A 72089-nucleotide genomic window follows, 5' to 3' on the forward strand; every position below is an offset into this window, starting at 1 on the left:
AAATTTCCACTCGATCGAGTCCTTTCTTCAGCAGTTTTACTCGATCGACCCCCTGAAACCAGTCGATCGAGTATTTTCTTCGTCGTCAGCTCATTATCAGCAACAGTAAACTGTTCATCAGCATTATTAGCCTTCCTCGGGTCTGATTTCGGTCCTTCATATGAATGACCACTTCTCAAGTTAATTAAATTCACCGTCTCGTGTGGGTTCTTATCAGCTTGGGACGGAAAATGACCCTGCTTTCTCGTCGACTGGTTCGCGGCTAACTGGCAACTTGAGTTTCAAGTGACTTAATAGATGCTTCTTTTTGTTGGTCACTTAGTTGCCATTGCTTTGTCAAAGACTGCAACATCGTCTTCAACTCACATAGCTCACTTACCCCACCTGAAGATGATGCACCTTGATTGGGAGGAGGAAAGGAAGGAGGATTTTGAAAGCCTTGTTGAGCCTTATGGGGAGGGACATATGGTTGTTGCTGCTGCGGTGGAGGAGTGGGATTGAGTACATTTTGACTTGTCCACCTCAAGTTGGGATGGACTGCCCCTTGGTTATTGTAGTAAGAACCTCCTCCTTGCCTGTATTGTTGAAAAGCAAGGACCTGTTCCTTCTCTGTAAGACAGTCAATAGCAGTATGACCGTCATTGCTCCCACACCTCTCACATGTGACGGTGTCCTGTCTAGTAAGGAAATGAACCGTCTGAGGCTCCCCAGCAGATTGCAGCTCCAATCTATCAAAACGGGCATTCATGGCTTCCAGTTGAGCCACTACTTCCTTATCAACTGAATAGACTATTTTAATATCATCCCTTGGGTTCCCATATTCAGCACAATGGGTCGCCATCTCCTCAATAATGCCCCATCCCTTATTATCGTCAATATTTTTCTGAAATCTACCATTGGATGAGGCGTCCAAAATAGCTTTATGGTCGTCATATAACCCATTATAAAATTGGTTACATAAAAACCATGGTTCAAACCCGTGACGAGGAAGAGACCTTACTATTTTCTTGAAACGGCATCAGGCTTCATAAAACGTCTTGTTGGGTGCCTGCTAGAAACTCGTTATCTTTCCCCTCAGCTGATTGGTGCGCTGCGGAGGGAAATATATGTTATAAAAAGCAAGCGCGAGAGTCTCCCAATTCGTAATACCTGTGGCCTTGCGGTCCAAATCAGTCAGCCACTCCCTGGCTGAGTCAGTCAAAGAAAAAGGAAACAGCACCTCCTTAATCTTGTCATGAGTTACCCCCTTTGTGGCGGGGATAGTAGAACAGTAATCTGTAAAGACCTCCATATGCTTCCTCGGGTCTTCACCTGCGACACCTCTATAGAGATTTCTCTCCACCAGATTGATATAAGACGGACGGATGTCAAAAGTATTACCATCCTCAGTCTGGAGATTGAAACCCTTGGGAATAGAAGATGCTTTAGGCTCCAAATGACTTGCAATGTTCGGCATCATTACTGGTTGGTTTACAGAACTGAGACTGTCTTCTTAAAAAGACTGGTCTTCTGCAAATAGAAAATGTTAAAGCTCGGGTTCGAAAGTACTCAAGTCTTCCTTTCGTGATTCTCTTTGCAGACGGAGTCTATGCCTAAGGAGTCTCTCTGGCTCAGGGTCAGCTGAAACTAACTCCGACCTGTTTGACCTGGGTATACACAGCACTGAAAGAGATAAATGAGAACTGTCTCAAGGAATAAAAATTCCATGAGACAGATAAAAATAAACGAAACAAAAACAGATAGGGTTATTGCCTCCCCGGAAACGGTGCCAAAATTTGACAGGGCAGTCATATACCTATCAAAAATAACCAACTAAACTAACTATATAGCTAGGGAAGTTGGGTCGATCTCCACAGGGAGGCAAGATATCTGTAAAAGGTCCGTCTATTTGGTCACAAATGGGGGTTGTAAATTTGGTTTTCTAATCTAATAAAGGCTAAGGGAAAGAGAAATAAATAAGAGCAGTAAAAAGGCAGAAAGCAAGAATAAGATGATCAATAAAAAGGGAACATGTCGGGATTTCAGTTCACTATGGTAGTCTAATGACTCAACTGCAAATAGCCTGATAACTCATTGTGAGACGGATGTTGAAAGGTCCTTCCGGTCCACTTTCTATCCTAGATTTCCACTAACTTAACTTCCGTCCTCGTCAGGGTAGTCTACTGTTCATAGCAGGTCTATTTAGTCCAATCTTCCGATCCATGATTAAATTTAACCAGATTAAAGGGTAACTTAGAAGCGTGCACTCAACTAAGTCGGTGATACAACTAAATTGCCATGGGTCCCGATAAGGTCCCGATGCTGTAATGTCCATCCGGGCCCTGACATTGATATATGTCTCGGACCGGGGGGAAGTGCAAAAGCTCATCTCAAAGGGCCGGTATGAGGCCGACGTGGCAGAGCGGCTCATCTTGAAGAATGATCTGCGTCGGGGGCATCCATCCCTTCGGCGACCCATCCTTCTCAGTCTCAAACAGCTTCATTGCCCGCCGTTCGTCCGCATTAAGAGGGACCTTCAAGGCGTCCATCTTAAGCTTATGTCGGGAGACATATTTCTCACGCTCCCCTTTGCTCTCGCACCGCAAATTGACGCGGTGCTGGAAGGACCGAGGCAGTGGATAATCCCCTGGAACCTCAACATATACCCATCGTGCCTTCCAGTCCTTGCAGGAAGTAAGCTTAGAGACGGTGATATAACCTGGCTCGGTCTGTATGCTATACCACCCCCTGCCACCTTGAACATTCAGTCGAAGGTGATGAAGCCGGCGGAATAGGTTCACCGTTGGGGCCTCCCCCTTAAACTGGCATAGCCACACAAAGCCAACAATCGTCCGAATGGCCAACGGATGCAACTGTGCCACAGCGACGTTCATTGCCTTAATTATAGCAGCAACGTATGCATTGAGAGGAAACCGGAGCCCATACTCCAAGTGTCTCATGTATACGCCGATACAACCCGGGGGAGAGCAACAGACGACCTGGCCCTCTTTAGGAATAACAATCCTATACTCCCTGCCGAAGGAGAAGTGATGTTCAAAAAAATCAGGACCAGAACAACTGGCGAACTTATTGGTCCAAGCACGATCAGGGCCGATCTTACAAGCGTCGTCGTGGTCCAGGAGTTGCGGCCTCTCCTCGTCGGAATGAGTCTTTTCCTCATCATCACCGTCATCATCACCATCACCATAATCCGAGAAATCCTCCAAATACTGATCGTCAACCTCAGGAGAAGGAGACCTAGGGCCCCCAGACCTTATCGGGACGGCGGCCAGTGCCTCCTCTTCATCAAGGCGCGACGGGGAACCCCCCGGCGCAGGATTACTAGGTCCGGCGTCAGCAGAAGACATGTTCACAACAAAAAAACTTAACAATTAAAAGTTGGAAAATTTGTTTGTTTACCTTGGGAAGAGTGTTACGCCGAGTAACGCTTCAAAGACTAGAGAGAAGTTTCGACAAAGAAAACTAAGCGAAAAGAAAATTTTTTTTTGAGAGAATGAATTTGGAAGGCCAAATTCAGGGGCTAACTCTCCTATTTATAGGGCAAAGCCCACTCAATCCGACCAATCAGGGCAAAGCCCATGAAGCGTCAACCAATCAACACCGAGACACGTGTCAAGCATGCAGCTACGGAATGTCAATCGTCACAACAGTTACCAATCTTCTTTGACACGCTACTTGGCGGAAGGCCAATCAACGTATCTTCTTCAACACGCTCCTTGTTATCTACTTGCCAAACGGCCAGCTGATCAACCAAGCTTGGCAGCACCGGCCGGGGGCAATCAAAGCATCCGGCACTCTCAACCTTGGACCCGCCGGCCAGCGACATCTTCTTTTCCACATTTGATGTCCATTACACATCCATGTGGAGGGGGGATATGGTACGGCCTGAACAGAAGCAAGCCGGGGAAGAGGAAGCCGGGGAAGAAAATTCAACTTGCGTAGAATACGCTCAACACTCATCGAAGGTCCATACCACGGCATAGACTACGCTGGGGGCAAATTGATGGGGCATATTCTGCACCCCCTGACCGAGTCAACATATTGAGCAAGGTTAAGGATCAAGAGACAGCAAGTCAACATGTTAGACCGCCTAACCGACGCAGCCTGTCGGCCGGTCACTTGGGTCTCGGCTGGGCAATCAGCCAGCCGGGAGACATATCCGCGTACTCATATCCAAGACCCCTCGGCATGGAGTCAGCCGGCCTGCCATGGGTCCCTCGGCCGAGGGTAGAATAGTCTTTCCACCTGCTAGCCACTTGGCCACTACGTGACAAAAGGTGAAAGTCTATAAATACTCCACTTCTCTCATTGAGAAGGGGATCCACAATCTAACCTAAAACTCACTATTCATCTGGTATAAACTCCCTTATCTCTCTACAATATACTTTGTCAAGTAACACACAACTTAATCCCTTTAAGTTTACTGACTTGAGCGTCGGAGTGAGTACGCTCGGTGCCAAGCCGAGCCCTCAGTTTGTTCATCGTTTCAGGAGAGACCGAAAGGAAGAGTCAAGGCAAGGAAGGACATCCATTCACCAAGCTTACGTGGTAAACAATACTGCTCCGGAATCTACGCCCGGAACACTCACAAATAAGTCATCTAGCCTATTCGCTACATCGTCACAATTCTACCATAGATCCCCTAGTCCCAACATGAATGAAATTAGCTACTCATGCTATTAATATTGTCAATATCGAATATAATGAAATAACTAGTATAAGACATAATGAAACAATAATAAGATCGCATAAATAAATTAGGGCATAAATTAATAGAACAAAACAGGAGAATTAAAGCAAACAAATGAAAGATTAAGATTAAAGGAGAGAAAGGAATTACAATAGCAAGAATTCCAGCGTAAAGAACACAAGATCCAAGCAATATAACCAAAAAAGCAAAGTTACAGTGAAAGAGTTTAGGGAAACGAAAAAGAAGCGTAATTAAGAGTGTTTAGCAGTGAAAGATAGATAAAAGATGATAATAACCTAATTAACTCACGCTTAAATAGAAAATAACTAAGTCCATAAACTAAAACAAGCCATCACGGATTAATTAAGGCCCGTGAACCATCAAACCTCGATCGAGCAGTTTGAAACAGCTCGATCGAGCAAAAATATTACTCGATCGAGTAACCTTGATTTCCAGCAATTCGATCGAGCACAGTAAAGTACTCGATCGACCTTCTCAGCACGTGAATTCACTCGATCGACTAAGAAAAGCCTTCGATCGAGTGTTCTTCCTCCAAAACAGCTCCAAACTCGTAGCCGACTGCTTCGTGGACCATTCCTTCTCGCATCCCAATGCAATATCTCGCTCTAAAAATCCCGTCTCCTCAAAATGCATGCAAAACAGGACGAAAATGGTACGATTCTACTACTTTCAGGTTCATTCCTACAAAATAGACAAAACGAGCCAAAGTAGCCATTTCGGGGCATAATGCAATATTAACAGTACAAAAGTACATGGAAATACGTGCAAAAATAGGCTAAAAAGACTATATAAAATGCACGTATCACTCCCAAACCGTCAAAACCCCTTCCCTTTCCAATTTTTCAAATGTCTTCAAAACAAAGATACTCTAAGGAAGTTCTTCAACTCAGAAATTCTTTTAACCCAAAATACATTGCCAAAAAGAAAATGCCTCCCAAATTCACTGCCAAAACTGATGAGGTCGTCTCTGCCACTGCCAAACCCACCGTTGCACGAAAGAAAACAACCGCCAAAAGAGGCGGTGGTCGGGGCAGAGGGGGACGTGGTAGGAACCCTCTTATCTCACTACAATTGGATACTGAAGTTGACATTGATACTGATGAGGAAGAGAGTGGTTCTAAAGGAACCGAGGAAGAAGAAGAAGAAGAAGAAGAAGAAGAAGAAGAAGAAGAAGAAGAAGAAGAAGAAGAAGAAGAAGAAGAAGAGTAATGTTGTGAAGTCGAGTGAGAAAAAAGGGGAACTTGAAGACGAAAAATCAAAAGAGAGTAAGGAAAAATCAGAGGGAGATGAAGAAAAATCAAAAGAAAGTGAAGAAAAATTAGAGGGAGATGAAGAAAAATCAAAAGAAAATGAGGGAGATTCAAAAGAAAGTCCGAGAAAATCAAAAGAAAGAAAGAAAGTTTCGAAAGAAAAGAGGGAGCAAAGTGGTAAAGCTAATGAGAGCGAGAAGGAGAAGAGTGTTGATGTTAATAAGGAAACGGATGATAATGATGGTGATGTGCTTTTGAAAGACTTGGTGAATGAAAGATTGGAAGAAGATGTGCCGGATGAAATGGGTACAACAAAGGCTTCCACTGTCGAAAAAGAAACCAATCTCAATACCGAGAAAATGAATGAAAACCCAAAAATTGATGTCACAAAGAAGGTGCATGTTGAAGAAACTGTTGATGTTGAGGATCTAGAGAATGCCGATCAAGGGTTTGATGATGGAATTGATCCATTATTCTCAAAACCGGCCTCTAGAACCCGGTCCAAGAGAAAAATGGTGGAAATATTTGGTGGTGATGATGATCTAACCCTAGAATCATCTCCTCCCAAACCCAAAACCGGCGGAAAAAAGAAGAAAGGATCCGGATCAAAACCTCGGGCTGCCAAGAAGTCTAGATATCCACGAACCATATCCGATCTTGAGCAAAATGTGGAAAATGAAGATGATCTTGTTGTTGCCCCCTTTGGAGAATCATTCAAGAATGACGTCCTCAACCATCGCAATTCACTCGATCTCCCGGAGGAGGTTCTTAAGCTATGCCACGGTATGTTGGTCTGTTGCTTTCACAGTGGAAGGAGATACAAAAAGTCTTGGTATGATACCTCTCTTGCCTTCAAATATTTCAAAGAAGTAATGTATGCACAGGGTTGGGTGAATCTGTTGGACAAGTATAGTCCCATGTACTTGTCCGAGGTTATTTAATTCTATGAAACAGTCAGAGTGGATGTTGCATCTGGAACTCTTTCCGCTTATATAAATCAGAAACCCTTTGTCCTTACAATTGACCAACTTGTTGCCCACCTTGATGTGTGTGATGTCGGGCTTACCTCCTTTCCCAAGCGTGATTGGGGAGAAATTGACGAGGTAACATCTAACCAAGTCATGAAGGTTCTTAGACTTCATGATGACAACGGCCCAACCAACATATATGCTCTCGAGTTATCCGCACCCATTAGGTTCATTTTCAATCTCGTTTTCCGCAACCTTGTTCCCAGCAACAATAGCCGAGGGAGATGCTCCCTCCTTGACATGCTCCTCATCCACCATATCGTCAAACACAAACCCATAAACCTTCCCCGTCTAATGTTTCATCGCATACATGAGATGTCCACTGAATTTCAAAACGACAACTTTGACAAAAATGTCGTGGTGCCTTATGGTATGTGGCTCTCCATTATCTTTATGAAAGAGGGGTTGGTGTTAAAGGGAAGTCCCGCAATTTAGAAGTTGAGTGATGAAATGACACCGGGTCTTCTATCTCGGATGAATATGGAAATTAAGGATGGGAAATTGGAGCGGAAAAATCAGACGGGAAGTGGTGCTACGATGGGGTCTACTGTTGAATTGGATGTGGTGCTTGCAAAGTTGGATGAACTTCTTGGGATTGTTAATCGATTGGTCAAGGAACATGGCAAGTTACGGGATGAGGTGGGTGATCTTCGTACCATGAATGGGGATTTATTTGAACGTCTTGATGCTAAGAAGCCGAAATCCTCAACTTAAGCTCATGCCTTCCTAACCCGTTTCTCTCTTATTGCACTTTGGCTCTTTGTTGTTTTTAAGACTCTCATGCACTTTTGAATGCTTGTTTGTTTCTCTTGCTTGAGCATTTTGTGTGTGTGTTTTAAATCGTGTTGCTAAACCCGTGAACATGTTTTATCCTCCCTTGATGATGTCAAGAGGGGGAAGTAGTTCAAACTATGCTTATGTGTGATCTTTTAACTCTTAGGCTAACGTTCACCGTAATTATGTCTTAGCTACCATGATTAAATGTTTTACTTTAGCCAAGTATGTTGCACCCTTCGATTACCTTGATCATGCTTATGAATTATGCATATGTTGAAATGACCAAAGACCGACTAACCATGGGCTAAGGGGGAATATCACACATGTTTGGACTTGTCATCATCAAAGGCGAAATTTGTTAGAACACATTGAGTTGATGATGCCAAGTCCCTTTGTTATTTGATTGTTTGTTCTTAGTTGAAAATGATTAGTGATTGAAGCAATCAAATGGACTTTCAACAATCATTCAAGATGATCAAGACAATCAAGAAAGTCAAGACAATGATATTATCCTAGCCTTAATCGAAAAATGTAAGAGTAAGTGTAATATTCTCATTCAAGTCAAGTTATGGCAAAACCATGCAACAGTACGTTGTACTGTGGTTTCTGGTACTACCATATGAAGGACGTTTTTCAACAAAATGTTTTAAGTGTGAAAACTTTGCAAATTTCAAACCTTAAACATTTAAATCTTCAAAAGCTTGAAAACAATCTGAAATTTTTGAGTCACAAATCCACTTGAATAAACCTCTAGATTTGTGCAAACACCTTTTACATAAATGGTAAGTTAGACTTGTCAAACTTTTAAAGTTAGAAAAGTTTTTTGCCATTTTGGTAAAAGGTCGCATGTTTTTCTGATTTCTTAAGCTCCAAGCCTATAGTCTAACACTTACCATCACTCAAAGCTACTATTTTTATATTGGATTTAATTTCCCTAAGTTGTACTTACTTGAGCTCAAATCCACTATAAATAGAGTGTCTTAGTCTCATTTATTTCTTAAGACTTTCGAAAGCATTTATTGTAAAACATTGCAAATCATTTGTGCATTTAAAGCTTTGTTCTTCAAGTGTTTGCAAAACGTTTTTCAGATTTTAAAGTCTTCATTTGTTTTCGAAAAAGCTGTAAAACCTCCAAGTATCAGTTCGATGTATTGTGACATAATGAGTTTGTTCCCTGATTCTCGTGTTAGATCTTAATTGTGATTTCCATGTTCATTTAGTGAACTCTTGAGATTCAAGATTCTGTAACACCTGGAGATAGAACCCATAAACTCTTGAAGCGGAGTAGCTTTAAGTTTGAGTGCAACCGGAGTAGGTTAGCGAGTTATTTTCATTGTAAGGGGTTTAGTAAGTTTGAGTAAATTTCTAAACAAGAAATAAAATAACGGTTGGACGTAGGCCTCGGAGTAGAGGCTGAACCAATTTTTAAAATGTCGTTTGTTTGTTCATTTACTTTTACGTTCTTTCACTTTGCTTTTCTCCCTTATACCTAGTCAAGTTCTGTGTCACAGTCACTTATACTGTGACATAGAACTGCTGTACCTTCTTGTGAACTTACATTCAATTAAGTCTCTCAAGTCTTGTACTTCAATATTCTTTACTTAAGTTAATCAATTAACCAAGTTAAGGATAAAATTTTTAAAAGGTACACTTAATTCACCCCTTCCCCCTCTTAGCCTCTTAGGTGTTTATCGTTCTTAACTCTTCAATAAAAACTACACAAACAACAACCACAACCGATCCCACCACTGGCCACGGTCGGCCGACGCCGACCACCCACGACGTCCCCCGACCCTAGTCGACAGCAGCCACCACCACTAGCCACAACAACCGCAGCAACCCACAACAACAACCACTCGACACTACACAATAACAAACCCGACACCCTCCCTTTGCCCTCGTTTTCCGACCACCACAACCACCCACTCCACTACCTACGACCACCACTAGCCACGACAACCGCAGCAACCCACAACAACCACTCGACACTACACAATAACAAACCTGACACCCTCCCTTTGCCCTCGTTTTCCGACCACCACAACCACCCACTCCACCACCTACGACCACCATTGAGATCCCTTCACTACCCGCAATAACCTCCACCCAATACCATCCCAAGTCATTCACGAAAGGAGGGTTAAAAACTCGTCTTAAGACGGTCGCATATCAATAACAAAACCGTGTAGATCTACTCGGTCAAACCCATTTTTGGGAGGTCAACGGTCCAAGGGTGGTCAACGGCAGGTCTAGGGTGAGTCAAGGTCGAGGCGGTCAATTAAAATAATATATAACTAGCGTGAGACGGTCTTACCTTACGATCGTGAGGCGAGGTGACGGAATCTCATTTTCCTCTCTTTCTCTCCTCTCTTCTCTCTTCTCTCTTTTGTGTGGTGGATTTTGTGAGATAACAAATGGATAAAGGCGGGTGGATAAGGTAGGGTGGAGGGTATATAAGGTGGGTGGAAGATTCTAGCAACCGTCACAATTACTACTGTCTCGAGTTACTTCTTATCGTATATTATTATTACTATTATTATTATTATTATTATCATTATTATTATATTATTCCGTCTCATATATAATTCGTACAAAATACAACACAATATTATTTATATAATTATAAAATACGGAGTATTACAGTATTGTTCATCTAATGCAAGATTGTTCGTTTTGAAACGTCATTCCTATTTCCTAATGTAACACTATTTTTATTCCCAATCAAATTTACCAAATAAATGTTCTTTTAACACCATTATTTATTTATGTTCTATTTACTCTCCTAATAATTTCTCCTCCACTTGGCATGATTATCTCTCTTTATATGCAAATACAGGTCGAAACACCCACCAATGGAATAGGCCCCACCTTATATATTCTTAAGACTTAACACAACAAGCTAGTGGAGACTTTGACCGAAAATTCAAAAATTAAAACAATGGAGAAATTTCAGCTGCATGCAACAATGGAGAAGTTTCTGACTCACATTGGAGTCAGAAATACCGTCATGTTTTCCTTCCTACATTTAATCATTGGAGAAGCATTGGAGCTCTTGATAGGCTTAAGACATTTATTTGTTTCCCTTGTTTAAAAAAAAAAAAAAAACAGCATTCATGAATTCAAGCTTACAACCAAAAAATGAGTCATGCACAGAGCTTCATTGAACTCTTGTAAAGAACATTGATTTAGCCAAGATTGTGATAGGGAAAGGCACTATCGCCATGATAAGCATATCATTCAAGAGGGCAGGCTTTCTCAAAGGCTTCTTGCTCCTTGCGACATAGCTCGAACTCATTTGTATGGTAGTACATACACCGGGAATATTCATCCATCTCTTTATTACACTTCTGATGGAGGTCTTTCAGCCTGCAGTCATTAACAAAGGGTCAGGTAACACCGTCAGTATTGGTTACGAAATTATCACTTCCAGCCAAAGAAATAACAAGGATTAACAGAAGCGAAAATTATCATTACGCTTGTGTGTCTAACACCCGGGATGAGAGCATAGTATTAGATCTTGGTTGGCAACGGCACGGTTGTGGTGCCAGCTGTTGCACCGTAATCTCGCTTAACAAGGGCAATACCATCTCAAAATACAGTAAAATACAATCGCAATGATCTTCATAACCTTTACAAGACAGTCGCATTTTGGTCCATGGTAAGAGGGTTGGGAGTATACACCTATGTTGAAAACATTAATGGTATGAAAATTGCACTGGCATAGACAGACTGCTACTCACAATTATATGAAGCACCGGTAATTTCTCTCAAATATATTTGCAGATACAATCGCATAAGCCATTGCCACTTTTGTGGGAACATCATCTTACACTGCAATAGTGTTTACTGCACTAACAGCAACCCTGGTTGCTTCCCTTCATCCTCGCTCAAAGTATAGTGCTTAGCATACATGTAGCAAATGCAACTAAGTTCTTACTTAGTGGCTAATAGTCTTTTCATATATCCCGACCTTGTACTGATGAGCAAAATAAGCAGTAATCTGCTTATAAACGAATAATAACAGAAACAGTGTACTGGAGTGCTTCAGTCGCTGCAATGTACGGAGTACCGATTTTTCACACTAATCTGAGATGGAAGTGGTCTACCATGAAACCAATCAGGGCTTCTTTTTATTTTAGCAGCACAAAGTTTCAGCTATCAGAAGATGAATTGTGCCGTAGTTATTAGAATGCTAATTGTACTAGACACTTGTACACCACCAGCATAACAACAAACTTTACTCCAGTGTCTCACGGGTTACTATCAATGGCAGGGAAGGAGGGCCAAATGTACACACTCTTACCCCATGATAAGCTATTTCTGGATGACCGACAATAAAGAGTGCATTTAATAAGTGTTAATTCACAATAAAGAAGGCACAGTCAATTTAGAAAGCAATTTTAGTTTAAATCATCATAATCCAAAGTCCAAACCAAAGAATAATGACATTTTGGCTCCATAGAAATAGAAATGTATTTTCATTAGCTCTAAGCAAGACGTTTGAGCCCTTACATACCTTACAATATTCTTTAGGTCAGAAAACAGTTGTGCCCATGTTTCATGCTATGTGGTTCACTATCCAAAGATGGTTTATAAGTAACTTGCGGTGCTTTCGTAATTAGCTTCAGTTCACAATATCTTCAACATTCGTAATTATACAAGAATTACGAAGTATGCCCTCCTATTCTTTGGAATTGTCCCATTATTCAAAATTCTCATCACTCGGCTTGAAAAATGAGGCAAATATATAAAATTACTTCTTGAGGTGCAAAACGAAAAATATACGTATTGGTATTTCAATTCCTACTTCTTAATTCTCATGTGATGAATATATAAGGTAATTCTCACATGACGAATATATAAGGTATCTGTGAATCAGAGGAAATATATAACTCATGAGTGGCTAGAGGACATTCTACATCAGTACATCCTTAATAAAACTGTGGAATATACCAAGACAATGGTTGTCAGTAATCTCAGAAGGCTTCACTTTTTCGGGTCATATTCGTAATATCCTATATCAAAGGGAAACCTATTCACCCCTTGTTAACCCACTTCTTTTATGAAGAGACCAAGCATTGAGCTCAGGCCTAAACCCTAAATGAGGAATGAGCTCAAGTCAAGGCTACCAAGGAAAAGACTGAGAATAGAAACGAAGAAAGAGAAACGCCTCAGGAACTTAAGCAGCTGCCTACAGGGACACAGAAAGCGCAGCTATTGGAACTTTATGCTTCTGAACACAGACCAGAGTACACTAAAATGGCATAATCCCACATGACAATTAAATAATTCAAGAAAAAAGGTACTATGGCTGTAATCAAGCTGCGCCTAAGATGTAATCAAGCTAAGCCTAGAAAAATGTAATGAAGTTGAGCCTAGTTTAACGTACTGTTCAAGCTCTTGTAATTATAATATATGTTCAACATCGGCTCATACAGGAATTAGTATATTCGTGTTCGCGTAGCTTTTATATACTGCTCATTTACAAAATATTTGATCTTACCGAAAACTTCTACTAGTTAAAAAGATATACTCATTTAGCTATGCTGTATATGAGCCTACACGTGATAAATAATAAATGGCTAGGAAAGGGAGGCATATAACACAAAGTTAATAAATGGCTAGGAAAGCGCTAGAATCTGTAATCCTTCCCTAAGGCAACAAAGTAAATCGCTCAAAACCATCAACATAAATACCTAAATTCAGGAAACTAGAGTCCAATTTACTGATTTGGACCACGATAGTTGGCTCAAATTCCCTTCATCCAATCATAAGTAAACTCCACGTGACCACGTCTCAATTGCGTGTAGAAACTACAACTCACTACTACAAACTTGAGCTCTTGAGAGGCTCATTGGTATGCAGTCTCATATTCTAACCGGACATACACAGCTAATGATGGAAAGAAAACCTGCTTGTGGTTGATAATATATTCATGTTTAAAGTCCCGCCATATTAGTCAGTAACCTTTTAGTATAGTGATGTTTTTGTGCTAAGTGTCGGATAGTTTATTTTAGGATGATCAAGAAATAGTGATAGAGAAGAGGATAATATTGAAAATCCACTTTTTTCCTTACTAAAATACAGAAGAGAGAATCAATTTTGGAAAAAATAAGAAAGAGAGGGGGACAATAAAATTAGAGAGTGCATTTTGCAATTTGTTATCCAGCTTTGTTACCACGTATTGCAAACAGTCAAACACCAAAAGGATAACGTTTTACTATCTTAGACTTATGTAAGTTATCACATGGAGTTCACCATATTATGCGTATAACTGGAGTTTGCAAGCGGTCAGATGAAGTTTCAGAATATATAAAAAACAGTACACATTTTAAGGAAATGATGTCTTTTTGTGTAAGATACAACTCTCTAATGTCATGTCATTCTAATAAGTGAATCATTCCCTCTACATTAAAACAAAAAGAAAATCACAGGATGATTGATGAACCTCAAAGAAGAACTTCTCTTACGGTCACATTTTGTCCCACACCCTACTCTCCAGTCTCCACTCTCTCCAGCAATCACTGTCATCACAAACGTCATCATCCCCACAGTCGAGTGTCGTCATCTGATCGTCGTCATCCTTCCCTCAACTCAGACCAAACGGAACATAGTTAGTTAACTTTGATAGGTAACGAATTTTAGTTCTAAAAGAAACCAAAAGACTCATTATCCTTTGGCTGTCCCCACCGCCAACCATCATCATATGTATGTAACTTTGATAGTAACGAATTTTAGTTGTTGTCATATTTATGTATTTTTATTGCAAACACAAGGGTACGGCCGCGTACATTCGACACTCATTTACCCTAGTCAGCCTAGTGTTGTTGCTGTATACTTTTTCCCCTATCTAGCTTCATTTTTATCCTACATTACCTTTTCTATATGACGAGCCACCATTGCTCTGCAAATGACTACTCAACAAGAATCCAAAGCTTTGTAGATGATTTATTGACAGCCGCTAAAGGCTCCTGGGTATTACACCAAGGCAGAAAAATAAGCCCTTTAAACATGCTCAACAAAGCGAATTCGTGTTAAAACATATTCGTGAATTCCTTTCAGTAGATGCACCAATCAACAACGATGCACATTCCTCAAGCAACTTCTCTTTATTAGTACCCTAGTCCCTAACCCACAAAATTCCTTTGGAGAAGTTCATCCGAAGGCAAGAGAAAAGTAGAAAACCATTGCTTCTTTTGGATCCGATCAACCAGATGCCAATTGTCAAGGATAAAAAGTACACACACAATGAAAATAAAAAAAGAAATGAAACAAAGACTCAGCCATAATGTAATGGGGTATGCACCTATGCAAAAACGTCACTAGTATTTATCCTCCCAAAACCATATAAGAGCAAAAGGCTCACATCTTGAAAGGTATTTTAGACTTTCATATACCATTCAACATTCTCAAGTAGAGAGATATATAATAGGAACAAACTACAACAAAAACATCCATGTGGAGCCTCCCTTCAAAATTTGTACGTCCTCATTGGCAAACAAATTTGTTGCTTAAAAATAGAGATCAAGCATGTGGCCTCATTTAGCTAAACTAGCTCCCACTTAAAAGAAGCCTTTCTCAAATGAAATCCTGAATTTGGAAGGAAAATATCATTGCTCTAGTCTGCCTTGCCTTCCCTCCTACTCTTGCGTCCCAACAGGCCCTAAATGTAAGAAAAATTACTTTCGAATTTACCGAAACCTAATAGTTGACTCAAAAATCCAAGATCCAAGCATAGGGAAACTTCAAACTCCACACCTCAATTGAGTCTAGAAACAGCAACACATTACTACAGCTTAAGCTTTTGAACGGCTCTGTGGTATGCAGTCTCACATTCTAACCAACATATACATAGCTAGATTCTGTCGTAATTCCATAAAGCAACAAAGTAAATCTCTCAATACCAATAAACATAAACCTAAATGTAGGAAAAATAGCTTCCAATTTACGGATTTGATTCCCGACAGTTGACTCAAATATCCATCAACGAATCATAAGTAAAGTCCACGTCTCAATTGAGTGTAGAAACTACAACTCACTCCTACAACTTAAGCTTTAGTGAAGCTCATTGATACGTAGTCTAGTCTCACATTCTAACTAGCACATACACAGCCAGAATCTGTCATCCTTCTCTAAAAGCAACAAAGTAAATCGCCCAATACCAACAACACAACCCTAAATTCAGGAATATAGCTTCTGATTTACTGAATTTGAACCACGATAGTTGCCTCACATTTCCATCATCCAATCATTAGTAAACTCCACACCTCATTCGGGTCTAAAAACTACAATTCACTACTACAAACTTAAGCTTTTGCCAGGCTTATTGGTCAACAGTCTCACATTCTAACCAGCAAATACAAAGCTAGAATCTTCACTACTTTATAAATCCCTAAAGCAACAAAATACGATCACTCGAAACCTGGAACATAAACCTAAAATCCAAATCAACAAAACCAAAACCTTCTGTTCTAATCAAAATCAACAAACCAACAAAATGTACCAATCAACAAAGCTAAAACCCGAAACCAATCAACCTAAAACAACATCCCACATTGATAAAAACCAAAACTTGTTATCAAAGAGGGATTTTAAAAAAGGAATAAAATCTTACAAGGAGAAAACACAACGAGTAACATCACGGCCTTTATCAAGGCATTTCTCAGGGTCAGCATCCTTCTTTTTGCACTTTAAGAACGCAACGTTCTCGTTACGGCATCGTATTCCAATCTGCTTAGATGCAGCCATTAACACTGAGGATGTGGGAACTGGATCCTCTGCTGATACATTTGCTGCCATCTGAAATTCCAGATAACCCACAAAATAAAAAAAAATATTAGTGTCAGATTTGAAGAAAACCCAGTTTAATAATCAATCAAAATAAATGAAGATGAAGATGAAATGATCCTAATTATTGTGGGTTTTTGGGAGATTAATAAGGTTATTTTTACCCTTTTGTTTTCTGGGTTTTCTTCAGGTTGGTGAGGTTACTTTCACTTGGAATAGAGAGTAGTGGCGATAGATGTCAGATAATCAGGTAAAAAAATAACATGCTCGAACGAATTTTGGAAAAAAAAAAAAAAAAAAAAAAAAAAGATTCCGTTGCCGGGAATCGAACCCGGGTCTCCTGGGTGAAAGCCAGATATCCTAACCGCTGGACGACAACGGATTGATGTCAGTTATCCTATTCTTGTCTTTATTAATCGTATGGTATATTTTTGCCTATCAATCAAGATATGCTGGACATTATTATTATTATTTTTTTTTTTGTGATATGTTGGGCAGTAATCGGGAATATGTACATGTAAGATTTGATACACAGTCTCAAGTTTGTTACCTTGTATTGCAAGTTTGCAACACCAAAAGGGTAACTTCCTCTAGTATATCATAGACTCTGAAATTTCGGATATTATTGGCAGACCGAAGAGGATAAAATTTCGGATATTATTGGATCATATTTCAATAATCTTTTCAGGTCGGATAACCCTACTGGTTTTGACGATACTCTATCGTGTGTCCATAGTATTGTTACTCCCGAGATGAATGACATTCTGGATGGTCTTCTAGGCGATGAAGAAATTAGGTGCGCGCTCTTTAATATGCATCCGAATAAAGCCCCGGGGCCGGATGGTTTACACGCTACATTGAAAAGATTAGTTGACAACAGTAAAAAGATGAGCGCCTAATTCCAATACAATAAAGGTCTATCAGTTCATGTCAGCTGAACGCCGTGATTGATGAGTAGGTAGGTAAGTTAGGTGTACCTCTCGCCCAGTGGAAAGCTAGTTTCCTTCCCCCCCTTTTTTATTATGAAATCAGAAGGTGGCTTTTACCCCGAAAAAGGCCGGTTTTCTTAAAAAACCTTTCAGCTCGTCGAGGCGTTTCCGGAGGCCGCACAAAAGGTCCAGAGAATCACTGGCGTCAGTACACACACGCAACAGGTATAGCAAGAAGAATTTCAATGGAAAGGGGCGTCTTGGGAGTTGGCGCCTGGTTGCTTGCTTACCAAGCCATCCCGACAACCTTCTCTCAGGCCAGCAGTCGACTAGAAGTAGCGCACGCTCTTTCTTGTGTTTTTTCCCAACCCAAAAAGGGGATGCCTTAAAACACCTCAACTCAAATAAATGAGGTTTATGCCTTCCCCTCTAAACCTTGGAAACAAGCCCAACATGTCGTCGTCAACAAGCTCTAATCTCGCTCCAAAACAAAACCTTAGAACCCGATTTATTTATATAAAAATGAACCCTCTTTTAGGGCGGCAAAGTCTGCATCTGAAGTTGAATCCGCAGTTGACAACTCTCACCACCATGCTGCATTCGTTCGAGTATTTCACATTCCTGCTGCTGACAAGGAGTCTGCTGCTGCCACCTATTAAATTCCTATACTATAGTGAGATCTTATTTCAAGTGTTTCCGGAGACTCATATAGGGCAGGGACAGTCGGTAAACTTCCTCTCCTTCCTTGTCAAATTAAAATGCGACCTTCTCCGGACCCTCTCCTTACTACTTTTCTACCAAAAGTACTGGAATGTTGTGGGTCCGGACGTCTGCCATTTTGTACGTGACTGGTGGGAGGGGGGAGGCGATATGGGAGCTCTTAATAAGACCTTGGTCGTGCTAATTCCGAAATGCAATAGCCCGAAGAAAATGACGGAGTTTAGACCTATTAGTTTATGTAATGTGATTTATAAAATTATCTCGAAGACGCTTGCTAATAGGCTTAAACGGTTTTTAAATGAGATTATTTCGGAAAATCAAAGTGCCTTTATTCCCGGGAGGTTTATCACGGATAATGCTCTTATTGCATTTGAAATTTTCCATGCTATGAAGAGAGGAGGGGAAGGAAGACATGGGAACATTGCATTGAAATTAGACTTGAGCAAGGCCTACGACCGTGTTGAGTGGTGTTTCTTAGGAGAGGTGATGGGCCGAATGGGGTTCTCGGAGGGATGGAGGACGCGAGTTATGAGGTGTGTGTCCACAGTGACGCAATCTTTTATAATTAATGGTCAGCCAACAGGTTGCGTTCGACCGAGCAGAGGCGCTTGCGGCAGGGCGACCCCATTTCACCATACCTTTTTCTTCTCTGTGCGGATGTCTTCTCTTGTTTGCTACGGAAGGCTTCGGAGACGGGTCAGATACATGGAATGAGCATTTGTCGAGGTGCGCCTAGAATTTCACATCTTTTCTCTGCTGACGATAGTATTCTTTTTGCTCGAGCCAATAGAGAGGAATGCTCGGTTATTGCTAACATTATTAGCACGTATGAGAGAGCATCAGGGCAGAAAATTAATTATGATAAATCGGAAATTGTCTTTAGCAAAAGGGTCGGAAGTCAGCTGAGGAACGATATTAAGAGTAGGCTGGGAATGCGCGAGGTCGATAGGCATGAGAAGTATCTGGGATTGCCCACTATTATTGGGAAATCGAAGAAGATGGTTTTCGCGAACCTGAAGGAGAGAATATGGAAGAAAGTAAGAGGATGGAAGGAACGTTTGCTTTCCAAACCCGGGAAGGAGGTTCTTATTAAAGCTGTAGCGCAGGCGATCCCAACGTATATGATGAGCTTGTTTGCGATTCCTGATGGTATTATTGATGAGTTGCATATGATTATGGCTCGATTTTGGTGGGGGTCGACGGATACTCAACGGAGAATGCACTGGATGAGATGGGATCGGTTATGTCAGCCGAAGGCGTTAGGGGGTATGGGTTTCCGAGATTTACGGGTTTTTAATCAAGCACTCTTGGCCAAGCAAGTATGGAGGTTAATGATGGCTCCCCAGTCTTTAGCTAGTCGGGTTCTCAAAGCTCGTTATTTCAAAAATGACTCGATTCTTGAGGCACGAAGGGGATATGATCCGAGCTTTACATGGCGGAGTTTATGGGGGGCTAAGTCTCTGTTGATGGAGGGTTTGAGGTGGCTGGTGGGGAACGGGTATAATGTTAGTTTGTGGGATGATGCGTGGCTGCAAGGGGAGGGCGCAGGGAGGATTCCTACCTTTAATCTTGAAGCCGACCCATCCTTGAAGGTGGCGAGTATTATCGATCAGACACAGGGGTGCTGGGATATTGAGGCAGCAAGGGTGGTACTGGTTGAGGCCGATGTAGAGAGGTTGTTGGAAATTCCCATAAGCAAAAGACTTCCCCCGGACGAGCTCTATTGGTGGTCAACAAAAGATGGATGTTACACTGTCAAGTCGGGCTATTGGCTTGGACGACGGGGTAGTGTCATGGCTGCTTGCTATGGAGATGATGAGGATAGCCGTGCTCTTTGGCGTCTTATTTGGACCATGAATGTCCCTCCAAAATTGGCTCACTTTATTTGGCGTGCTTGTGCAGACACACTTGCAGTGCGTAAGAATCTCTTTGATCGACATTGTAGGCCGACACCGACATGTAATTTCTGTGAGGGTGAGGAAAACATTAACCATGCTATCTTCATGTGTGATTGGGCGAAGTGTATATGGGAGGATAGTGGATGTTGGAGTGTTGTCGAAGCCACAATGGGTATGTCGGGTAGGGATCGCTTTGGGTGGGTGTTAAAGAATCTTCAGGAGAATGATCGGGTAAGATTCCTTGCAATTGCGTGGGCAATTTGGACTATTCGTAATCAACGAATATTTGTTGAGTCTCCTCCGTCACCTGAGCTTATTATCACGGGAATGATTAAAATGGTGGCTGAGTATCGCACCTACGCCAAGCGGGTTCTTGACGTTCCAGTGAGGGGTGTGGGTAGTCACGAAAGCCATTGGTCTCCACCTTTGGCTGGGTTTATCAAAGTAAATACCGATGCCTACGTACCAGGGGATGGGGTGATTGGTTTAGGGGCGGTGGCGCGCGATGAAGCTGGGAACATTATATGGATTGGAGTAGAAGGGTAAGGGCGAGGTGGGATGTGGGTGTGGCGGAAGCTCAAGCTGCCATTTTCGGATTGGAAATGGCCCAAGAAAGGGGGGGGGTGGCTGTGATAATGCTCGACAGTGATGCTCTGTCTTTGATCAATGCTGTGAGGAGTGGTGTGTCTACCCGAACTATGGTGGGTCTTTGTGTCGATGATATTAACTCTCTCCGTCATCTTTTTCCTAGTAATTGTGTGTCTCATGTCAAAAGGGGTGGGAATGCTGTAGCTCATTTAGTTGCGAGATTGTGTGAGACGGTGGGTGATACTATTGTAATGAACTCGGATTTTTCGCTTGCGATTTCTGCTATTGCAGAAATTGATCTAATATAAAACCCGTTTTCTCTTCAAAAAAAAAAAATCTTAGACTCTGAAAAAATTCGTATGGAATGAGCCACATATATACTGCCTATAGTTGGAGTTTGCGGGTTATCATGTAGTTCCATCCTGATCTATAAAAACAACACATTTTAATACTTGTATATAATTATTATTATCATATAAATAAGAAAACGTCTTATGAGATTTTATGATCATATATGTAATGTCTTCGATTCATATTAAGTCTCACGAGGTTATGTTAAAACATACGGAGCACTACTTGATTATTGAAAACTTCACAGAAATTGATAGTATTATTGGATTCTCATAAATACCACACTGATACCCAAACAATGTACCAAGTAATTAATTGAATGACATGCAGCATTTTAACTGCCACCTTTTAAGATTTATTAATATGATTTCTAAAGTTGTATGCTGGCCTTGCATGAAGAACAGATACTCCAACTTTTTGGTGTTATATATATCACAAGTTCACAACTACATTCTTCAAATTAGTTTATAATAATATCATGAATACTAGACCAGCAATAATAAGGAGATAATAATTGACTTATTTAATGTTGTACCACAAAATTAGCTGAGTTTAAATTTTGTCAAACTTAAACATTGAAGTCGGATCTTGAGATCAAAATTAATCCAACTGCTGCTAGCTAGCAACTAAGCCACTATCAAACAACTGAAATCTGTCTCAAATAAAATATTAAATGTCCACAAAATAATTTAATTTCTACTCTAATATTATGGTGTTCACAAGTCATCAAGGTGAGCAAAACCGTATATCCGATACGGTTTACAAAACCATATCTGATATTCGGTTTTTAAAATCTCATTTTTGAGTATCCTTATGTGATACATATTTTCCGTATCTACATACGGTTTTCGTATTATATCAGGAAATCGTATATACGATATCCGGTTTTTAGTTCAATTTATGTAATTTTACGTCTTATTTTCGGCCTTTTAAGGATTTTTGGTTTCTCTTAATAACTTAAAAAGAGTATTAAATTTTAAATAGTACGTGTAAGAGTAAATAACTTAAAAAATTGTACTCCGTATAAGACTAATAAGGCTCCGTTTGGCACGACAATTCATGTAGCTTATTTGACTAAAGTAGCTTATTTGACCAAAACTTCAGCTACCTGATTTTTTTGCAAGTGTTTGGCAAGTAGCTTATTTGGTCAAATAAGGTACCTGAAATGAAATGCTACCTCAGGTAGCATTTGAGAAATCAGGTACCTGAAATGACTTATTTTTCATTTTGTACCCCTTTATTTTATAATATTAAATAATTTTCATATTCTTTTACATCATTTTACCAAAATCAGCTACCTTTTCAGCTAATTTGCCAAACACATTTTTATATAATAAGTTACCTTATCAGCTCCTAATTTCCAGCTACCTTATCAATTACCTTTTCAGTTTTCAGTTAACTTTTCAGTTTTCAGTTAACTTTTCAGTTTTCAGCTACCTTTTCAGATTCCAGTTACCTTTTCAGGTAGTTTTGCCAAACAGAGTCTAAGACTGACGAGTCACTGATCTTCGATATTTCGTGGTATTATGATTTTGTTTTAATATTGTTTTTTTAAGAAAAAGAGAACTGTTCGAAAGCTGTATATCCGATTTTAAATTTTGTCGATACGTATCCGATACGGTTTCTGTATAAACCGTATCGGATATACAGATATCCGTATAATTGAATCGCGTTTCAAGTCCCGAGTATCACAATGATATTTATTTTATTAGCCATGTCATATAAAGTGGAGATAAATTCTATAAGAATAATTAATTTGACCAATGCTATACAATTTTTAAGAGCTTTTCTTTACAAGAACATGGACATTACTTCATCTCATATTCATCGCATGCCATTTTGGGCCAAGTTGGCTAATACACGTTATAAATCGGTCATCTCGGCTAACATTTTCCTATTTTAAATTTATCCAATACATACATCTGGGGAGATGGAACCACGGCTGGCGGAGACGTGGGCGATCCTTGAAGGAGTTAAAGAGGCAAGGAGACGAGGTCATACGTGCATAATCATCGAGAGTGATTGCAAGACGGTGATCGAAGCGTTGAAGACGAAGGAGCGAGGCAATAGCGATTTTCATTTGCTTTTAGATGACATTCTTTACTTTTGTTCTAATTTCGATTCTGTTATTTGGTCGTTTGTTAGTAGAGAACTTAATGTAGTAGCTCATGAGCTCGCCCATTTAGGCTCGTCAGCTGTAGGGCGGCAAATCTGGGATAGTTCGCTACCCGAACATGTTATGTCGTTGGTTATCCGTGATATTAATGAGATGAGGTAAACCCGTTTTGGGGTTGTTTCAAAAAAAAAAAAAAAATACATACATCTGGAGATATCTCGTATCAGCCGTCTCTGATACCAATACATCTCAAGAAATACAATACATCGCGGGATATCTCGTATCAGCCGTCTCTGATACCGATACATCTCAAGAGATACAAATACATCTCGGTCGAGATTTTAAATCATGTACAGAAACATATATAGTAGTGAAATACTCCGTAATATTCAATCTTAAACAAAACCCCACCGAGTTTTCACTAATTAAGAGCAAAATTTGAATTACTTGCTAGACCTAGCTATGACGCCTGTTGTCCAGAACTCGAGAAGCCCCGAAATTAATAAAAACCCTAGAAAAACCAGAAACGGAAATGATGAAAAACACGTAAAAAGATATTCTGAATGGAAAGTAGGGCAGGTTAGTAAGAAGGCCTAAAATTGGGCAGTATCGTTGATGTTACGAAACAGTAGTACTTGAATGAATGAATGAATGAATGACATACAGTTAGTAGATGTGACAAAGACAAGCAGCATTAAGTAAAAGCACATGCTTACATATTGCTGCTACTGCATGCTGACTTTCTGCTCTCTGATGATCATAAGCAGCACCCACCTACCTTGCCAAATCTAATGTCCAACCTCAACCTCCGTTTATCATGTATGTACATGTACTACTCCCCCATTATTTATTTCGCCTTTTTACTCAATCTGGTTTCTGGTCTGCCCAATAAGTACATCAGTATATATATGTAGTACTTGTATGATCTAGCTCACCGCGTTGCATTTCAGGACTGCGCTTCTGGGTCAGTACTGCAGCTAAGGGACTAGTAAACACTGGGATTTGAAATTGCTTGGTGGAGGCGAAATTTTAGCGTCCTTTATAACTAACGCCGGAGAATACAGTTTCGTTTATAATACTTTTTTGAGTTTTCACAGGAATTTTATATATAAACTTAGTTTGTTAGATTAATTAGTCCGTTCGATCACTTACGAAGAATGTTACTCTAGTAAGTACAAAAATAGATAGTTGTTTAAAATATACTCCATAAATGTTTTCATTTTTCCAGGCGGGATTTTGACTTTAATGTGTATAAATAAATTTATTTGTTTACAAAATACTCCCTCCATTTTTTAATATATGACGTTTTACATTTACGAGGTAAGCCTTTGACTTTAATATTTAGAAAAATATATTTGTTCAAAAATTATAAAAATATTACCATTAAATTCTTTACGAAAAACTCTTTCATATGAGTATACATATCATATTATTTAGTTTTATATTTTAAGAGATATTGAAGAGAGAAGTGAATGTCTCGAAATGTGAGAAAGTCATATATAAAAAAACAGAGGGAGTATAAAAATTTACTTCGGTACCATTAAATTCTTTATTTGTTAAAATTATAGATTTTATAATGTTTTTTATATTTGAGATATATTTAAAGTAGTATTAATAAAATTTAAAATGTATGAACAAGTTATTTGTGATCATATAAAGATAAGGGGTAGTGCTAGGGCGACACCGGGTGTTACCATGGTTTTAAATCTCGGTATCGGTCGTAGTCGCGGTATCGGTATAATCGGTCCTTAATCGGTTGTAACGGACAGATCGCGGTGAATCTCGGTGATTTCTCGGGCGATATCTCGTATCGGTAGAGTGAAAATCCGATACAACTCGGCCGAGATTTTAAACCCTGGGTGTTACCGACTTTCAGTAACACCCTAATTAAATATAATAAAAAATTAAATAAAACTCAGAATCCGTTTTCATTTTGCGCCAATTGTAGAAGGATAGACGTGTAATTTTTTATATTCATCTTCTCTGAATTAAATCAAACATTTTCTATCATCAAAATACAAAATCATAGTATCATACATCTTCTCGTAGGCATTACCGCAATCAATCTCCAATTTATGGACTTCACCAAGGTGCCATCAAGCCGTCTTTTTCAACGTAAAAAATTTGAAATTGATAACTATCTTGATTATTTGATTAATTTGCAGTCAAACAGGTTTAGAAATAGGAATTAATGAAGCTATGTTATTGCTTTAGAAGACCAGCCCTATATCATTCTTTGATGCATCCAGTTTAACAATCTTTTGAAAATGGTGAACAAGATATCATCGAAGCTTTTTCGGGATGTAATTGTATTGAAATATTCCTATATTACCCTTTATTAAAAGACTAATTTGAATTTTAAGTTCTTATGGAGGGAAATGAAAATAATGGGAAAATTACTAAAATGTCCATGGTGTTACCGAAATTCGGTAACACCTGGTGTCGCTATCTCATTTTTCTAAAGATAAAGACTACCACAAATTTAAGAATAAGACATTCTCATGGTAAGACGGTCAGTTTTTTAATAAAAAGTTACTGCAAGACTACTCATAAATTGCAAATTTTCAACATAGAGCGATACTAATCAAACGTGGCCATGTAATAATGAGCAATTAATGTACACTAATCTAGGTATCTGAGCTTCTTGGAAAACGACGAAGACATACAGATTAAAGTTACAAATTGAAGAAAGATTTTAACGGTGTCTCACCTCACAATTATATCGTGGATCATTAATAAGGGCAATCGCTATTTTTTTCCCTGGCTCATTTGTGCATTATAATTACACGATGTGTCTCGAATTCACGTTATATTTAAGTAGACGTGGTAAACGGGTCATTCGATTCAGTTTTGGATCGGGTTAAATCGGTTCAATTTAAATCGGGTTAACCTTAATTTCGATTTCAGTTCGATTTTGATCGGGTTCATTTCGGTTAGCAACTTCAATCGGTTTGTGATAAACAAAATTAAGCTTGATAAACAAAAACTCATTTTTGAGAATCGAGGCCAAACACGCTCTTAGTTTTTAGATAGTTTATTTCAGCTTTATTCAATTAAGTTAAATTTAGTTTATACTTATCTTGAGTTTATTCTGATTTTAAAGGAAGAAGAGATGAACTGAAGTGAACTGAACTGAATTGAATAAAGCTGAATTAAACTAAATTAAAATGAGCTGAAATTAAATCAAAAGAACAGAGCCCAAGAGTTAATATATGACTAAACTGATATGAATGAACCTGAACTAAAGTAAAATGAGCTGAAATTAAGTCCAAGAAAATACGGCCTAAAGCCTATTAAAACTCTATGTAATACCTTCTTTTTTAAATTGATATATTCATATTAAATAAAAATTGGTAATTTAAAAATGGCTCCCTACTATTTACTCCACCACATGGAAGACAATCTAACTATCAACACAAAGATGCACTACATAGGATTAATAACTCTAATTGCTACACTATGTGCCCACTTTGGAGTTTGGATTTCACCACTACTAAACCAATAAGCTTGCACGTAATGTTTGTACATAGAAAGAAGTATTATGATAAAAATAGTAATGAATTAAAAGCTATGAATGCTCAAGTTCAACTACAAATGTGAGCTCCTTTCCATTTTCATTCAATGCACTTTCTCACCTTACTAATAAATGTACCCCATAAATCTCTAATAAAAACCATACATAATCTAAGATCCAAGAAAAAACATAACCACATTAAGTGTCAAGTATATTATTCAACAAAAAACATAAAAAATAAAAAAATGAAGATAAAAATACAAGAAATTGTGTTATTATTTTGTATGATAATTGTAGTTTGCAATGGTCAAGCATTAGTTCCTGCAATTATCACATTTGGAGATTCTTCAGTTGATGTGGGAAATAATGATTATATTTACACTCTTTTTAAGGCTGATTATCCTCCTTATGGTCGAGATTTTGTTAATCATAAGCCTACTGGTAGATTTTGTAATGGCAAATTAGCCACTGATATCACTGGTATGTTCGCTACTCTATTTTTAAGCTTCTTTATATTGTTGTCGTTCTAAGTTTAAGGCGGATACTTAAACAAGAGTTTGTGCTGTTATTTTGGCTGTTTCCACATAATGTATTTTATTCATTCCCTTACATTACATATTTCATTAGATCATGTAACACAAATTAAGCTATATATAGATGATAAAAAAAATACACGAAAGAGAGTTTATCGCGCATATTTTTGTAAGGCGGGTCGTTTTACTCAGTTATTAGTTATAACTATCAATTAATAGATTTTTGATTAGTAATGATTAAATGAGTTTCTATCATAATCGAGTGAGAGTGTCACATAAGATCGAGACTAGCAATTAGACTTTTAATAAGCATATCGAGTTAGAGTGTCACATTCGGATCCTATAATTATATTTGTCTGATTAATAACGATTTTATTTATTAAATGCGGAGATGTAATTTGCAACGTTTGAATTTTTGTAGCTGATACACTGGGGTTCACAACATACCCAGCAGCATATTTAAGCCCACAAGCATCAGGAAATAACCTTCTAATTGGAGCCAATTTTGCGTCTGCTGCTTCCGGTTACGATGACAAAACTGCATACCTCAACGTAAGCATATTTAATTATTTTTAAACAAATGATTGAGACGAAGAGAATACTCTAGCCAATTATATTTCCAAAAATAACGACAGTATATTAAACATAATATTAATTAAAATTTGATGAATTATAATTTGGTGCAGCATGCAATACCATTATCACAACAATTGGAATATTTTAAGGAGTATCAAGGTAAATTAGCAAAGGTGGCAGGAAGTAGCAAAGCAAGTTCCATCATCAAGGATGCTTTGTATGTTGTTGGTTTCGGCAGCAGTGATTTTGTACAGAATTACTATGTTAACCCTTTTCTCTACAAACTTTACTCTCCTGATCAATACTCTTCTTACCTTGTTGGCATTTTCTCCGACACCATTAAGGTAATTCAATTTAATCGTTACTAACTTCGCCTTCCCTTTTATTTTTCGCGTTTCTGTTCTGTAACGAAGTATTGATGCAGACTTTGTATGGACAAGGAGCAAGAAGAGTTGGAGTGACTTCACTTCCGCCACTAGGTTGCCTACCGTTAACAAAAACGATATTCGGATTTCACCAAAGCGGATGTGTTGGCAATATCAATTCGGATGCCAAGGGATTCAATAAGAAGATCAACGCGGCCACCACACAACTCTCTAAGCAACTCCCTGGCCTTAAGATTGCTGTTTTCGACATTTACCAACCTCTCTATGATCTTATCCAATCTCCCTCTAATTCAGGTAACTCCGAATTATTCTTATGACACACTTGAACACGGATATGGGTCGAGTAACAGATATATGACGGCCCTATACATGTGTGTGCAGGATTTGCTGAGGCCGGAAAAGGGTGCTGTGGAACAGGAACATTAGAAACAACATCATTTCTATGTAATCCGAAATCAATAGGAACTTGCAGTAATGCTACACAGTATGTGTTTTGGGACAGTGTCCATCCTTCTGAAGCTGCTAATCAAGTTCTGGCTGATTCCCTCATCGGAGCAGGAATTGGCCTCGTCACTTAGTCTATTTCAGTCCGCTTTCTCGTCTATGTTTCTTATACTATACCATACCATATATGCACGAAATCTCAAAGTTCCAAGTTCTTGTACCAAAGAGTTCAGTATGTATCTATATACAGAACTATATGTATCGTCGTTAACGTTAAAGTGTACAAGTACTTTTTAGTGCATAATTTGTGTGAATTAATCAAATGTTTTCTACCAGTTTATGGAAGTAATTGTACGAATTCCCGCCTCCGCATACCTGGTGCTTAATATTCCACTTTAGAAATTGGGGGTCAGTGAGATTTGAACCTGTGACCTTTTAGTCACATGGCTCTGATACCATGTCATGAAATCATCTCAACCAAAAGCTTAAGCTAATAGTTGGAGTTCCAAGATCGATTATATATACTCTAGTCTCTAACAGTAATGTTATACCGGTGCTAGTCAGACTAGTGAACGAGTTCCGAATACAAGTACATATTCACGATACTAGGCCGCAAACAGTAGCTATAATCTGAAATGAATTTCCAAACATTACAACATTATTCAGCTCCAGGCACTTCATAAGCTTCAGCCTTCAAACACTGAAAACCACAGTACCCCGTCCCAGTGCGATTTACAGACGTCAAAGTTATCATGCTACACTAAGTCTCATCTCTGCACACCATTGTGTTTTTCGTTTCGTTAAATATGATACACAAGAAGGCGAAGTTTCAGAACCGGATCAACTGATATAAAATGGGTTATTTAGTGTTAATAACCAGGACTATATGATGCAGACTTCTTATGCAATGACCTTGGTAACGTTCTTGAGTCTCGCAAGACTTCAGCATACTTGGCCAGCTCTGACGTTGGGTCATGATCTGATCGGGAGTCGTTTACAGTACTAGCTTTTTCAATGTCTTTTGAATCTTCTTCATCCAAACGCGATAATGGTTGGTAATCAAGTGATGAATGGTTGGAGTTTTGTGATGATGATGTCAGCTTAGGACTTCCATCAGGTCCTTCATAGCATGAATGATTATCACGAGGAGACTCGGATGAGTATCTCCTTCTTCCAATATCATCCACTGAGAATGAACGATAAATGGGCGAGACTTGGCCACTATGGTTTTGGTGGTGGGAACCGTGTTTTCCCATAATTAGCCTCCTTAGCTTAGCAAATATCCTAAGTTTCTTATGGTGGTGGCGGGAACCATGTTTGCTGTCAGAGTTATGACGAGGTGAGTTCTCTGTGCTGTCGGTAAGATAAGATGGTTGTGAGGATGGCCAGGTTTCAAAATCAAAGTCGACGACACTTGGTTCTTTGTTGTCCCCCTCTTCGCTATTAGCATACTCGAGAATTAGTTGCTTGGCTTTCTTTTCAGAGGTGGGGCTTAAGCACTTGCTCAAGTCCCTAGCAACAGTTTTACCAGGTGGTGGCTGGTAGTTTCTTAACTCGTATCTCAAACAAGCGTTTATCCAGCGGAGATACACTAGTTCCTCAGCGTCAGCACACCGGTCTAATTGTAATCTCTCCGCCTCTTTTGTCAACTTCTCGTTTTCCTCCCTCAAACTTAGAAGCTCCTTGTTTAGCTCCTCTTTCTGCATATGATCACACAAGTCAAGAAATCAAACACGACCTCGTGGTTAACATGGGGGTACTCGACTACTGATACGCCTGACAAAACTCGTCTACCTCGTGGTTAACACGGAAAAGTAAAAAAAAAAATCAAACTAGTAAAGAGTGGATAGTTTACCTCTGGATCAACTAAAAGAGAATTTGCAAGGAATTGGGTAGCTTCTAATTTCCGACCCAATTCAGCATTCTCTTGATACAATTTCTCATTAGACAGCCTCAATTCCTCGGCTTCCCTCTCCAAATCCGTCACACTATGCACCTCGTAGAGACCATCAGAACCACTAGTACAAGCCTCATGCTCATGGTCTCCCAATCTTGTCACTCTGTGTGTAAGCTCCAATATCTGTTCTTTGTTTTGCTGGGCTTCGTACCTAATTTTCCGCTTAAGCAGCTTGATTTTGACCTTTGCATCTTCTAACTCTGAAACAACCTTGGAGTAATCTCCAACTTGGGTTGCTAATCTCTTGTTCTCGGTCTCCAAAGACTCTATCCTCATCGAGAAAAGCTTGGCCTCAATGTTGTTAATCTTGACCCGGTTTTGCAACTCCAACATTGCCTTTTCTTGCTCCTTGAGTCCATAATACTCGAGCAATTGAACCTCGAGTTTTCTTTCCCTTTCTCGAAGATACCTTACCCTTCTTTTCAAGTTTTCAATCTCATGTTCATAGTCGTCTTTTTCTATATCGTATATCGTCTTAGGTAAGTCCTTGTCAATCATAAAACCGTCATGATTTGTCTTAGAAGTAGGTGTAGCATTTAGATCACTGACTAGTTGATCAAATTCAGGCAACAAGAACCCATCTCTATCTCCACTATATCTACCACTAGGAGATGCCGGAATTGATGAACTATTAGGCCGGACCCGAATGCATGGTTTATCCTTTAACAGTGGAACAAAATGACAAGGAACTATCAGGAGAAACAGTTGAAAAATGCTAAATTTGAAACGATTAAGCGACTCATCAGAGTTACAAAAAAGAGTAATTTAGAAGAATGTCCGCAATATGGTTTTGCAACTAGATTGACATCTGCTGTTATTTTAGAAGAATGTCCGCAACAGTTAAACTAGATGTTACTGTAATTTAGGAGAATGTAACAGTTAAACTAGATGACATCTGCTGTTTTTTACAACAGGTGTTACTGGTTTTTTTCTCTTACGACTCTCATGTTACTGTTTTTTCCCCCTTTTTTTGCAAAACATATATTATGAGCATTAACCAAGAAAGTAAACATTTCCGAAATAAATTTGTTATGTCAAACTTACATATGAATCAGTTGGATCGATCTCAAGCTGACAATCATCCTTAATCCTTAATCTGCCTCCATGATCAACTTTCTTTTTAGGGTCTACATACAAAAACATTTCAAAAATCACAATTGATCCAAAATTCAAACCCACATTGATTGACTAGAGATTTTTCATTGAAAGAGAAGCTATGCTACTCGGACCCTTCATATTCGTTGTAAAACTCTATCCCGGTGAGTGGTGACACCGGGATATGCATACGACACTTGAACACTTGATATTAGCCGAAAAAACAAGGGTTTTCATTAAATAGTCGAATCTGACACTTGGACTAACAAAATACGGAGTAGTAATAAAGAAAATTAGAAGGAAACCTGAATTAGGAGGGGAATTAGATGGCTTGATACGTTTAGTTCGAATTCGAACATAGAGGAATCCAGCAAAAGATAAAGCCAAAGCTACTCCAAATTTCACCAAAAGTGGTCTAACATCTCTTTTTTCTTTTATCATCATCATCATCATCATCTTGACAATTTTTTTATCAAGTTTTTTCCTAATTTATAATATTTCTAACCATAAAACTCAGCTTGTGATAAACAACAGGATAATAAGATAATTAACATGAACAGGTGAAAAACAGAGATCATGGGTCATCTTCATCATCATCCTCCATGTATAACCTACACAAACATAGAAAACAAATAATTAAAATGCTCAAATCATGAATAATGATCAAAATCATTAATTAATTTGTGAAATTTTGATGATCACTAAAATTCAACCAATTTTGAAACATGGCTTAAAACAACAAATCCCATGCCAAATTGTGTTTAATACAACAAAAACATTAGCCATTACCCCAGTTCCTCAATGGCTCCTGCAAATTGTGGGGTAAGGGGTCGGATGTATGCAACCGTAAAATTGTGTTCAAAAACATAGAAAGACATCTATATAATGTTAAAAATGCCGAAAACATATGAAAACAAAGGAAATGTAATGAATTAGCTACATAAAAACATTAAATCAAAGAAGGGTTCACCATACCTTGTTAAGAAAACTTCTTGATCATCAAAATGTCCAAAATTACAAACTTTTAAAACTATTAATATTAATATTTAATACCCTTTTGAGATTATGGAAAACAAAAAGGGTAAAATTGAATGTTTTAGATTAAGAAGAAGAAGAAGAATAAAAATTGTAGAAGATGATACCTTGGAAAAACGTATTAAAAAGGTTTATAAGATTAATGGACATGAATAAGCACAATAGCACATTAGCAAACGTATGAGCGTTGCACTCGTGTTTCTGATTTTAATTCTATTAACTTTATGTCCCTATCATTTGCCTTCTTTATTAAAAATTGTTTATTTACTGTACATACTTCTACATCCTTGCATCATTATTTATTAGTTTATCTTTCTTTTTGTTAAGTACAGGTCATTTCATGTATGTAATGACTTTTTGTTATGTTTGTCTTGTTTAAGGTCATTTATATATGTAATGACTTTGTTATACACCCTTTTCAATGATACATATATAAGCTATTATAAATTCGCTAGGTTATTGTATGATAATCTCATTTGATAAACTATCAAGAGGTTGACTTTTACTAATGGTATTATTACTTCATCCCGTTTTTTTGTGAATTACTCCGTATTAGTTAATTAGACGAATATTTCCGATTATACGCGTGATTTCGAAGTAGATAGTACTCGTATGATATTGTTTGTAAATGGAATTACTAGAACAAAAGAAGTATGACTAGTTATTAATAGGAGTATTATTTTTTTAAAAAAAAATGGAAGATTAGTTCAAAAATGTAGTTAGAAAAGAGTGATTAGAAATAGCAAAAGGGCGGCAAAAGAAGTTGGATGTGAAAGGTGTAGGATGAAAGATAATAGAGAAGTTGATGCTAATTCCAAGTTGGAAAACAATGCACCATAAAATGACAAGAGGGTAGAACTAGTATCATATACCGTTGTACACTTGTTTCTTTATGTACAAATGACTGGTATTAGATCTCTTTTTTCAAAATTGGTGTTGAGCAAGATTCTAAGTTGCCTAATTCACACATAAGTTAGGTATTTAATTTGGTAAATATATAGAGAAATAAATCTCTTATCCATATGTTACCCTTAATATTTAAGAATCCTAAAAACCTTTTTACATAAGTGTGATTGTAAAACAAATTGATTATTTACCTAAAAACCCCCGACTAAAATAACTTCCACAAATCACCATTTTTCATAATAAGAGTATTAAGGTCTTTCGTTATATGGTTTTACAATGTAATGCTGTAAAACCGTTTTATAAGAGTCTCAACTCTCACTCGTTAGCTTATGATTTGTAATGGTTAAGCAAACCCGATAACCTAGATTGATTCACATTTTGTTGAATTCATGTCAATGAGATTAACAAAAGGATTGAGTCATCCTAACAATGTCAATTAATGAAGTGATCAAGATTGAATACTGATTTTAGATTAGAAAACATAGATCTAATGTTTGAGTTTACACGTGCAAATGAATACTTCCCACGTGCTGAGTGCTGAGTGCTGAGTGCTGACGTGCGTGCCACCTAATTGTTACGTGATCAAGATTCAAGGCAGGACCCAAGATGGGATCAGGTACCAACACAAATTGTAGGCAGTTGCCTTTCAAAATCATAATAAGTGATCAATCGTCCACAAAATTCTGTCACTACCAAATGTTGAGCAACGAAACCATCATTCTCGCTTTTAACGAGATTTAGCGACTCAGGCTTAATTAAGACCGTCCTCAACTCGATCTTAAGCTTATAAGAGTATCTTTCTTTAAACTCATCTGTTTATCAAAAAGTTGAGAAAACAAAAAGTTGGGACTTAACCCTCCAAAATTTATCTCAAAAATCGTAGCCCACCTTTCTAAATTTAGCAAGGAAAAATGTAAAATATACTATCATTAGAGTATTAGACTAAGAGATAACAAAACAAAAAGAGTTGAAAACGTATAAAGTAAGAAATGAAAATCCTGAAAACATAGAAGCTATAACTATACATTTCTCACGGAAAGAAACCTCCATTTCAAGCTCTGTAGGCTTCTGATGGGGCTTTGTCTTTCGTCTCCGCATGGTTCTCACCCTCTAACAACTGTGACTGCCCTGTCTCTTCCAATTTCTTCAGCCCTTCAATCGTCTTAGCGTCCAAGAAACTTGGCTGGTTGGTTGACGACAGCAGCCTTGCCCACATCCTGTCGGTTATCACAACCTTATTCTGCCTCTCATTAATTCGCTGCCCAGAATGTAAAAACATATATCAGTACCTAGGTAATAACACTACTTCCCTCTTGGTAGACCGGGTGAAACTTACGGTCCCTAGCTAATGACGTGATCCAGAACCCGAAAAGAATAACAGAAGGTAGATCAGAATGGCTCAATCGGGAAATGATGCTTATCCTAATTTTACCAAATTGAAACAAAGGCCCAACCCAAAAATGACACGTTTACCTGACCAGTAACCACCGATATGAGACCCAAAATGAAACTGAAGGGTACGCTAGATGACTCGATAGCAGTTCACTGCACATGACCGTTTACAAGGTGTAACGTTTACCAGGTGTACATCTTGCTAGCACGGCTTAGCAATATCAGCTTATATGTGAGCAACAACGATTTCCACTTTGTGACAGAACATGTTCGAAACAATGCTCACATTGCTCAGGTAAAACACCTGGGTCTCATGTTGCAAACTGAATCTAGACATCCAACATTTAGGATACGCTAAATCTACCGGTTGTTGCATATTTCAAATTCTAGACATCTGCAAGGAGCACTACCTACTAGTCACATTCAGACTATAGTATGTATCAAATGCATGACACTTCAGAAAGTAGAATTAAGGGAAAAAGATAGGATACCTGAAACGGAATGTAAGCATGTCTACCATTAACTGGCCCCACAGTGAATCCTGTATATCCTGCCATTGCACCATGAATTGCACTATGTGCAAGCAGGGTACAGTAGACATTATCTGATGCATTCGCGGGAATAGCACGAATCATGTATGTTGGATCTGTCGAAACGAAAAATGACCATTAGTCAAACTGGATACCCTACCAATTTTCAGAGAGAATGTTTTGAGGACTGACCAATGTACTTGAGAGTTATCGTCCACATTTTCCGGTTGAAATAGTCCTGTCAAACAGCATGTATGTCATACTCATACCTTATAACAAGCCTCTTAGTAATTACGAAGTATATGTCTCGTGCTCGAAGAAATTTTCACATTAGTCATGAGTTCACGGAGCTTCATATGACCAAATGACGAATAAATGCACACCTTAATTTTATGTGATATCCAATGGCCAATATCTTGAAGCAGCTTGTTCCCGGAGGCATCTTTCTCACGCATGCTTTCCGAAAGAAGATCTTGTCCAGCACCCTCAGCTACTACAATGACCATATGCCCATTCTCTTTAAGCCTCTTCTCCATGTATTTATAGAGCCCACCAGGTCCTTCAAGATAGAAATGAGATTCTGGGATCAAGCAACAGTCGACATCCCGACTGGCAAGAGTTGCATACAAAGCTATAAAACCTGCATGGATTGGTAAAACCAAATTATAACTCAAAAGAGTAGCTGACGCCTGATGGGGGTGATTAACCCAAATACAAACAATAGTCAACAGAACACCATCTTGAAATACTCAAAAGGGCAACTTTCAGGTTCTTCAAGATTAATGGAGAACTTCAGGTCAAGAATCAGCATCACTCGACACCAGCTCAAATACTCGCGTATATTGAATTACTAGTTTGGATGCCCGTGCGTTGCAACGGGGTAATTAACTTAGTAAACAAAAATTGGTTATAAAGTCTTAATATTTACATCTTATGTCTTATCATTTATTTAGATAGAACAAAAGTCAAAACATCTTATTTAAGAGACGCAAAAGATGTTAGGTTGGTAACTAAGTTCCAAGTATGCCTCATATTTATAATCATAAAACCACTACATCTTATGTTAATCTTTCAATGTGGGACAATTATATTATTTTTATATAATCCTACATTATTTTTCAATGTGGGACATACAACATACTAACAAATACACAATTTTTTGATAAAGAAATACACAATTTTATATATATACAAATTATATGAAATTTATACGCTAATGATATCATTTTTACCACGAATCAAATTATGTTATTTTCATAATTTTCTTAATGATATTTTTTGCCAAATGAAATGTAAAATTTTTTATATAAAAATTAGAAACATCACTTGAATATAATATAGGAAATATTGACCAAAATGGCACTATTTATGGTCATAGGGAATCTTCGATATTATTCTTAATCTATAAGACAAAATATAATCATGTGAGATCTTGTTTGATTTATCGTCATGAATGCTATAAGAATATCAATTTTTTATAATTTTTAATAATGTGTAACTAAATATATTCACGTTACAAAACGTGTCTCGGCAAGTGTGAAAAAGTCAATGTTACCTTTGGATTGGTATGGAGGGTATGGAGGGAGTATTATAATAATTAAAAGATTCTCTACTTTATTTTTTACATCAAAAAATATTATTTATGATACTTTCCTAAATTAATTTTTAAGATCACCTCACCTTATGATAATTTTCTGATGTGGGAAAATTCAAATATTTATATGTAGTATATTTACCACACCTGCATTATTTTTCAATATGGGACAAATAACACACGAAAAAGTACACCATCTTTTTTGCACCCATTTCGATATCCATCCCGATTTAATAATAATGAGAAAATATTATACTATCTATTTATATTCGTACGTTCTTTTCCATTTTTTGTCACAATTAAAATATGTACAAATGATATGATTTAAATTACATTTTTTTCCTAACACGACTTTTAAGATGTAATTGAGGGAGCAATAAAATGTATAAACAAATGCAAAATATTTTCTTTTTCTGGTGCGATTTTTATTAATGGTTAAAAATTATGATGTGTTATAGTTACTCAAATGTAAGGAGGCATAATATTACCTATATTTGAAAGTTAAAAGATTTAATTCTACTATTTATCAAAGTAAAAAAGCTCATTATTGATTTGTTTGTGGATTCAAGATCTTTTTATGCAGCACTTGATTGTATTATAATTCTTAGATTTTCTATTTTAGTGCAGAGACTATCATTATATGACACATTAATAACCAATTTATGTATATTTAGCACCCATTTTATTTTTTTATTATGATTTTATCTTAAATAAAATTATTATACTATCGATTGTCTTAAAATAAACATTATAATATCACTAATATAGTAATATATAATCGCTTTTATAAATATTTACGTGATTAATATTTGTATGTTATTGTTGTAACTAAGGTTTGTCATTAATACAAACTCCTATAAGAACTCTCTAAGATAATTTTTAAGCGATTCAAAAGATTTTGGGTTGATACCCCTAAGTTTCAAATATGACTAATATTTATAATCATGTGATACCTCACCTCATGATAATCTTCTAATGTGGGACAATTCAACTATTTATATGTAGTATATTTACCACATCTACCTTATTTTTCAATGTGGGACAAACAAATATGTGCAAATAATATGATACTATATTCTAATGCTATCATTTATTTACCACGAATCTAATTATATAATTTTTTTTTTAAAAAAAAAATTGTTACTTTTTTGCTAAATGAGATGTCTAAGTTTTTATACAAAAATTATAAACATCACTTTGACATAATATAAAACAAACAATGCTTAAGAGACTCAGAAGGTTTTGGGTTGGTATTTAGGTTCTAAGGATTTCTTCGATTTATAATCATATGATCACCCACCTTATGCTAAACTTTCGATGTGGGACAATTCTATTATTTATACGTAATATATTCACCACACAAACATATTTTTCAATGTGGGACAAATAACATACTTAGAAATACACCATCTGTTTCGCACATAATTCGACATCTAACCCGGGTTAATAATAATGAGCAAATATTATACTCCTTCGATTCAAGACCAAATACAACATTCCTTTTGTACATGAACGAATAGAATCTTTACGATTCTTTGCAATATGTAAGACAAAATATGGTCATGTGGGATCTTATTTGATTCACTTATAACGTACAATGAGAATATCAAATTTTTAAATTTTTTATAATTAAACTTAAAGATATTTACTAATTTGTGTCTTGGCAAGTGTGTAAATGAAAGTATTGTATTTGGTCTTGAGTGGGGGAGTACTATCTATATATATATAGATAAAAGAGAGTTTTTTCGAGCGATCTGAGAGCGTCCACATCATCAAAAATAAATTTAGGAGTAAAAAATGCTATCGTTAGAGTATAAATTTCATATTATTTGCACATATTAAAGATGGTGTACTTTTTAATATGTAAAATTGTGTACTTTTTAGTATGTTTTATCCCACATTGGAAAATAAGTAGGTGTGGTGAACATACTACATATAAATAGTAGAATTATTATCCCACATTGAAAGATTAGTATAAGGTGGGTGATTCTATAATTATAAATATAGGAGGCATACTTGGAACTTATGCATCAACCCAAAATCTTTTGAGTCTCTTAAGTATTGTCTTGGAGAGTTCTTAAAAGTTTATATCATTATATTTTCTACCTATAGATTTTATATGTCCCACATTGAAAAATACATTGAAAAATAATGTAGGTGTGGTAAATATACTACGTTTAAATAATACTGCGTTTAAATAATATAATTAGAATTGTGATGTAGGTGTGGTAAATATACTACGTTTAAATAATATAATTAAAATTGGGGTGATGATAAATACAACCCAGTGGGTTGTATTTAAGAAACCAAAAGAAGAAATAAATTCTTAATATATGCATTAATTGTATTGGTTAATGTGTAATTTAGTTCTTAATTCCTAAATTAATACCCAAATTAGAAGGTATTTAATGCTTAAATACAACCCATTGGGTTGTATTTAGCATTACCCATATACTGCGTATAAATAGTTGAATTGTCCCACATCATAAAATTATCATAAGGTGGAGTGATCCCATGATTATAAATAGGATTTATCCTTGGAACTTAGGTATCACCCCAAATATATTGAATTTCTTAAAGTATACTTATTATATAAGAGACTTTAAACATAATCTTGAATTAAATGTTAAATTTTTAAAGTAACATTTTTTTAGGTGGGAGAAATATCGATAAAATGGTAAACATTATAATGGAAATTTTTCATGTTACCCTCGAATTTTGTTAGATTACACATAATACCCCTAATTTTAAGTTTGTACATATAATACCCTTGTGTTTACTTTTTTCATAACGCCGTTACTCCTATGAGTACTAGATGAGTAATTAACTTATTTATAATGCAAAAAAAACGTTATAAGGGTTTAATATTTACATTCTATGTCTAATGATTTGTTTACATATTATTAAAATATCTCTTTCAAAAAAAATAAAGGATTAATATATGCGTGGGTTAACTTATTTATAATCATATAATCACTCTGCCTTATACTAATCTTTTGGTGTGATACAATTCTACTATTTATAAGTAATATATTCACCAAACTTGGATTATTTTTCTGATGTGGGACAATTTTACTATTTATACGTAGTATATATTCATCAAACCTGCATTGTTTTTCAAAGTGGGACAAATATCATACTCAGAATTACACCATTTTTTTTTTTGCACTTAGTTCGACATCCAACCAGATCCCGAATACCGAATACATACAATTGCTACTCATTATATCTAATATTTATATTTAAATTTAATAATATGATCAAGTACTCTCCATTAATAATACAACAACAACAACATCAGAGCCTTGATCCCAAAATGATTTGGGGTCGGCTGACATGAATCATCCTTTCGAACCGTCCATGGGTGAACACACGCCTCAAAATGCGAATAAAAAAAGGGAAGATGAAAAACAAAATGGAAGAACGAAAATATAATGGAAAGTCAAGGTAAACTTAGGGGGTTTTAAAATCGAATTCCGTCTTTCTTTTATAAAAACTTAAAATTTAAATCGAGAGAAAAGATTAAAACGATTTTTAAAAACCGAAATAGAGTTTAATATTTATATTCATTAATAATGTTCGACATTAACTTAGTTTGAATGCCCGTGCGTTGTAACGGGGTAATTAAATTATTTATAATGCAAAAAAAAACGTTATAAGGGTTTAATATTTATATTTTCTGTGAGACTATGTCTAATGATTTGTTTAAATATTATTAAAATATTTCTTTCGAAAAAAAATAAAGGATTAATATATACGTGCGTTAACTTATTTATAATCATATAATCACTCCACCTTATAATCTTTTGGTGTGGTACAATTCTACTATTTATAAGTAATATATTCACCAAACTTCGATTATTTTTCTGATGTGGGACAATTCTACTATTTATACATAGTATATATTCATCAAACCTGCATTATTTTTCAATATGGGACAAATATCATACTCAGAATTACACCATTTTTTTGGCACTTAGTTCGACATCCAACAGATCCCGAATACCGAATACAGACAATTGCTACTCATTATATCTAATATTTATATTTAAATTTAATAAAATGATCAAGTACTCTCCATTAATATTTGTATTTTGTTTTTCTTCAATTTTTTTATCATAATTGAGATACGGAAATTTCCCGTGGTACCCCTTAATTTTGTCAGATTTTCCATGTTACCCCTACTTTTAAGAATCTGCCTATGGTACCCTTGAGGTTCCATTTTTTTTGCCCATGGTACCCCCTAATGTAAAGGCTGTTAAATGGACGTTAAGTTTGATGGCGTGACCATAAAATAAAAATTAAAAAATAATACCTCCTTTTATTGTTTTATTGGTACAGATTTCTCTCTCTTTTAAATGAAAATTTAATTAACTATATCATTATAATATTGGGAATTTCTCAGGGTAACCTTGAACTTTGATAGATTACACATGGTACCCTTAATTTTAAGTTTCTACAAATGGTACCCATGTGTTTACCTTTTTCTTTACCAGAATACCACTTGAATATAAAATAAGAAATACAGAGTATATATTATATATAATAACTAAAAGATTTTCCAAAGATTAACTTAGGTTAGAGATCATTATTCTAGAGACAGTAATACAACCTTTTTCCTTGTAGTTTTGTATTTTTTGATTTTCATGTTAATGTTCTTAACTCTTTCCCGGGTATTTCCCAACGAATTCCACTTTATTTTTTATATCATATCGTAGATAATGATAGAAAATCTTAAGAGCTCTTTAAAACAATATTTATGAGACTCAACAAATTTTGGGTGGATACATAAGTTCTAAATATGCCTCCTATTTATAATAGGATCACATCACCTTATACTAATCTTTCGATATGGGACAATTCTACTATTTATATGTATACTTACATTACTTTTCAATGTAGGACAAATAACATACTAAATACACCATTTTTTTTTGCACCTACTTTGACATCAACCCGATTTAATAATGAGAAATTACAATAAAATCTACAATCTAATGATAACATTTTTTTGTCAGAATCTAATTATATAATTTTCATACGATACTTTTTTTGTCAAATGAAATATAAAGTTTTTATATCAAAATTATAAACATCACTTTAATATAATATAGAAAATGTATATATATGAGACGGTTCTATTATTTATAGATAATATATTCACCACACCTACATTATTTTTCAATGTGGGACATATAACATACTAAAAAGTACATATTTTTTATATCAAAAAAATTTGGGTTAATACCTAAGTTTCAAGGATTCCTCATATTTATATTTATAGAATCACTGTACCGTATATTATTCTTTCGATGTGAGATACATAATTTAATTATTTAGACGTAATATGTTCATCATGCCTACATTATTTTTCAATGCGAAAGATATAACATACCAAGAATTACATGTCTCTTCTTACAAAAACCACTACTGTATACATATTATTTTTCTTTAAAGGTAAAACCACTTAGTCTCGATCATTAATTAGATAGGGATCTCTACATCGTACATATAACGACTTATTAACGCTTTATTAGACTACCATTAGTAAAACCTTTAGTTTTGTATTTTTTGATTTTCATGTTCATGTTCTTAACTCTTTCCCGGGTATTTCCCAACGAATTCCACTTTATTTTTTATATCATATCGTAGATAATGATAGAAAATCTTAAGAGCTCTTTAAAACAATATTTATGAGACTCAACAAATTTTGGGTGGATACATAAGTTTTAAATATGCCTCCTATTTATAATCATAGGATCACATCACCTTATACTAATCTTTCGATATGGGACAATTCTACTATTTATATGTAGTATATTCATCACAACTACGTTATTTTCCAATGTGGGACAAAACATAATAAAAATTACACAATTTTACATATTAAGAAGTACACCATCTTTAATATGTGCAAATAATATGAAATTTATACTCTAATAATAGCATTTTTTACCACAAAGCTAATTATATTATTTTCATAATTTTTTTAGCGATATTTTTTTGCCAAATGAAATGTAAAAGTTTGATATAAAAATTGGAAATATCACTTGAATATAATTTAGGAAATATACATATTATAATAATTAAAAGATTTTTCACTTTATTTTTTACATCAAAAATTATACTTTCCTAAATTGATTTTTGATGATGTGGACGCTCTCAGCTCGAAAAAACTCTCTTTTATATATATATAGATATAGATATAGATATATATAGATTCATTAGGTGTTCATCAGTAATTGATTTGTCACGAATGGTCTACTATAAGTGCGTTCACACTTTTGGGGGTAGGCATCTCCGAAATCAATCAATCATTAATATTGCAGTTAGTAAAGAACACCAAGAGCGGTTTCACCACTTTCATACATTTAACTCGGGGTGTGTAGATGCCACTTTTGTTGCCATATCATTCAAAAGATAAGATATGGGTTAATAGGTTGTTTTATTTTAGCATGTATTTACTCACTATAAATAGGGTATTGAAAGACTCACCACTGTCGCGTCCCATTAGTTTGACAACACCCACGCCATTCTCAACACTCTCCGCTTCTACATGGGCCGCGTTAATTGCTCTCTGTGCCTCCTCCACTGCTGTGTCGAAACCAAAGGATTTATCTATGACCTGAAACATCAAACAAACAAGAAATGCACACTAAGAAATTTTATTTTAAAATATAGCAACTGAAAGTGATTTAAAATCAAAAGCATGACAAGTACCGGGATATCGTTGTCAATGGTCTTGGGGATCCCAACAACTGCGACTTTTAGACCTCGTCTCCGAGTTTCCTGCAAAATTTGGTGTTAGGTGAATAACTCGAGATCTATAATTAGGCCAACCTTAGAACGAGAGACAAATTTGATATATGAAAATAAATACCTCAAAAATTACTGATGCGCCTTTCTGAGTACCATCTCCTCCTATTATATATACCTAAGACTCAAAAGCAATTAATTATCACATCGTCCATGAATTCAAAATGACAATACCACAACCAAGTCTTGGGAGTACTTGAAACTTTTAAAATTCCACCTGATTTATTCCGCGATCCTGTATGCTATCAACTATCTTTGAGGTATCATGCCCTCCTCGTGAAGTATCAATGATTGTGCCGCCACGTTTATGGATGTCATCGACAGATTTAGGAGTTAATGATATGGTATTCCGAGCATAGAAACCTCTATATCCTCCCTAAATGCGTAAAAGATCTTAATCGCATCATACTTGGACGAGGAAAAATGGTCTTTATATACAAGAAGATACATGCAGAAGTAATAATTTAAGCCTTCATGCAGTACAAGACCAATGTGAGCTGAAAACATCAAAAACATAAAACTTACATTGATACCAAGTACTGTAGGGACGCCATACATGTAATACAAACCGCACACGAGCTCTCTTATAACCGTGTTTAAGCCTGGACATAGTCCACCACATGTCACTATACAAGCTTGGACTTCATCTGATTCAAAGTACACCTGTGGAACAACAAATTATACAAATAAATACATCACTTAACATACTCCTAACTTTAGAAAAATTGAATCAAGAGTACTAATTTAGAAAGGTTCAGCTGTCGTCACCCTTTGTCGAGGTCCAGCACGTCTAAAATGTCTTCCTCTTGGACTATCTTTATGAACAACAATCTGCAGAACGGTACAAAATGCTAAACCATACAGTACTCAAATTACAACTGAATCCTTTCTATCAGATTCGGTCTGGTTACACTCCTAGCAGTACCGCGTTACATAATCACTAACACCCTCCATCCTGATGCTTGGCTGTTTATATTTCCCCATTTATATTGTCCTCGGTTCACATAAGCCAGAGTCAACTTTGACCGATATGCTCTCACAATTTACAACAGTTGTAACTTTTCTACTAAGACGATATGACAATTATCGGTTTCATCAATCAAATATCACAAATTTACATTATATCTTTACCTGTAAGGCTATTAAGTTATGCCCATCACCAAAATCATACAGATGCAATATAAATCGGGTAGAAGTAGTTCTTAATTATGCTAGTGACTTCAACTAGATTAAAAGGGTTTTTGTCGGTGTAGTGGGGAAACAAGAATAGATACATTACCGTCTGAGCGACGGTGTCATCAACGTTGACAAAGTATTGCCTGTAAACAGACAAAAATGCTAGTTAGAAACAGTTAATAGCATCAACTAAATAATGTAATGTGAGGACAATGTAGTAGGAAATTAAGAAGTTTTACTTGACTACAGAGTATGCGGGATTGTGTTGTAGCGGATTCGGATATGTCTGCATTAAATCATCCTCAAATTGTCAGTATTCTTAGGAGTTGCCCCATTTGGCCATTTCTACTCTCCGCCAATCCTCGAAATTGTTTCATTTCTATTTCGAGCATGTTTTAATTTGTCGCGTTAAAAATAAATACCTGTAACCCACTTTCAAGTCACACTCTTTCCATTCCTAAATACTCTCTTCATTTCAATCAATTTTATACATAAAATTAAAATATAACTCACATATAGATTTGATTGGAATGAAGAAAATATAAAGATTCCTAAACATATGTGCTTACGTAAATTGAGTAATTCTACAGAATCGTAGGCCGTATCAAATTCTCACATTCTACCCTCTTGATATTTCTATTTCAAGATTATATTCTATTACGAAAATAAATTAACAAAAGTCGGCCCGTTTATGGCCGTTCTTCTCATTCTTTGGATTTGCACCAATTTCTAAAATCTCATATTTTGGATTAGCAAAGCTAAAGAATGAGCACAAATTCTTTTGTAAAAAAGCACTTTAATACCGGATGTTGTGAGTTGTTTAGTACGGAGTAAATTTTCTTAACGGAATTAAAGCAAAGATAAACAAATTACGAGAACGCAAGCAACCCAAGTTTTTTCAACAAGATCATATTATCATCTATATCTATATCTATATAAACGTATAATAGAAGAACCACCATTCACATAATTATACACGTGTCTTTCCATTAGCTCTTCAAATTCCCGCCTAACTACAAGCTAAACCGCACTGCTTAAAAAAATTATAAAAAAAAGAAGGCAAAACCCTAAGGAGTATCATACACTATGAAATTCACAATCTTAACTGAATCCCTGCCGTCATTTATTCATTTATATCTTCCATTTGATATCATATTATTCATGATGTTTATGCTTTGTTCAACAAGTACGTGCTGAATATTTGATCAATTATCAAGGTAAAGACTCACTTATTAACATCATCTAATTTGTTTGATAATTGATCTCTAAAATTTGTTGTTGGCTTTCAAACAATTGCTTTAGGTTGAATTTCATTTTGATATTTTTTATCACACATTTGTTGGACTAAATTTTCAATTTTACTTCCGTTTCAATCTTCCATGTCGGTGTCTGATTTAATTCTTTTATAGGTCATACACTCATACCATCTAACTATGGATTTGCTGATTGATTTTCTAATGTTTGTGAGAAAATATGGAATTTCTTTTATGAGGTTGGTTATTATTGTTTGACATCAAAGTTGATAAATACGGAGTATGTTTATATTTATTCTCGATTTTGATTAATCTAAAGAAAGAATTCAAAGATTAGGAGTAACATGATTTTGTCGTTATTAGTTGTTCCCGACGATCTTATCGATGGCGTTGTGTAGTTTGTTAGTTATATTGATCTGGATTAGTGACATTGAAAATATATGATACCACAATCACTGTAACTTTCCAGTGTCGTGCTTATGACGGGCACTATCACATCTTGGTAATGAAGACCAAACTTTTGGCTTTTTTAGTCACTTGCCATGTAATTTGGTATATATTTGATTCGTTTTAAGCTTAAGTTGGATTGTTTCCGTCTTAAATGAAGATTTGTGAACTCTATAATATCTTTGATTATTTGTTTTAACCTTTCCTAATCAATGTTTTAGCTTTGAACTCCCGTAAACATATACTGTTTTATTGTCATGAAGTTGTTTTCTATAATGGACCATCAGAGGAAGCGGTTGACAGAAATGAGCTTTTGAGGATGAGCCTCTCATTGTTTTGACATCTCCGTATAATTATTTTGACATGTCAATAATTGTAATTTTGAATATTGGCTATTAAATTAAATTTTTGGGGTATATAACAATTCTACGTATTGAATTTTGAGATGTAAGAGTGGCTATTTGGCAATAAATATTTTATACGGAGTATATGCTTAGAAATTGAGTTATTGAGATGCTTTTCACGTCCACAGATGGTTTGAGTTTCAGTTGGAACTATAGTTTCTAATACTGTATAACTTACTCATATTCGGTAGGGAACTAGGGAGCACGAATATATTACAACTTCATGGCTTATAGAATAACATGGTAAAATCTCTGGTGCTTGGTGCTTAGTGGTGACTGTCCTTTGAATTTAGCTTATGTTCCTCGGTAAAATAATGTATTTAACCTACAAAAATTACGAATAATTATTATTCCTCCATCTCATTCATTTATTTACCTTTGAATAAAACAACTCTCAGAAACAATAAAAAAAAAAAGGTAAACAAATGAATGAGATAAAAGGAGTATATATTTATGAGTGTTTACCGGTGCCTTATGATCTATTTATGTATAAGATGGCTTTAATCTCTTATAATGTTATCTGAAATTGGACTCTTTCTAATAGTGGTTTATGTGGACATATCGCAAGAATCTTAAATCTATTATGCTCACTTTATACATAACACTATTTGTTTTTCTACTAACTTTGTAATATTTGGAGTTCAGTTTGATCAATTGTCATTGATTTCTTGATTTATTGTTAAAATGTAGGTGGTTTATTGATTAACGGTGCTGAAAAACAGAGGAGGTCCAGTAGGAAGATAATACAACGGTACTGAAAAATAGAGGAGGTCCGGACGAAAGATAATACAACTGAAGTCATCAAGGGTTTACTCAAACTACAACATTATTCAGTGATGCACCACAAAAAGATGTAGAACCAGTCAAACTATTCAGGAGGAGCGAGGGGAGGTTTAAACCTAAGGGATTCGGCTAACTGTGAAATAACTGATGTTGTCCTTAATTAATGTGATTTCTTTTTCCTTTTGTTATTACCTATTCTAAATGGAAGTTGACATGCTCTAACCAAGAAAGAACACTTACCCTCCGCATTCAGCTGCGAAATCATCAGACCACTGTTTTAATGTTCAACATTTAAATACAATTCGAGAATTTGAGGATTCAACACAACCAGTGGCAATTGGGTTTTACAAGGTTAGTATCCGACTATCACTCCTATAATGATTGTGCTAGTGTGGGCAGCATCCGTGGTGTATGCACATCTCCCAACCGATGGGTTGCTCCAGCGAAGGGTATGCAAGATAAATACTGACACAGCTCTTTTTGAAGGAGTGAGTTAGGTTTGGGATAATTGGCAGAGATCACGGAGGTGTTATTGTAGCTATGACGTGTTGCAGGCTGAAAGCGGATGGCCATCTGACATGGCAGAGTGTGCGGCAGCGAGATATATGGGGGTGAAATTGCTAAAAGACTAGGGATGCAAGAAGTTGTTTTAGAGAGTGACATGATGAAGATGGTAAGGGTGGTTCAAGGCAATTGCACAAACAAAGGGCCTTTTGGTCTGCTGCTTATTAAGGACGTTAAAGCTTTAGCACCATATTCATGTCAAACGGGGGTAACACGGTTTTGCTCATTTGACTACTAGATTATGTAGCTTAGCGGGGAAGAACTTGTATGTGTTTTGGACTTTTCGCCAAGCATTTCGACATTGGATGATTTGGATTTAATTTAATGTATTAATTTAATTTAATATACTATTCCCCACCCCCTCAAAAAAAAAAAAAAAGGAAGTTAACATATTTAACATTTACTTTCAATTGGTTGTGTGAAAGTCGTCATAACTTTAAGATAGTTTTGAATAATAATTTGTGTATTTTTTTTAAGCAAGAATATATGTACTTTTATTGTTCCATTTTACTTCTTAATGTATCCTAAATTAATTATACATTTTTACATTTAGGGGTCGTTTGGTTCGCTAGAGGAATCGAAGTTCCAAGGAAGTAACAATTCACACGATTTTGCAATTCACCTAAAATGGAAAAAAAGTGTTTCGTTGAAACGTGGGAAATAAATTCCATAGAAATTCCCAGTTACCTAGGGGACCTAGGTTAGAAACTTCCTCCATTATAGAGGAATTAAAGTTCCTATGGAACTTCAATTCATGTGATTTGAGCCAAACAAACAACCCACCAATTTTACAAATCACATGAATTACAATTCTATGTATTTTATGTTGGGTAACAAAACAAATTAAGAAATTTTAGTAAACCTCCAATATTACTTTATTGATGTTTACCCCGTCAATTTCGTACATTTGATTAAAATATAGAGTATTTAACAGTCTCTCAAAAAAAAAATATACTATAACATAGTAACATATTGAGAAACACACATAGAAATTCCGTTACAATCTCAATCTCAAAATTTTGTAATATGTGATAGGTGTAATCATCACGTACTTCATACAAAAAAAAATATGCCATGCTAATTTTTTTAATAAACTTATATAATAACTAGTGTAGTTCCCGTGCTATAGCACGGTACTTTTTAGATTTATTTTATAAAAAGATATTATTAATTAAATTATTTGCATAAATAAAGCAGGGTAATGATAAATACAACCCACTGGGTTGTATTTAAGAAACCAAAAGAGGAAATAAATTCTTAATATATGCATTAAATGTATTGGTTAATGTGTAATTTAGTTCTTAATTTCTAAGTTAATACCCAAATTAGAAGGTATTTAATGCTTAAATACAATCCCGTGGGTTGTATCTAGCATTACCCAATAAAGTATACTTTTAATTTAATGTTATAATCTACTAAATATAATATTAATAAGAGGTTGAAAAAAAAGTTTAATACCATAATAAGACATTTTAAGTTAAGTTATTTTTTTACTATTAAAAATAACACAATAATTTTATACTGTTACATGCAACTAATTTATGACATTAATAGTACAATTATTAAGTTAGTTGTATAATTTTAAAACGCGTATTGACCTTAAAACGAAAAGCAGTAAAAACTATTCCTCGCGTCGAAAAAGACAATTTACGAATTATTAAAATAATGTTTTCACTTTTGTTATTTCTAATAGAAAATACATAAGTGTTTTTACATCCTTCAAAAAATAGTCTGTATTACTAAGACAAAAAATTACATAATAAATAACTGATGATTTCTTACAAAAGAGGTAAGATATAAATATAATATAAATTTAAATTTATACGAATTCAAGTTAACTCATCTAGCTTATAATATGACATGTAGAGTCCAAAATTATGGGCTATTAATAACTTTTACTTTGATAGATGAGATAGAAAAGTGGGTTACGTATAAGGTCCACAATTTACAATTCATCAAATCTTGTTGTGTTAGTAGTATCCAGAAAAATAAGTCCAATTAAGAAGAACTTTCTTTAGGCGGGAAAACTAAGAGAATTTTTATTCTCTTAGTAGTAGGGGATTAGTAGTAGGGGATGTCTACCCATAAAAATTAATGGGTTTATACATACCCGTGCAACTTTGCACGGGTTCTAAACTAGTAAATTCATAACACCGTATTATCTAATCTATGAGTGGAAAAAAAGGTAAAAATTAAAAATAGAAATAAAAAGGAGAAAGTAAAAAGTACATACGGGGAGATTGGGGAGATAGTCAGTAAAGTGAGGAACATCTTCAAGAACAAAGCCACAGTCTCCTTTGACTATCTTCGCCGGCGTATCACAGCCGTCTGATCTAATCTCGGATGATCGGACGGTGGAATTGGAGTTTTCCATTTTACAATTATTTTTATTTTTTTAGGACGGAATGAATTTGGTGACGAAAAGTTGAGGCGGTGTATTAGAATCCATAGAATTGGTGTGCATTTAAAAATGGTGGAGAGAGAGAGAGAGTAGGGAGAACTTAACAGATGGCGGGAGATTGAGAAGACACTCACTCAGTAGTCAGTACGCTTCAGCTCTCATTTGTCACCACACTAGTCTTAAACCCGTGCAAATTGCACGGGTATGCCGTTTCAAAAATTGTTATTATAAAAAACTACTATAAATACTTAAAATAAATTCCTCTATTAATTAATTATCTCCTTTAATGTTAATTACATTTAGAAATAAAGTATAGAAAATAGTAATAAAACTTCTCTACTTTTTGTTAAAACAAATTTAATTTACAAAGGTAGTACTTGAGTTATGAAGTCATACTCAAGTTTCTAAACTTGATTTAAAGTTTAATTCGCAATTAGCGTAATGATATATTTGAGTCATTTGGTCGAATAGTTGTAGTATGATATGTCCTTCTATTAGGTAAATTCGAGTTTCTACAATTTGTCTTGTTAATCGAGCAACTACATAAAAACCTGAATTATATAATCTATATTAAACAAAATTATTTAGACAAAAAAATAACATTTAGTCAAATTGCATATGTCTCAATAGTTGAAACCCGTGCAAATTGTTAAACTCGTTTTCATTGATCAAATACGTGCATGTTTGTAGAACCGCGCACTAAAATGAGAATTTTTGGCCCGTTTATCATTTAGTACAAATCATGTAGTAATCATTGAAAATATGACCAAAAGAATATTATTGTGCGCGCGTGCACGTTTAGAACGATTTTGTCAAATTGTTAAATATACAAATCCGTAATATAATTATACAAATATAATTCTAAATTTGATATACAAACCCGTGATATAATTTAAAAGTCACAAAACCTTTTAACCATAGCTTTTCCCATAAGTGTACTGGTATACATATAAAGATGTTAATTAGCCTAAATTTATGGTTAAAAAACATGATAACTCAAAATTTTTCAGGCAATACTTGCTAAAAAAATTTAGGCCCAAGTATTCATTCAAATAGTCAACAATCCAATATCAAACCCTTCCCCTTAAAACAACTTAACCTAAATAAATAAATACACCTACACTAAAATTCCTCTCCCTTATCCAACCCTATGTCGGCTATGTGAATGAGAGTCAGCTCCTTTCCAGTTCGTTGAGGGTCCGGTACTCTCTTAATCCGATGACACGTGTATAAAGAATATTATCAATTAGGCAAGCAATTACCTCTCCAATCCTCTGTTTTAATTATTCACATCCATCCCTCAAGGCATCACCTTCATTATTGAAATCCTAAACAAAATTACCGTCCTCTCCTTTATGTCAATCGCGCAACTCCGACTAAATTTTTGTGAAATCAATATTGGGTAGTGAATATGGTAGATCCGTGTTTGCATGTCAAAATAATTTGATATACAACAATTTTGTGCATTAATGATTTTTTTTTTATAAGTTGTTACTTCGTTTATTTCCGTTAAAATCAATTTTGCCTTTTAACAAAGAGTTTTTTGGTATATGTTTTAAGGTATATCAACTAACAACTAATTTAATTACAGAATATTCCATTTCATAGTTTGTGAATTCCAATTTGTTTCATATTTCTTCACAACTTAAACAAAATTTTCATATAATTATGTTAGTGATGATTTATTTATTTTATTTTTTATTTTCATGTTGCAAAATTTTTTTAACTCCGAATAAAATCTATTTTAATTCTCATTTCATCTTAAAATAAGTGATTGATATTTTCAATTTGTAACTTAATTTTCTATTTTCAATTAAAATTATTATTTTTGAATGATTACCTGAATCAGATTTGTTATTTGAAGTGTCAATCCAATTTATAAAGCATATATGTAAGTAACTTTTGGTTGCAATACTCCAATTATTTCATTTCATATCAAGCCATTTCTATTATTTTCTGATTTAATCAATAATATAAAATATGTAAATTGAAAATTCGTTTTATATTAAAGCAAGTAAATTTTGATATGTCAAGCGTAAATTAAAATGTTGAGAGAACGTGGGTAAAGAACTACCCCACAAAAAGTGGGCTCTTTGAAAAGTCACTTTCAACTATAGAGCGACACATCAGCTCTGTGGTTGTTGCTTTAATAAAGAAGATAATTTTAAACCCGTGTAAATTGCACGGGTAGGCTCTTTTAAATATTGTTACCTACTCTATTTTTCTGTTTAGTTCTTTCTAAGTGCACGATCTTCAATAAGATATTATCATTGTCATATGGCTTATATATTCGACCCGTCACATGAACTCGTGAATCTTACCACATATTCGCATGTCATTGTCGCAGATAAGTATCTTTACTCCCTTTCTAAAAGTTTGTATACATATTTGACTCGTCACGTGTGTTTAGGCTTGTTACAAAACAAAAAAATATGGACCTTCCCATTTTATAAGGGTAATAAACCCGTAAATCTTGACCCATGGCTCGAGCTTAATCGAACCTAAAACCACCTTCTAACTTAAGTTAGAGTTTAGATCAACCTGTAAATCACATTAATTACTCAAAAATGTATACTTAAAATATTTAAAAACCAATTTAGAAATAAAATCATAATATATTGTATGTTTTTGTTTGATGTTAAGCTATGCAAAATTAAATATGAATAATTTATATTGTAGAAAATACTTATACTATGTCTTAATTATTTGTTTGTCTTTTTCTATTCTTTGTAAGAAGTATTTTAATTACAGGCAAATAAAAAGATTGAGACGGAAAAGGTATAACTTGGGCCCATTACAATTTGGGCTAGATAGATAAACATGGTCTCGTAAATATCTATCCAACGGGTTTCACCATCACTTTTTCGGAGGGATCATTTTTGATGGGGCATATTCTGCACCCGCTGACCAGTCAACATATTGAGCAAGGTCAAAGATATCCACAGCAAGTCAACGGCTTAGACGGCCCTAATCGACGAGGCTGTTTACTGTCGGATGGGTCCGGCCTGGGGCAACCACCGGTAGGGGCACACATCCGCGAACTCATATCCAAGACCCTTCGGCGGTGAGTCAACAGGGCCCGCCGGCCTGCCATGGGCCCCTCGGCCGAGGGGTAGGTCAGTCTTTCCACCTGCTAGCCACTTGGCCACTTGGCCACTACGTGACAAAAGGTGAAAGTCTATAAATACTCCTCAACTATCATTGAGGAAAGGATCCATAATTTAACCTAAGAATCACTATTCATCTGGTAATATCTTCCTTATCTCTCTACAATACACATTTAGCCAAGTAACAACAACTTATCTCTTAAGTTTACTGACTTGAGCGTCGGAGTGAGTTCGCTCGGTCCAAAGCCGAGCCCTCAGTTTGTTCATCGTTTCAGGAAACCGAGAGGAGGATTCAAGCAAGGACATCATTCTACAAGCTACGAGTGGTAACAAATATCTGCTCTGGAATTACACCCGGAACAATTTTTTTAGCTTAAAAAATGTATAATTGTAATCACCCGTTTATCATCCGATCAACCCATTTCATCCAAGTATTATAGATAGATGGACGACAGATGACAAATTAATACGGATGATAGATGTGTGGGTGAGATTTTTAAGAGACCGATGGATTATGAATGAGGCTTGACCCAATCCGAATCATTGTCATTCCTAAATGAAGTATGATACCATAGAGGTATGAGATTCAAACTCCACTTCCTTCTTAAATTTATTTGTTTAGCTAGTTCAGTCTGAATAAGTAAGAGGAAGAAATTAGTCTCCCTTATTACGGAATTATCCGTCTTAGCTTTAAAGCGGATCAAATATCATCACAGTTGAGTACATGGGACCAATATAATATTTTTTCATATTCATTTAACTTTTGTCTTATTTAACTAATCCGTATTTGATTTGTCTTGAACTTCAGACAAATACGGAGTAAGAATTTGGGAAACAATAGAACAAAGCCAAAATAAAAGCCCGATTGATACAAACCCGTTGGCTTTTGCGTTTGCATATCCCTTTTGGGATTTTACCCTAATCCTCCTCCTAATATTTCACTGATGAAGCTCCCTATTTTCCCTCCCCCAACAAATCTGCGTCTATAGTCCATAGTTACTCTTTTCCTCCTTCAACCACCCACTCAATCTAACCTATTTTCCCATTTGACTCCATAAATTTGGCTCTAATGCAATCGGTCCATAGAATCATGTATTACCGCCGTATTAACAATAAAATTGTAGATCTGCCCAATTTTTTCAAAGGTAATATTAAAACAATTATTTTATGTCGTATTTTTTCGTTTTTTAATCATATTTCCACTCTTTAATCATCACTTTTATATCTTTTTAAGTAAGTTTTCACTTTTTTTAAGATTATTTTTATTGTTATATTCTTTTAATTTTGTGGATCTGATGCTTTCGCTTATTTACGTATTTACGTCATCCCTAATTTTTTTTCAAAGCAAATATTAATTTATGTTTTTAAGCAATTTTTTTCACTTTTGTAAACATTTTTTTTCACTTTTTATAAAATTACTTTTTATCGTTATCCAATAGTAAAATAATTGGATTTCAATAATATTTTCAATCTTTGTTAAAAAAATATCGTATTTTTAAATATTCCATAACTTTTTTCTGATGATTTTGTATTTGAAATAAATAATTTGCTAACTTTTTTTGTTGGTATTTTTGCTCTTTTGTAACTCTCTTGTACCGTAATTTCTGTTTTTCTTAAGCTAATTATTAAATATGTTATTTTGAATATGCCCCTCTTTTTTTATTTGGATACATATATATATACTTGATTTTTTTCTTTTGTGGATTTGATAAAAAAAATTAAAAACGGATTTTGTTAATTTCTTTATCATTAGAAAGTTAGTATAAAGATTATTGATAATTAATTTAGTGATTTTAATGAAGTTAATAATCAACATTGAAGTTTGAATAAAAAGGATGGAGTGGACTTTGAATAAAAAGGATGCAGTGAACGTGGGGTACTTTTTTTAAACAAAAATAATTAATTGTACTTTCAACCACAGACTGACACATCAGCTCTGTGGTTGTTCTTTTAATAAAGAGGATTCTTTACTCTTACTCAAAGGATCTACCGGCTAACCATATTAATATCGGAAAATTCATGTATCTCTAAACTTTATCATTTTGCATATAATATTTAACTTTTTAAATTTGTATATATGATATCCTTAAACTTTGATTTTCAAGAAAAACTGCATTTTTTATCGTTCTCAAAATTTTCAAGTGAGCATAAGTTGTAGACCAGAAATTGAAATTGACCAATTTTTTTTCAAAATTGATTATCTTTTCGAGATCTATAATTTTATAAAACGAAAATCGGTCATTCGGACATTTAAGATCGAAATTATGGTCGATTTAAGATTCTCGAAAAAAAACCCTAGAAAATGTCAGTCGACATTTTTTTTTATCTCAAATCGTAGATTATGACAAGATAAAAAAAAAATTGTTGATTCCAAATTTCGATTTAGAAGTTCCACTCAATCAATTAAAATTTTCTATAGCGACGAAAATGGCATATTGTGCATGAAAATGAAATGTGGAGGGTAAAATGTACACAAACTTAAAAATACTGAGTACCATGTGAAAAGTGACAATGTTCAGGGATACCATGTAAATGTTCCGTATTAATCTCCCTGGTTTTTTATAAATGCTACTACATGTAATCAACTTTTTGAGAACTGCTAGCAAGGTAAAAAAAACATTTTAAAAACTTCTATTATAATCCTTGATTCGATAAAAAAAATCAGTATCAATTAACGCCAAAACTCAATTAAATGAATCTCAGCCATTCATTTCAAATCTTTAGATTAAGTCATAATTTATATTTCTATTTTACCCACAATAAGATTATACATCCAGTTGTATATAGAGCATTGTACAACTAAGGTATAAGAATCCGAGCTAATTCAAAGTTCATATTTTTAATGTGTAAATGAATGAGTTCAAATACTTTCTAATAAAGCTCATATTCTTTAACATAAAGCTCAGATACTTTATTACAGAGCTCGAATTTTATACCGTACAACTGGTTGTATAATCCATGAATTGTATTTTACCCTTTCCTCCTTCCTTATAACATTACACTCATCCTTACACATTAGACTCTTCTACCCAATTAATCTTTCTTCAACATCTATTTTGTTTTTCCCTATTTTTTATTTCTTCAATTGAATCGGTTCATTCATTTTTTTTTTCTTTTTAAATCTAGATTATCGGGTACCATTATCCTTCAATTTATTCATTCTCTCTCCTTCTAGTCTATTAACCCCTCTTTAATCTCTCCTTTTTTTTCAAATTAGGATTTATATTTGATGTTTTATATAAAATCTTTTTTTTATTTGATTCAAAAATAAAAAATTAAGAATAAAGAATAAAAAAGGATTCAATCAGGCAATCTATAAACAATTAACTCGGGAAATCAATTAACATTCTGAAATTTGTACTACTGATATTTAAATTAAAGGTAAATTAAGTGATGGGGCATATTCTGCACCCGCTGACCGAGTCAACATATTGAGCAAGGTCAAAGCCAAAAGACAGCAAGTCAACGTATTGGACTGACCCTAACTAAGCGCGACTTGACTGTCACTGTCACTGGGTCTCGGTCTCGGGAACTAGCCGGCCGAGAAGCATATCCGCGTACTCACATCCAGTCCCCTCGGCATGGAGTCAACCAGGCCAGCCGGCCTGCCATGGGTCCCCCGGCCGAGGGTAGAACAGTCTTTCCACCTACTAGCCACTTGGCCACTTGGCCACTACGTGACAAAAGGTGAAAGTCTATAAATACTCCACTTCTCTCATTGAGAAAAGGATCCGAAAACTATCCTAAAACTCACTAATAATCTGGTATAAACTCCCTTCTCTCTACAATATACTTTGCCAAGTAACATACAACTTATCCCTTTAAGTTTACTGACTTGAGCATCGGAGTGAATACGCTCAGTACCAAGCCGAGCCCTCAGTTTGTTCATCTTTTACAGGAGAGAGTGAAAGGAAGAGTCAAGCAACGACATCACGCAACAAGTTTACGTGGTCACAAACCTGCTCCGAAATTACACACGGAACAATTGGCGCCGTCTGTGGGGAAAGATACTAAAAGCTAGTCACCTCCCTTACAAAAAAAAACAACCAAAAAACCATTCAAAGAGCTAAGAAGATGTCAAAACAGCCAGAACTTGTGAGTTTAGAAACGGAATTCTACCAGGATGAGACGTTCCCTAATTCTGAGATCGGGCAGTCCCCCACCGGCCGAGTCATTGAGCCGGTGAAGTACGGGATGCCAAGAGAGCCAGAAACACCGCTGCCTACCGGCCAAGTCACCGTCATGGGACATGTGGTCGATGCAGCCAAACTAAAACTATTCCTGGACCTGATGGGTGGTACGCCGGTCACCCCTGTCACGACGACGGTGACGACAGCGCCTCCACAGGCGACCAGGGCCCATAAAGTGACTCCGAACAACTTGACCGGAGTAATACAAGGAGCTGGGTATGCTAGGACGCCGGCGGAGCCCGTGGTGCCAGTGGCAGACCAAAGTCCTTCCCCCACTCGTGGGAGGACAGCGTCGCCGCGGTAACAACGAGGCCACCCCCGAAGAAATGAAGAAAGAAGTCCGACTCTCCAAAGTCGGACAACAAGAAGCCCTTCCCGCCACGGGGAGAGAAGCCGGACTAGGGTTGCGAGGAGCCGATCGCCGCGTGTCATTCGGCACGTGGTCAGACAGCCCCTCAATGCCTATGTCCTCGAAGTCCCGGTGCCGACCAAAATGAAGCTGCCGCCTCTATCATACAAAGGGGATAGCGACCCAACCGACCATGCCGAGGCTTTCGAGTCATACATGTCGGTATGGGAGCAGCCTGATGAGGTGTGGTGCCGAGTCTTCCCAACGACCCTCCATGGCATGTCTCAGAGTTGGTACAAGGGGCTACCTAATGGCTCGGTGTACTGTTATGCCGACCTAAGGGACAATTTCATAGCCCAGTACGCTTGCAACAAGCGAAGGGCCGTGGAGACATCGGATCTCCTGACTATCCGACAGGGGGAGGACGAGTCCCTCCGGAGCTACGTCAAGAGATTCGACGCTAAGGTTCAGCAAATCCGCGAGCTGAACACCGAACTGGCGGCCTTCGCGCTGATGAAGGGCCTCCCTAAAGGCGAGTTCAAAAACGAACTCATCAAGTGCGAAGACCTCAACCTAGGCTCCGCCAGAAAGATGGTCGACCGAGCCATAAAGGTGGAGGACTATCACAAGACCTGGGTAGGCAACAGTGAAGCTGGGCACCCAGAAAGGAGGAGCCGCCGGGACAACGTAGACGAGGGACGCCGTGACATGAATAGGTCACGGCCTGAGAGATTTAATAGGAAACAGAACTCGGCGGGCGCCGGGGGGAGTTCGGGACCATACACCCAGAAGCGGTACAGCGGTCTCACCCCCCTGGTCAAATCACCGGCCGAGGTCTTTGCCCTAAACAAGAATGAAGGGCAGAAGTGGGCCAGGCCCCCCAAGGCGAGGGGGGACGGTGACACTAGCCAGTTCTGCGACTATCACGGCCAAACCGGCCATAAGACCGACAACTGTCGGCATCTGAGGAACGCCATCGAGGAGCTGATCCGAAAGGGGGCCCTCAGCAAGTATGTAGCTGGAGGCCCAGAAACAAGCTCCGACGGGGTGAACAGAAAATCAGTATTCCAGAGGATGGGAGTGATCCAGGTTGTCATCGGAGGAAACGAGAACGGTGGGTCAGCTAATGGGCACAAACGGCACCTAAATGAGCTTTATCAAGCCATCAACTTTGTGCCCACCACAGCGATCCCCGCTTCCACCGTCCCCGATATAACCATCGGAAAGAAGGACTACGAAGGAGTCGTTGCCCCCACAATGACCCTACCGGTAGTCCACCTGGACATAGCCAACCACTTGGTCAAGAGGTGCCTAATTGACACAGGCGCCTACACGAACATCATGTTCAGGGAGTGCTTTCTCAATCTCGGTCTGAAGATTGAAGACCTGAGCCCCTGCACTAACCCGCTGTACAGCTTCTCTGGGGCCGGCCTGGTACCCCTCGGGTCAATCAGACTGCCGGTGATATTCGGCCAAGCCGATGCGGCTAAAAATGTTCTATCTGAGTTTGTGGTGATCGACGGTTCATCTGCCTACAATGTTCTTATAGGCCGGGTCACTTTGAGCGAGGCCGATGCTGTGATGTCCATCCGGGTCCTGACATTGATGTATGTCTCGGACCGGGGGGAAGCACAAAAGCTCGCCTCAAAGGACGAGAGAGATGAAATCGTCAACATCCAAGTATCTGCCAGAGGGTGCAACATGCAATCCCTCAAAGTGGCGAAGAAGTCAGAGAAAGGGAAAAGCCCATCCTTACAGCAGGAGGGCGACCCGATGAATACAAATGTCGGCATGGTCGAAGGAGCCCAGACCGAAGAAGTGGAAATTGACCCAGAGCGCACCGTAACTATCGGTGCCGACCTGGAGCCAAAATTCAGAGCCGATCTCCTAGACCTGCTGAGGAAGAACAAAGATGTCTTCGCATACTCAGCAGCCGAGATGCCAGGCGTGAGCCGGGAGATGATCGTTCACAAGCTGAACTTACTCTCCACTGCTCGCCCTGTCAAGCAGAAGATGAGGAACTCCTCGGCCGAGAAGGATGAGGCCATCAAAGCCGAGGTAGATAAACTATTAGAGGCAGACTTTATAATGCCTTGTACTTACCTTGAGTGGCTAGCAAATGTTGTAATGGTGAGGAAGTCATCAGGGGCGTGGAGGATGTGTGTTGATTTTACAAATCTTAATAAAGCATGCCCTAAAGATTGCTATCCCTTGCCTCGAATAGATAGTTTAATTGACGCAACGGCAGGCTACACTATGCTGAGCCTGTTAGACGCCTTCTCAGGGTATCATCAGGTATTCATGGCCGAGGAAGACATGCTTAAGTGCGCATTCATCACCATACACGGCACATACATGTATAAAATGATGCCGTTCGGTTTGAAAAACGTTGGCGCAACTTACAATAGGCTGGTGGACAAAGTGTTCCAAAATAAAAAAAGGCGAAACATCGAGGCTTACGTCGACGATGCTATTGTAAAAAGCAAGTCTGACAGCGAGCACTTGGCCGATTTAAGCGAGACATTTTGTTCACTAAGGAAATATAGAATGAAGCTCAACCCGAAGAAATGCAACTTCGGTGTCCGGGCCGGCAAGTTCCTCGGCGTACTTGTCAGTGCCAGTGGAATTGATGCCAATCCAGAGAAAGTCCAAGCAATACTGGACTTACCGGAGCCGAGGAATCGAAAAGAGGTTATGACGCTGACCGGGAAAATGGCGGCTCTTTCCCGCTTCATCTCTCGGTCGGCCGACAAGAGCACACCGTTCTTTAAAGTGCTGAAAGGGAATAAAAACTTCAGCTGGGGGGAGCAACAGAGCACAGCTTTCAGGCAACTGAAAGCTCACCTTCGACACCGCCGACCCTGTCAGGCCGATCTTTGGGGAGACGCTATATCTATACTTAGCGATTACCTCGGCCACGGTCAGTGCCGTAATCGTCAGGGAAGAAAACAAGCAGCAATACCCAATTTACTTTATCAGCCATACACTGCTGGACGCCGAAAGAAACTACCCGCTGATCGAAAAAGCAGCCCTCGTCGTCGTCGTTGCCGCAAGGAAGTTAAAACCCTACTTCGACGCACATCCCGTGACGGTCTTAACCGACCAGCCATTGGAGAAAGCCTTAGAAAAATTCGAAAAATCAGGCAGGCTTATTAAATGGGCAGTGAAGCTCTCCGGCTTCGGCATTCAGTACAAACCAAGGCCTTCGATAAAGGGGCAAGCACTTGCAGACTTCCTGGCCGAGTGCACATATCAAGAAGAATCAAATCCCGGTGTGTGGGAAGTATATACCGACGGGTCCTCCACGGCGAACAGCTCAGGAGCCGGCATCCTTATCATCAGCCCTAACGGGGACGAGTTTGAGTACGCTATGAAGTTTACCTTCTCGGCCTCAAATAACGAATTCGAATATGAGGCGGTGATAACTGGAGTCGAGTTAGCTAGAGCTGCCGGGGCGGAGCATGTTGTGTTGAAGACAGATTCACTCTTAGTGGCTAATCAAATCTGAGGAGAGTATGAGACTCGAGACGATGGGATGATAAGGTATCTGGAGAGGGTAAAAGCTGACACCTCAAAATTGAAATCTTTCCAAATACAGTGCATTCCCAGGTCTGAGAACAACCGAGCCGACGCTCTCTCAAAACTTGCCAGTTCAAGTATCAAGAATGTCAGTCGAACCGTGCTGGTGGATATCAGGAATGCTAAAAGCATCATTGAGACCGTCGGCATGGTGGGCGACATCGAAACTGAGACGACGTGGATGACTCCAATAATGAAATACAAACTGACAAATGAGTTGCCGGAGGACCACAATCTCTCGCAGAAGATAAGAAGGATCGCCGCAAGGTACTCAGTGTTCGAAAGAGAGTTATACAGAAGGTCTGTAATAAGGCCACTCTTTAAATGTGTCGGCCCAGCCGACGCGGAGCTAATACTGACAGAGATTCACGAAGGCATCTGTGGACATCACATGGGGGCAAGAACGCTAGCCTACAAAGCTCTCCGAGCCGGCTACTTCTGGCCTACCATGCTTGAGGATTCCAAAGCAAAGACCAAGAAGTGCAAGAATTGTCAGATGCATGCTCCGGTGATACATGCTTCTTCCCGAGACCTGCAACCGTTGCTTAGTCCCCTTCCATTTGCACAGTGGGGGATGGATTTACTAGGACCATTTCCGACGGCCTTCGGAGGAAGGAAGTACCTGATCGTCGCCGTTGACTACTTCACAAAATGGGTCGAAGCTGTCGCGGTACCTGCCAAGACCACGGCGGTCGTAAGAAAGGTGATTTGGGAGAACGTTATAACTCGTTTTGGGCTACCCCAAGTCATGGTATTTGACCACGGCCGAGAGTTTTGGAGCGACATGGTGATGAATTGGTTGGAGGAGCTCGGTATCAAATTTGCATACTCCTCCGTCTGCCACCCTCAGAGCAACGGGCAGGCGGAAGCAGCTAATAAAACAATCCTAAACGGGCTGAAAAAGAAGGTTGAAGATCTAAAGGGGAGATGGGCTGATGAACTAGCCGGCGTCCTGTGGTCCCTTCGAACCACGGAGAAAGAAGCAACAGGGTACAGTCCATTCCACCTAGTCTATGGGTCTGAAGCCGTCCTGCCAATTGAAGCAGCGGTGCCGACATTCAGAACGCAAACTTTTGACCCAGTCGAAAATGAGGAAGGCATGAGAGCCTCCCTAGACCTGGTCGAAGAAAGTCGAGACACGGCACGGCTCAACTTGGCAGTATATCAAAACCGGATGAGAAGAGCATACAACCGCAGGGTCCACAAAAGGGACTTAAGAGTAGGAGATCTAGTCCTAAGAAAGTCGGCCGCCACAAACAAAGGAAACATCCATGGTAAAATGACGGCCGACTGGGAAGGACCCTACAAAGTGGTTGAAGAAATGAGGCCGGGGACATACCGGCTGACAGACATGGAGGGTGTTCCTCTAATGAGCCATTGGAACACAGACAACCTTAGGAAGTATTTTGTATAGCGGCGGAGGTGTCCGAGACCGTTGTGGGCACCCCAACGCATGATTATATCTAATGAAGAATGATCCAAGTTTTCCATCAAAATGCTCGTCCCCTCCGTAGTCGTACCAAGGTAGACGCCGCGGCCAAAGCCGGGCAGTCACGAGTAGACGCCACGGCCAAAGCCGGGCAGTCACGAGTAGACGCCACGGCCAAAGCCGGGCAGTCACTACAATTGCGGTTGATACTCGCGAAAGCGACCAACATGCTTAGGAACGTATAAGTACAGTTGAGAAACGCAAATCTGACCGCCTCGGCCAATCCGGGAGTGGCAGAGGAAGCGATCAATATGTCTCAGATCTGACGCTGTCGAGCCGTAACCTCGATTGCCTCGGCCAAAGCCGGGAGTAACGGGGACACAACGACCGATACGCTAACATGTTCACAACGGCGGTTGGGAAGCGCAAATCTGACCGCCTCGGCTAAGACCGGGAGTGGAGGAGGAAGCGGCCGACATGCCAACATGTTTAAAAACGTTTAAGTACAATTGAGAAGCGCCTTCTAACTGCCTCGGCCAAGCCGAAAATAAAAACGAAAAAGCACTCAATATGTTGAAACGTAAGAAGACAACTTAATGGAGGCAAAATAAACAAACTTTATTAAAAATGTTTACAGGTGGGGCAAAACAAAGTCGACGGCCGTCCCCATAGGGATAGCCTAAACACAACCTACCAAAGTTTAACAAAAAAGAAGTACAACAAAAGGTTACAAACATAAGACTTGAAGCGCCAAAAGGATGGCAGGGAGGAAAGGCTCAATAGTTGGCCCCGAACAGTGAAGTCGTCGAAGGACCGGTGAATCGGTGACGACCGCCCGTCTCCCTATGCTTGTTGCTGCTCACCACCGGCAGCAGTAGCAGCATCACTAACGGTGGGCGGCCCAGAGGAGAGCTTGGCAGCTTCACTTGCCTTGGCCCACTCAGCCTCCTCTCTGGCCTCCTTCACCTTAGCATCCCGGGCCGCCTTCTCCGCAGCCTCCTCAGCGGCCTTCGCCGCCTTTGCCTTCTCCGACCTTTGCCTCCAGCAGCCCGCCTTCTCATCAAGAAGCCGGTCAAAATCCTGCCACGGGAAGGAGCTTTCAGGAAGGAGCTCTTTAATTGCATCCCTGGAAGCATCTTCAGCCTGGTCCCGGTACTGGGCACACATGTCAGGGATGATGACGGTTTTGAGCGTCTCAATGTCCTTCTCCCTCTGAGCAAGGATAGCCTTGGTGTTCCTATGCTCCTTCGCCTCAGCCGAATGTAGAGTCTTCCACTCTCCTCCTCTCGCTCAACCACGGCCTTATAGCCGCCCTCAAATTTGTCTTCTTTCTCCTCCAGAAACTTAGCGGCGTCAGCCTCCGCAGCCTCAACCTTGGCCCTCTCGGCTAGGACCGCCTTTTCAGCGTCCTCCCTAAGCTTTCGCTCAGCGAGAAGGTCCTTCATGGCGGCCTCCCTCGACCTCTCGGCCTCCTTCTTAGCAGCGGCAAGCTCGAACCTGAGCCGTTCAAGCGCAGGGGCAGCTCGAGCCATGACCTTTTCTTGCTCCACAATGTGAGCGCCGGCTAGTTCAGTCCACTTCGCCAGCCTCTTGGACAACCGCGCGCCTTCCGCCACAAGCTGAGCGGGAGAAACCTTCAGGGATGAGGAGTCGACGGTGACATTTTGATCGCCCGTCTGCACAGGCCGCTTCTCCAATTGCCGTTCAGTAGGACCGACAGCCGGCGACGGTTGATCTACAAAAAATTCAGACAAAGCATCCATGTCAACATTCATTGACATATCAGAGAGCCTGTCATCAGGAATGCCTAAAGAGCCCGCTAAATCCGAGCCCTGGGTTAGATCCGCACGGTCCTGGCCTTCTTAGACAGAGGGCCGATCGGCCCCTTTTCTTTCCGGCCTCAATACGTAGCGGCGGCAGGCATTGCCTCTTTTCTCTTATTCGAAGGAGGAGGAGCCTCCACAACGGTGACCTCCTCTTCAACATCAACGACCACCTGCTCCTTTTGGACTGCGGGGATTGAAGTTTGAGCTGGAGTTGACGTTGTTGCCGCCGTAGACGTTGTCTTTGGTCTCCGGCGCGGCACGTTACCAGCAATCTGCGCTTGAGCCGCCGTCACATCCATTGCCTTCAACTGCTGCTCCATAAGTTCGTGAGGGGTCGGTCTGCGATCACGTGGCGCGGCCTTAGGATGCAGCTCAACAACTCTCCCGTTCTCGTCAAGTCCCAACCTCTCGAGGACGGAGACAGGCAGTTCCCGGCCAAATCGGTCTGCAAAAGAAACGAAGCAGGAGTTAAGCAAAAGAAATAAACCAAGGTTCAAATACAGAAACATAAAAAAGCAAATATGGGCCTCATACCGACCCCACTCACCCTGGCTGAGGGCCGGTATGAGGCCGACGTGGCAAAGCAGCTCATCCTGAAGAACGATCTGCGTCGGGGGCATCCATCCCTTCGGCGTGCCATCCTTCTCAGCCTCAAACAGCCTCATTGCCCGCGTTTCGTCCGCATTAAGATAGACCTTCAAGGCGTCCATCTTAAGCTTACTCCGGGAGACATATCTGTCATGCTCCCCTTGATTATCACACCGCAAATTGACGTGGCTCTGAAAGGACCGGGGCAGCGGATAATCCTCCGGAACCTCGACGTATACCCACCGCCCCTTCCAGTTTTTGCAAGATGTCAGCTTCGAAACGGTAACATAACCCGCCTCGCCTCAGATCTTTGTACCACCCCGTGCCACCTAGGGTAGTCTGCCGAAGATGGTGGAGCCGACGGAAGAGGTTCACCGTTGGGGCCTCCCCTTTAAAAAGACATAACCATACAAAGCCAACAATCGTCCTGATGGCCAACGGATGCAGTTGAGCCACGGCGACATTCATGGCTTTAATTATGGCAGCAACGTGTTCATTAAGAGGAAACCGGAGCCCATACTCCAGGTGTCTGATGTACACGCCGATACAACCCAGGGGAGGGCAACAGACCGCCTGACCATCCTCAGGGATAATAATTTTATACCCCCTGCCGAAGGAGTAATGATCTTCAAAAAGGTCAGGACCGGAAAAACTAGCGAACTTATTCGTCCAAGCACGATCAGGATTGATCGAACAGGCGTCGCCGTGCCACGAGAAATGCGGCCTCTTTACGACAGAAGGGGTCGCCTCATCATCGTCATCATCAAAACCCTCCAAAAATTGCTCATCAATTTCAGGAGAAGGCGATTTGGGACCCCCAAACCCTATCGGGGTGACAACCAGTGGCTCCTCTTCATAAGGATGCGACGATTCGCCCCCCGGCGCAGAGGTACTGGGTTGAACATCAGCAGAAGACATGGTGACAACAATTACTTAACAAATAAAAGAGTTGAAAAAAAATTTGTTTGATTACCTTGGAAGAAAGTGTTACGCCGAGTAACGCTTCGAGAAATTAGAGAGAGAAAGAAACTCTTCGAAAAAACTAGAGAGAAGAAATTTTTTGAGAAAATGAAATTTGTGCGGAAAATTGAGGGGCACACTGCTCTATTTATAGAGCACAGCCCATAAAACGGACCAATCAGGGCAAAGCCCATGAAACGTCCACCAATCAATGCCAAGCCACGTGTCAAGCATGCAGCCACGGAATGTCAATCGACATACAGTAACCAACCTTCTTTGACACGCTCCTTGGTATCTACTCGCCACCGGCCCGCTGATCAACCAAGCTTGGCAGCACCGACCAGGGGCAATCAAAAGCACACGGCACTCAACCTTGGTCTCGGCCAGCGCTATTTTCTTTTCCACATTTAATGTCCATTACACATCCATGTGGAGGGGGGATATGGTACGGCCTGAACAGAACCAAGCCGAGGAAGAAGAAGCCGGAGAAGAAGTTCAACTTGCGCAGAATACGCTCAACACTCATCGAAGGTCCATACCACGACATAGACTACGCTGGGGGCAAATTGATGGGGCATATTCTGCACCCGCTGACCGAGTCAACATATTGAGCAAGGTCAAAGCCAAAAGACAGCAAGTCAACGTATTGGATGACCCTAAACCGACGCACTGTCGGCTGTCACTGGGTCTCGGTCTCGGGAACTAGCCGGCCGAGAAGCATATCCGCGTACTCACATCCAGTCCCCTCGGCATGGAGTCAACCAGGCCAGCCGGCCTGCCATGGGTCCCCCGGCCGAGGGTAGAACAGTCTTTCCACCTGCTAGCCACTTGGCACTTGGCCACTACGTGACAAAAGGTGAAAGTCTATAAATACTCCACTTCTCTCATTGAGAAAAGGATCCGAAAACTATCCTAAAACTCACTAATAATCTGGTATAAACTCCCTTATCTCTCTACAATATACTTTGCCAAGTAACATACAACTTATCCCTTTAAGTTTACTGACTTGAGCATCGGAGTGAGTACGCTCGGTACCAAGCCGAGCCCTCAGTTTGTTCATCTTTTACAGGAGAGAGTGAAAGGAAGAGTCAAGCAACGACATCACGCAACAAGCTTACGTGGTCACAAACCTGCTCCGAAATTACACACGGAACATTAAGAATTAAGAATAAAGGGTAAATAAGGAAAACAAAATTGAGAATGAAAAGAAAATGCCGAAAAATGGGGGGAAAGTAAAAGAAGGGGTACTTTGGTGGATGAATTATAAGGTAAATTTGGGAATGAGAAGAAATTCTTCAAATAATTAAGAAGAATGACCGGTTAGATTTGTTTTAGATGAAGAAATATGATAAATATGAGTTAGAGAAGTTGGTTAGTTAAGCTAGAAATTGTGTTTTATTACTGGTTTACAAAGGGGAAAGGTCAAGGGAGGGGTAATTTTGTCTTTTCAAGTGAAAAATTAGGATTCGGTGTTAATTGGAATAGATTTTTTAACGAATCAAGGATTATGGTAGCAGTTTTAAAACTTTTTTTTTAACCTTTGATAGCAGTTCTCAAAAAGTGAATTACATGTGATAGCAGTTTATAAAAAAACCCTTAATATTACATATGGAAGATCTCGTAAAGACTATCAACTTATATAAAAAATTTGTAGCTTTTTAGTCTCGTAACTAAAAGATATGGCCGATCAAATATTTTTATGATAAAATATATGGATATTTGGGTAAAAGTGCAAATCTCATGATTACCAAGGAAATTGCTCGTATGTGACAAGTCTCCCAAGTGAGAATTGTTTATTTTTTTTGGTTTTGACTAGAAATATTCTCTATCGGCAGCTTGGACAATTTTTATTTGGGTGCTGAAGGCAATTTAATGGGTATATCTCTCTTAAATTTAGTTTTTTCATTTGCAAAAGTCGGGAATCAAACCTCTATTAACTACTTGTTTAAGAAATGAGAACTCTTACCACTCACATCAACTAACTTTAGTGGATGAGAATAGTTTAGTTGTTACAGTAAAGATATTGCTTGATGATAATAGGGATGGATTCAATACAACAAATCAGCAATCCTTTTGTTAAGTATTGTATTGATCTTGTACGTTGTAGTTATTTCATAAAGAAGGTCTTACAATACAAGATTAAATCCAAGACAAACTTCTATGGAGTATCTCATAAGTAGAAAATAAAAACGGAGTAATTGTATTGTAAATTCAATGTTCATACAAACTCTTAGAAGATCGGAATGCAATTTGATGCGCATTGTGCTCTACATGATGAGTGATTGTATGCATACAATTAAAACAATAAAAGTGAATAAATATTTTTCGTAATTTATAGAATGAAGTCCGTCTTACCATGTAAAACGGCCCTTTAATTAATTAAGTACTACTATTAATAAATAAAATTTAGTTATATGTAAAAAAAAACCGTTTTATAGAGTGTAAATTTGCGTAATTATTAATGAGTAAACGCATCATAATATAAAGTCATAACGCATTCATCCTACCTAAGGAATCATCCGTGTAGACGTAGCGACGTCGTCCGCTAACAATTGAATTCATTCTATCGGCGCCTTCTTCATATCGAAGACTTTGAGCATCCATCATTTGAACCCGCATATTTGACAAATGTTGGGCTCGTGATCTACGATCCGAATTCCCTGTGCGACTATTTGGTCGTCCCTGATCTGAATTCGCGTAAGGACGTTGTCCACGACCATTTTCATTGTCGCTTTTTGGAAGCCCCATATTTCTAAGACATTGTTCCAACTGCGCGATTTCGTCCGCTGTACATACATGAACGGTATGTAGTTAGCATTATTAGTCCTTATTGCTAAGCTCATTTTAAAACGAAATGATTTAAAACAGAAACTAGGCCGAATTTATGACAGGTTTCTAACAAAGATTTTTTTTTTTAAAAAAAAAAAACGTTAGTGTGACTGAGTAATTGGTTCATGTTGAAAAGTCGTCAATCGTAAGAAATTAGTTTACGTTAAAAACTCGAAAATCGTAATAGCCTCAAGCATTAAGATTCCTGAAAATACACTGTGCCTGCCAAAATGTTCAAATTGTTCAGATGCATTTTGACTGTCATATTTGAACATATGTAACCAAAAAAAAAAACATATAAAGTGTATAAGTATTACCCAAATTTGCGTGATCTGAATCGCCTCTGGGTACTCGAGATGGTGGCACGGGAGCATGGGCAGGACCGTGGTTAGTTTGGTAATTATAGTTTGGAGTGTCGTATGCATTATTACGCACAGAAGGGGGCACAGCAACACGGGCAGGGTCTTGGTTACTCTGATAATCGCGGTAGTAATTAGGACTATCGTACGTATTATTAGGCACAGCGGCATGGGCAGGACCGTGATTACTTTGGTAATCGTAGTAATAGTTAGGAGAGTTATTATTATACATATTATTATTAGGATTATTAATACGGCTCGAGGATGCCTGTTGACGCTGGGCTTCCGCGACTTCCCTCTCAAGCTTTACCATGGCTTCATTTAGTTGCTTAGCACCTTCTTCCACTAGACGGCGAATAAACCCCATTTTCTTTTATTTATTTTGTTGAGAGTGATTATAGATATATATATGGTTAATAAATGAAAGTTTTGGCTTGCTATTTGGCTTGAAAATGGAACACTTCTATAGGAATTAGAATAAGGCCCTGAAAATGAAAGATAGTACGGAGTACTTGGTACAAACAAGTTTCATGCCTACAACTTCTTTAGACTATTCTTCAAGTATTAAGGCTCGCTCAATGTCTTAGTGGCCATCATGTTGCCTCCAAATAACATTATGACGGGTCAAGTATCACGTATAAGAGCATCCACATTGAAGAGGATGAACCATCCTCTTAGTACTCTCTTTCATCTAGGAGGATGTCCTCTTCAATGTGGGTATATCCTCTTAAAGATCACAATGCAGTAATGGTAAATTTGGTTGATACTAGTCTTACCTTTTGCCACATCATTTTTTTTAAAGAACAACAATTTCATTTCTACAATTCTCGATGGTGAATCCTATTTAGTATTAGCTTGATGAGACCTAACTAACACACTTTTTTATTAATTTATTTAATTCTTAATTACTAAATAAAAAATAAATGAGACAACTATTTTTCTATTGGTTATATTTTCTTGTGGGACCATTTAATTTACTAGCTCCATTTGGCCTACTAAGCTTAATTTAAGCTAGTTGATGTGGAGTGCTCCAATGGTTAAGCAAGTAGCTTGAAATCTTTTTTATTTGCAAGCAAGTCCTTTTAGGTAACCATTGGAGATGCTCTTAACATCCTCTTTGAAGAGGAAGAGGAAGACTTCCTCTATTTATAGAGGATGTTCTTACCTTGGCCTTTGTGCCAAATAAGAGATAAAAATTATAGTGGGTTTACTTTAAAGGTAAAAGAGGAGAGGAAGTTTGCATCCTCTTTGATGTGGACAAAATTAGAGGAAGAGGAAGAAGATAGTGGAAAGTGGGGTAGATGAAAGAAGGTATGATGTGTTAAAAATATAGAATGAAAGAGACTAAGAGAGGAAATAAGAGGATCAAACTATCCTCTTCAATGTACATGCTCTAAGACATAGACAGAATATATTGATATTAGTAAAAGGTTTGTTCTATCTATGCATTGGGATACTAAAAGACTATTATGGATTTATATTTAAAGAAAAATTAATTGCAAGGTATTTTGGCTTTTGTAACCCTTTTCAAAAATGGCTCTGAACATACATGATAGCTTAGTAGAAGTGCATAAGATATGGTCTTATATGAAAAATTATGAATAATCCCTACGAAATTGTTCTTAGAGAGCTCGGTTCAGAGACCTTAAAGATTCTCACTTACTTTGAACATTATTTCAGTCTCACCAACAAAAGAAGTTACGGTTATAAATACGACCTCAAGTTAAAATTTATACCCTTCTGAACATTCCCTATAAAAACATCCTATATATCAAAGATCGGTTTAGAAAAATGAAGTCAATTTCCAGAGATTGTAAATCCTAAATGATCTTTCCCTCTCAATCCGTGTCCTAATTTTTGTTCGTGTCGGGAGCTCTTTGGGTTACAATTAGTGATACGACCCGTTGGAGTT

General features: G+C 37.9%; 4 protein-coding genes and 1 non-coding gene across 6 annotated transcripts; 1 reads left to right on the forward strand and 4 right to left on the reverse strand.

The window, feature by feature from the left end:
• Nucleotides 1-10696: 10696 nt before the first annotated feature.
• LOC141647980 (NADH dehydrogenase [ubiquinone] 1 alpha subcomplex subunit 8-B-like) lies at nt 10697-16813 on the reverse strand. The gene is made up of 3 exons (XM_074456387.1): nt 16718-16813; nt 16381-16565; nt 10697-11132 (listed from the first exon to the last, which is right to left on the reverse strand). The coding sequence occupies exons 2-3, from the start codon at nt 16563-16565 to the stop codon at nt 11000-11002; spliced, it is 318 nt and encodes a 105-aa protein (XP_074312488.1). The 5' UTR covers nt 16718-16813; the 3' UTR covers nt 10697-10999.
• A 50-nt stretch (nt 16814-16863) lies between these two features.
• On the reverse strand, nt 16864-16935 carry TRNAE-UUC (transfer RNA glutamic acid (anticodon UUC)). The gene has a single exon. It is a non-coding gene; the product is annotated as a tRNA-Glu (tRNA).
• A 9845-nt stretch (nt 16936-26780) lies between these two features.
• LOC141647982 (GDSL esterase/lipase APG-like) lies at nt 26781-28963 on the forward strand. The gene is made up of 5 exons (XM_074456390.1): nt 26781-27149; nt 27624-27754; nt 27889-28122; nt 28203-28458; nt 28546-28963. Exons 1-5 carry the CDS (start codon nt 26915-26917, stop codon nt 28740-28742), a joined length of 1053 nt encoding a protein of 350 aa, XP_074312491.1. The 5' UTR covers nt 26781-26914; the 3' UTR covers nt 28743-28963.
• A 276-nt stretch (nt 28964-29239) lies between these two features.
• Nucleotides 29240-32976, reverse strand: LOC141647981 (protein CHUP1, chloroplastic). 2 transcript variants are annotated; one of them, XM_074456389.1, is made up of 5 exons: nt 32803-32976; nt 31966-32271; nt 31610-31692; nt 30464-31225; nt 29240-30308 (listed from the first exon to the last, which is right to left on the reverse strand). In XM_074456389.1, the coding sequence occupies exons 2-5, from the start codon at nt 32114-32116 to the stop codon at nt 29478-29480; spliced, it is 1827 nt and encodes a 608-aa protein (XP_074312490.1). In that variant the 5' UTR covers nt 32117-32271; nt 32803-32976; the 3' UTR covers nt 29240-29477. The 2 variants fall into 2 exon arrangements, with proteins under 2 accessions (XP_074312490.1, XP_074312489.1); XM_074456388.1 differs by having other exon boundaries at nt 32636-32930.
• A 1489-nt stretch (nt 32977-34465) lies between these two features.
• On the reverse strand, nt 34466-51131 carry LOC141646268 (ATP-dependent 6-phosphofructokinase 6-like). Its single transcript, XM_074454219.1, has 13 exons — nt 50794-51131; nt 45349-45395; nt 45213-45252; nt 44702-44764; nt 44459-44596; nt 44151-44309; nt 43998-44051; nt 43838-43906; nt 43613-43742; nt 35907-36163; nt 35716-35761; nt 35485-35639; nt 34466-34859 (listed from the first exon to the last, which is right to left on the reverse strand). Exons 1-13 carry the CDS (start codon nt 50932-50934, stop codon nt 34653-34655), a joined length of 1506 nt encoding a protein of 501 aa, XP_074310320.1. The 5' UTR covers nt 50935-51131; the 3' UTR covers nt 34466-34652.
• Between the last annotated feature and the right edge of the window lie 20958 nt (nt 51132-72089).

This window comes from Silene latifolia, chromosome 3 (genome assembly GCF_048544455.1).
Source record: "Silene latifolia isolate original U9 population chromosome 3, ASM4854445v1, whole genome shotgun sequence".
NCBI lineage: Eukaryota > Viridiplantae > Streptophyta > Magnoliopsida > Caryophyllales > Caryophyllaceae > Silene > Silene latifolia.

Bases quoted from the DNA above. Each gene is read 5' to 3' on its own strand.
- LOC141647980 (XM_074456387.1), bottom strand. From the start codon at position 16,565: ATGGCAGCAAATGTATCAGCAGAGGATCCAGTTCCCACATCCTCAGTG. The intron at 11,133-16,380 runs GTAAGATTTTAT...TAATGACTGCAG, and splicing joins ACTCGTTGTGTTTTCTCCTT to GCTGAAAGACCTCCATCAGA.
- LOC141647982 (XM_074456390.1), top strand. From the start codon at position 26,915: ATGAAGATAAAAATACAAGAAATTGTGTTATTATTTTGTATGATAATT. The intron at 27,755-27,888 runs GTAAGCATATTT...AATTTGGTGCAG, and splicing joins ACAAAACTGCATACCTCAAC to CATGCAATACCATTATCACA. The intron at 28,123-28,202 runs GTAATTCAATTT...GTATTGATGCAG, and splicing joins TTTTCTCCGACACCATTAAG to ACTTTGTATGGACAAGGAGC.
- LOC141647981 (XM_074456389.1), bottom strand. From the start codon at position 32,116: ATGATGATGATGATGATGATAAAAGAAAAAAGAGATGTTAGACCACTT. The intron at 31,693-31,965 runs GTTTCCTTCTAA...TTTTGTATGTAG, and splicing joins TAATTCCCCTCCTAATTCAG to ACCCTAAAAAGAAAGTTGAT. The intron at 31,226-31,609 runs GTAAGTTTGACA...CCACTGTTAAAG, and splicing joins TCGATCCAACTGATTCATAT to GATAAACCATGCATTCGGGT.
- LOC141646268 (XM_074454219.1), bottom strand. From the start codon at position 50,934: ATGGAAAACTCCAATTCCACCGTCCGATCATCCGAGATTAGATCAGAC. The intron at 45,396-50,793 runs GTATGTACTTTT...GATTTAATGCAG, and splicing joins ACTATCTCCCCAATCTCCCC to ACATATCCGAATCCGCTACA. The intron at 45,253-45,348 runs GTAAAACTTCTT...GTCTGTTTACAG, and splicing joins CCCGCATACTCTGTAGTCAA to GCAATACTTTGTCAACGTTG.